The sequence below is a fragment of the Hordeum vulgare genome, chromosome 3H (assembly GCF_904849725.1).
Source record: "Hordeum vulgare subsp. vulgare chromosome 3H, MorexV3_pseudomolecules_assembly, whole genome shotgun sequence".
Classification (NCBI taxonomy): Eukaryota; Viridiplantae; Streptophyta; class Magnoliopsida; order Poales; family Poaceae; genus Hordeum; species Hordeum vulgare.
The window spans coordinates 238,608,522-238,680,610 of NC_058520.1; the positions used below are offsets into that span (position 1 = coordinate 238,608,522).

Sequence of the window (72,089 nt, forward strand, 5' to 3'; positions counted from 1 at the left end):
GGGGGAGCAAAGCAACGGTGAGTACTCATCCAAAGTACTCGCAAGACTTACATCAGAACTATGCTAAGTATGCATCAGTATCAAACAAGGGGGTTTATATGTGGACTGACTGCAGCAATTTGAGAATAGAGAGAGAAGGCCTAGTCCTATCGAAGACTAGCATCTTCAGGGTATTGCAGCAATAGATAAGAGTAGAACAGGTGTAACACAATTAATAGTCATATTGTTGCAGCAATATTAAAGTGAGGTCACGCCCAGAGATCCTCCCTCGACTCCGAGCGAGGAAGCAATCCCGGGGCAACTAATTCTAGTTAAGTAACAGTTGTAGTTGTATAAGATCAGGGCACAACTCCAAGTCGTCCTGTAACCGTGGACATGGCTATTCGAATAGATAAGTTCTTCCCTGCAGGGGTGCACAACATATTCCCCAATGTCTCGATAACACTCTGGCTGGAGACACTTTTTTTGGTCCTGCCCGGCCTCGGAATATCGACACGTCGCAGCCCCACCTAAGCTCAGCAGAGAGGCCAACCCACCGGTGTAACTCCTCAGCACACAGGGTCCATGGGCCCACTTCCCCTCCGCGCTCCTGCATGATACGAGGGCGGCCGACGTCGGTCCTAGCACCCCTTAATACAAGAGCGATGCATCTCGGGACCACTCGGACGCGCGTCACTACATCGCTGACGTCTGAAGAGCTTCGGCTGATAACGCGACGTCGAGTACCCATAATTCTTCCACGCAGACGGTTAGTGCATAATAAGGCCTTCTGACCAACCCAGATCAAATACCCAAATCCATTATCATTTTAATTAGGCCATCGACACAATCTCGCGGGAATCCACCCGTCTTAACAACTAATCACCAATGATCCCACTAACATGGTCGAGTAACTGTGTGGTTGTAATATCGAGGGGAATCCGAGGTATCACCCTCGTTGGATTCCGAATGATGTATCCGTCAAGGTGGGCTTAGAGGAATCACCCTCGGGGGTCCCACACTTGAGGGGTTGCATGACAGAGGCATCGTCGGGAATGGTGAAGGAGGAATCACCCTCGATAACCACGACCGACTAGCTGTACAACAGAGATATCATCAGGAGTACTTAGCGAGGTGTCACCCTCGATACCCGATAGTATCCCTGTAGCATCGTATAACGAAGGGGGTGTATGTGTTGTGTCGGGTCTGGCTCGTCGATCAGGGATCGAGATTTGAAAGCAAAGCGGGGCAACTGGACTACGGGGTTAGAAGGGATGACAACTCCACCTATACTAAGCACATTTAAAGTACAGTACTGAAAGTAGCAGCTCATCAAAAACAGGCTATGCATCAGATATAGGAGCTAACTACAACAGTAGCAAAATTATAACGCAACCTTGAGGAAGAAAGAATATGCGATATAGGAATGATCAAGGGGGTTTGCTTGCCTTGCTGCTCTACGGCAAAAGGCTGGTCGGCAGGGTCCTAGATGTACCCGGCAGCAGCGTCAGTCTCGGGGTCTACCGGTAAGAAGAGGGGGAAGAAACGATAAATAACAGCAACACATGCGACACCATGCATGACATCGCAAGATGTAGCCTAGACATGAGCTCACGCAGGGACATCCGTCATAGACGGGTCGAAATAATATCTGACGATATTTTCCGGGTCTTTGGCTACAACCGGTCGGACAAGAAATGATGGAAAAGTTCCATGTTTACTATGCTAGGGACGCGTGACACACGAATGGACCGTGTATCCGGGTTCGTCTCGTTCTGCTGATCAACTTTCATGTTGAAAATATTTTGATCTGACTTACAGATTATTTTATATTAATTTTTAAATTTTTATTCGATATTTAGGAATTAAAAACAGATTTAATTAAATTGATTAAATGCAATTATGACATCAACATGATATCATGCTGACATCAGCAGTTGACTGGTCAACTAACCAGTGGGTCCCAAGAGTCATAGACTCAGTTTTTTTAATTAAGATTAAATAGTAATTAATCAGATTAATTTAGTGTGGGACCCACGTACCATACTCTAATAGGATAAATTAATTATCTTAATCAAGAGATTATCTAATTAATCTATTTACTTAATTAACTAATTAATTAAATAATATATGTAATTATTTGTTTATTTATTTATTTATTTAACTAAAACATATATTTTATTTTTATATTTGTATTTTCATTCTTATTTAACAACGTGTGGGGCCTCCCTGTAAGTGGGAGTGGGGGTTTGGCCCCACCGGTAAGTGGCATTAGCCACATAAACACAAAACACACATATAACGTATTCATACATCACATAATGTATTTTCCTACATACATGCATATATACGCAATACATACATACATACATACATACATACACCTATACATTATTGTTTTTTTTCTTTTCTATCTAACTCATCTCTCATCTCCAACCTCTTTGTTCATCCTGCTAACACGCTCTCTCAACACAGAGAGAGGAGGTAACACCATCTCCTCCTATAGGAACCTAATGACGTCGGATCGCGGCGGTGATCGCCGGAACGGAACCGGGATGGGGAATAGGAAGGAAGGGGTGGGAGGAGCCCGAAAAAAGAGGCTCACTGGCGTTGCCGGGGAACGGGGGCGGCGAGGCTCGGTGGAGCCGTTGAGGATGAGGACGGGGAAGCCGGTGGCGCGGTGTCGACGGGGTGATGGAGATGGCACCGGCGGTGGTGCAGCCGGTGGCACGGTGGGCCGTCGGAGCCGGATAGGAGGCCGGCGAGGAGAGTGGCTCGAAGGGGCCGGCGCGTGGGCGCCGGAGGCGGAGTTGGCCGGTCCTGGTGCGGCCCGGCGTGACGCGCGACGGCCAGGGACGGCGCTTGGGGTGAGGACGCCCGGGGGCAGGGGGCTCCACGAGGAGGTGCCAGCGAGGGGCTGGGGTGGTGCCGGCCAATGGGTGAGGGAGGCATGATGCGGGGTGAGCAGGGAGGTGGGGGTCGGTCGATGCGGGAGGCTGGGTGGAGAGGTGGGAGGCGACGGGGATCGAGGGGCTCGCGGGATGGTGTCGCGGGAGAGGGACAGAACAGGGGCTCGTGGAGCTAGGGGCGAGCCACGGGGCGATGGAGATCCAGGGGAGAGGAGCGATGGGGGAGGAGAGGCGCAGGCGTGGGAGAGGTGGCGCAGGGGGGGCTCTGGTGCGGTGGTTGAGCGCCGGGAGAGGGAGAATCGTGGGAGGCACAGGGCGAGCGACGGGACAGGAGGGAGGTTGAGCGACGGGGGTGGGAAACGAGCGCGGTAGGTGGAGAGCGCTGGGATGCGCGGTAGGTGGGGAACTAACGAGGGCTCGTCCTCACGGCGCGGGTGGAGTGGGACTCGCGCGGGGGTGGTTAGGGTTTGCCCCCGTGGGGGCTTTATACCCCCCCCCCCCCCCGGGTGGGCCGGGATGGGATGGGCTTTTATTATTATTATTATTTATTTTAATCTTTTTTATATATTGTTTTTCATTTATTATTATTATTAAATACTTTTTTATTCTTTTATTATTTCTGTTTTAAATATATAGGGTTTTAACCAATTTTAAAAATCTCGATTTATTTTTATAAATCATTAGGGGATTTTTCATCCAATCGTATTGCTTTCAAAATTTCCCTGTTTGATTTTACTTTTAAATTTCAAATTCAAATTGTTTTGAACTAACACGAGATCAACGATAGGAATTCACGGTGACGTGGCATCATTAGCGTGTGATCACCTTAGCTTAATTACAATCATCACTCTAGCAAAAGCTGAGGATGTCACAACTCTCCCCTACTAACAAGAATTCTCGTCCCGAGAAATAAGAAGTAGAAGGAAAGAGCTCGGGGGATTCGTCACGAAGATGATCCTCGCATTCCCAAGTGGCTTCATTTTCAGAATGATTTGACCACTTCACTTTAAGGAACTTGGTGACTTTGCGACGAGTCTTACGTTCAGCCTGGTCGAGAATGCGGACCGGTTGCTCTTTATAAGAGAGGTCTTGTTTCAGCTCAAGCATATCATGATCCACTCCTCGAATAGGATCCTTGAAGCAACGGCGGAGCTAAGAAACATGGTAGACATCGTGAACCTGAGAAAGGTTCACCGGCAGTTCCAATTGATAAGCCACTCTTCCACGCCTTTCGAGAATAGTGAAAGGACCAATATAGCAAGGAGCTAACTTGTCGTTGATCTCAAAACGATGTGCACCTCTCATTGGTGTGACACAAAGATAAGCATTTTCGCCGGGTTGATAGACCATATCTTGATGTTGACGGTCATGTTGACTCTTCTGACGAGACTAAGCAGCCTTCAGATTCTCATGAATAATGCGGACTTGACCTTTAGTATGTTGGATAATATCCGGACCGAAGAGTGATCGGCCCATTGAACAATGGCTCTGGAATTCCATACGAAGCCAAGTGTAAAGGATACCATGGAGTCAAGGATATACAGGAGAGTCAGGTTTCAATCCTATGGAACTTTGATTTATGAGTCCACCATGTGGGCCCAGAGTAGGCAGAGGGGTGACATATTATACGGTCTTGGTAGCAAGACATGTCAGGGGATAACCTATCAGTTATGTTGGCAACAACACCGGTACCAAGGGCGGGGGACGACTAGAACCAATTTCTTGCTCGTTGAAACGAGGCGGACCAATAAGCAAGGTCCTCGTCCACCGACGGCTACCGGAATGTTATCCACAATAGTAACAGGGTCTTACTTACAGAGTCGTATACCGAGAATTTTACCTAAGCAGGGAATTAACACTGCTTAGATAAGTTACGCCACAAGAAAGGTCATACAGACCAATAGGAAGGAAAATGTGTTCACACACACACAAAGAATCTAAAGTATACAATTCCCGAGGAAAACATATAGTATGGCCTACATGATAGGTCATTAAGTGCCTATCCATCTGGATAAAGAGGCAAGAGGAACCATGATGTTTACCCATACCATACAGTTTGGATAATTGATCAGGAACAATTTAGCATTGTGCTTCCAATGTTCCTGTTGAAATTTGAAGTACCACATCCATGCTTCAGGGTAGCATCGACATGGTCATCAGGTAAGGTTGGACTTATGGGTATACAAAGAGGATTCATGAGGAACAACTTATAAAACTAAGTCATATAGTTTCCGCATGGAATATGGTGAATCCTGCATATGGGAGAATTTATAACAATAGGTCCTTCGACACGGTGTTCCAGACAAGACATCATCGTACCGGTTACATAAAGACCAAAGTTATAATTATTGGGAAAATGTTCCAACCATCATATCTGCCCGAGGTTCAAATCTGATTGGTGTCGGGACATCTCAGACTCAAGATGCCTGAGAACAAAGATGAAGATACAAGATTCTCATGATATGAGCTACACAAGCAATTCTTGAATCATGAGTTCGATTGTAAGACATATGAACACAATGTCAAGACATTCGTGCCCACAAAGAATTCTTACACCAAAATGCAACTGAGTTCTGATTTGAGAACCCTCATCGAGGATATCAAGGCCCTTGTGTAAGCCTTGATTAGCTCTTATGAAGAACTTCTTTTCCTTGATCAAACTAGTCAGTGGATTGGCATGCTAAGAGAAGTTACATGAAGTGAAGGTAACAAATCTTCAAAACATATAACACTTCGCACATGCGTGAATGATTTGGTATGATCCCAGAGAAAGCAGAACAAAACTTCCACATATTAACGGCGGAAAGAGTGCACATGAACTTTGGGAAATACACTTCTTCTATCCAACATATTCTTCATGAGCTAGGCACAAGGATAATGCTTGTAAGAGCTTCACCGTGGAACATGGAAAAGTTGAGGGTGTGGCTGATGGACTCAACAACAATCCCCCAAGATCTTGACAGGGATGAATTTTCAAAATTATAATATAAAGGAGATAGCATTTGTTAAATCAAATGGTATAATGTCGTATGCTCGAGGGAACAACAACAATTAAATATTGGTCAAAGGGTGCACTCGGAAATACGGACGGAGTAGCACAACCAATGTCAAAAATGATGAGTCAACACCCAACACACTAAGAATGAAACAATCAGTTGTTAACCTCAAGGCAATAGGGTTGACAGAAGTATTGGAATCACACATCAGAGTTCACTTGTCGATACACCGGTTAGAAACAACACGGGACCAAGAAATGGATGGTGATGGCGAGAAGTATTACTATATCAAGAATTCTTAAGACGTGTGCAATTCTCACGACATCCTGGACATAAAGATGGTTGTAAGTGCATCTAGTGCCCCTTAGTGATTTTGGTGGTTTGAAGACTTATAGGTTAAGTATCTAATGTGTTTTTAAGTGTACACAGGATCTATAAGTCATTGAGGAGTTTGAGATATTTGAAGAATATCGACCCCTAAAAATATATGTCTTCAGTTGAAGAAATTGGTCTGAAGCTGAAGAAATGAATCGCGAAGAATTTGCGATGAAATTGATATTCCTCATGAAGATATTGATATTGAGAAGATCGGTGGTTCCTGAAGAAAATCGTTCTGAAGAAATTGAAGCATGAAGATTTACGTTTTCTGTTTTACTTTCTTCGCATTTGATGAATAGGAACACCGTACTATTAAAGGGGGTCAAAGTAACACTATGGAATGGATTTCCTCATGATGCTCAACCCAAGCCAAATCCTACCAAAAGCCTCAAGTGAGGAATATGAGTGACATGAGGACTCTCACAGTTGAGAGTTCCGACCGTTTCGACAAGCCACGCCAAGTCACTGATCTTATCCACTCCAACGGTCATATTATTTAAGGGCATTAATGTCAAATCATGTCGGGATGCTCCCAGGCTATAAATAGCCGCCCCCCACAACCACTAGCTGGTTGGCTGCTCCGCTAGAAACTGACACTTGTCATAAGAGCAACCCAATTCCTCAGAGCTTTCGAGAGTAAATCATCAGTGAGGAAATACACCACCCACCGAAACCACAAACCAAACCTAGTGATTGAGCATCACTGAAGAAGTTGTTCCTGTGTGGGACTGAAGCCTTTTACCTTTGAGGACTGTGCATCCTCCAGACGGTTAGGCGTCATGGTCTAGAGCAATCCAGCAGTCAATTGTGGATCGCCGGGCGACCGAGTTTGTGAGGGTTTGGAAGTCTGCCCTGAAGACTTACCACGAGTGTTGGGCGAGGACTGTGTGTCCTTAGCTCAAGGAGAATACGGTAGGGACTGTGTGTCCCGGGACTGGGTGTCCTTTGGTTTAAATACCAAGCCGCTCCAAACCAGATGTACAACTGTCACAGCAGTTGGAACTGGGTCATCAACAACAGTCTTCACCAAGAATCGGGTTCTAATTCCTCAACTCTTTACATTCTCTATATTATGTGTTGATGACTTTCTCTGTGACTGTTTGAAGAATTTGCTGAAGACTTTCTCTGAATTTCCTCAACCTCAAATTCTTCACTTAAGTAAATCATCATCTGTATTCTGCGTGCCTGCTTGCTGTGCAATCTGTTTTCATAATCTTCACTCTGTAATACTGCTATTGTAAATGATTGCACAACTGATCCTTAACTGTTTCCGCTGTAAGTTAGTCATCAGTGAGGAATTTCCTCAAAAGGAATTTCCTCAGTAATGAAATTCTAAAAATCTCCTATTCACCCCCCCTCTAGTCGATATAACGCACTTTCAATTGGTATCAGAGCAAGGTACTCCCTTGTTCTGTGTGATTTTGGTTTAACCACCTGGAGTTTTAGTTATGTCGACTGCAGGCATGTTCAAGGTGACTGCACCATGTCCCACCTACGAAGGGAAGAACTTTCCTTTCTGGAAGAACAAAATGCAAATGCATCTGCAAGCAATTGACAATGATCTCTGGTATATTGTGGAAAATGGCGTTCCCCTCGTTTCTGCTAGTGTCACTGCAGCTGATGTGAAGAGATTTAAGCAACTCGATTCTCAAGCGAAGAACATCATCTGTGGCTATTTGAGCCCAGGTCAGTTTGGAAGAGTAAGTGCTTTGGGATCTGCAACACTGATCTGCGAGAGATTGTGCAAGGTAAATGAAGGAGTATCAACCCAGCGTGACTCTCGTGTTGATATTCTTCGCAATCTCTTCAATCGTTTCAAGAGACATGACAATGAATGCTGCCAAGACACCTTTGATCGCCTCACTGATATATCAAATGAACTGCAAGCACTGGGAGCTCGAGACATCACAGATCACGAAGTTGTGAAGAAACTGCTGAGATCCTTGGATCCTTCATTTGACACTCTAGTTCTGATGATTCAAGAAAGACCAGACTACAAGATGCTAGATCCAGCTGATATTCTTGAAAGGCTAAATACTCATGAATTCCAGCAAGAAGAAAAGAGAGATCTATATGGACCAAGCTATTCCAGACCACGAGCACTGAAGGCTAGAGCAATTTCCTCATCTGAAGAAGAAACAGATGACAGCAGTTGTGACCCTGAAGAATTTGGACAGGAGCTTGCAATGCTTGTGAGGAAATTCCAAAGATTTACACGACGAGGCCAGTTCGGTAAATCATCAAGAAGAGACATGAGGAAATCAGAATCTGCATCTGAGGACTACAAGAAACGGACCTGTCACAAGTGCAAGAAATCAGGTCATTACATTGCTGATTGTCCTCGCTGGGGAAAGGAATCAAAGAAGAAGAAATACAAGGATGACAGTTCTGATGACTCAAGGAAGAAGAAGAAATCCTCAAAATCCTCATCTTCAAAGTCTTCCTCACACAAGAAGACTAGCTTCAGAAAGGCTCGGGCACTTATTGGCAAGGAAATGGATTCCGAGGCAGAATCAGAAGAATGTGATGATGAAGAAGGCTCTGGAGAAGATTCAGAATCCGGACAGGCTAGTCTTGCACTAGCAACCAATTTCGTCAGCAAGTCAATCTTCAATATTGAAGAAAATGAGTGCACCATCCATACTGATGACTATGCTGATGACTTCGCTCCAACCTATTGCTTCATGGCAAAAGGTTCAAAGGTATCACATAATGCCTCCTCCTCTGATTCAAGTGACTGTGAACATGATGATTACAAAAAACCCAGTTACAGTAAACTTGCCATCATTGCCACTAAACAACAAACTGCTCTGGAAAAGCTTCAAAAACTGCTAGACAAAAGTGATGATCTGTTGAATGAAGAAATGAATCTTAATCAAATCCTCACTGATGACATGAAAAATCTTCAGTCTAGATTTGATATTCTTCAGGATCGTTATGATACACTCCTCACTGATCATGAGAAGCTTTCCTACGAATTTCTTCAAAGGAAGCTTGATCTTGAGAAGCTGAGGATGTCTTATGATGATCTTCGAATGGAAAATGATTCATTACTAGCTCAACAGATCAGCGCTAGTCAAATTGAATTTATTCCTCCATGTCTTAAATGCATTGATCGTGAAACTGCTAATTCTTCACCAGAATCTTCAAATGCTACCACTGCTACAGATTCTTCAACTGCACCTGTTGTGTCAATTTCCTCACTTGAGGAAAACACAAATGTCATTGATGAAAATGTAGGGTTGAAGGAATTGTACGTGACAGGCATGTACAAAAGCCTCAAAGGACATCAAATCCTTTGTGATGTGCTCAAAAAGCAGATCTTGAACAGGAACCCGAGGAAAGAAGGAATTGCCTTTGAGAGGAAATTGAATGCTGATGGATCTTATTGGAAACCTGAGCGGTATCCCAAAACCTCATGGGTTGCTGCTATTGGGCCTCCATTTGATCCATCTAATCTAACTGGCTTCTCATGTGAATTATCCTATTCCTCGGATGAGTCATTTGATTCCAACTATAAACTGTTCAAAAATCAATCTGGTGAAGTATTTGCTCGATATGTTGGAACTAACTGCAGGAATGGCCCTCCTCTGAGGAAAATCTGGGTTCCCAAAAGCTGTCTTGAAAATCTTCAAGTGAATGTCCTCATGACATCACCTCTGAAGAATCTGAACCCCAGATCAAATTCCTCAGGAGGACCAAAGTCTTCAAGAGGATCAAAATCCTCAACTGGTCAAACTATGCTCATACCCATGCTTATGCGTCTAACATGCAGGGAAACTACAAGGAATATGATTATGAGCGCTATTCTTCAAATTATTATGTTCATAAATCCTCAAACCAGTTCTCTGCATACTCATATGAGTACTTTAACCCCCCTACTATTAAGAGAAGTGCATTAGCTTCAATGCCACCTTTCTCATATGGTGCTCGCAGGATGTTGAACGCTTTGCCACCCCTTCAGATGTGGGTGGTGAAGAAATCAAACTAATCACTTCTGCAGGTCAGGTCTCCAGATGAAAATCATCATTTGAAGAATTTGCTGGAGACCTGAGGAAATGCTTGATAGGACGCAAGCTAATGATTGATGAAATAGAAATATTTCACACGTCCTTACATTTCTGTAGTGATGAAATCACTAAACTGATGAAATTAGCATCATATTCTTCAAACTTGAAGCATATGAGATGGTAAGCTGTACTAATTCATCTGCAGGATGACAAACCCAAAAACACTGAGTGGGTTCTCGATAGTGGCTGCACACATCACATGACTGGTGATAAAAGCCTACTGATGAATATGCCACTAACTCCATCACCTCTGAAGCAAATCACATATGCTGATAAAGGTAAAAGCAAGGTATTGGGACTTGGCAAAGTAGCTATTTCCAAGGATAGACATATGGACAAAGTGATGCTTGTTGAATCCCTTGGCTTTAACCTCATGTCAGTCTCGATGCTTTGTGATCTTGATATGATTGTTATCTTTGGTAGATATAGATGTGTAGTCATCATGGAATCTGACAGATCCAAAGTCTTCGAAGGTGTAAGAAGAGGGGATTTGTACATTGTTGATTTCTCTACAGGTCCTCAACCAGCCACTTGCTTACTAGCAAAAACCTCAGAAGGATGGCTGTGGCACAGAAGACTAGGTCATGCAGGCATGAGGAATTTACACACACTTGCAAGGAAGAAGCATGTCATTGGCATCGAATCTGTCAAATTCCTCAAGGATCATCTCTGCGGTGCTTGTGAATCTGGGAAAATGACCAGATCCAAGCATCCCTCCAAAACCATCATGACCACTACCCGTCCATTTGAATCGCTTCATATGGATTTGTTTGGACCTACTCACTATGCAACACTAACCAATGCAGCATCTCTATATGGCTTTGTCATAGTTGATGATTATTCCAGATACACCTGGGTGCATATCATAGTGTATAAAACTGAAGTGCAGGAAATCTTCAAACGATTTTCTTCAAGGGCCTCGACGAACTTCGGCATCAAGATCAAACATATTAGGAGTGATAATGGAACCGAGTTCAAAAACACTGGTCTTGATGATTATCTTGATGAACTTGGTATTACTCACGAATTGTCTGCTCCTTATACTCCTCAGCAGAATGGTGTCGTCGAAAGAAAGAACAGGACTCTGGTTGAAATGGCAAGAACTATGCTTGAAGAATATCAGACTCCTCGTCGATTCTGGCCTGAAGCAATCAACACTGCATGCCATTTCATCAACAGGGTATATCTTCACAAATTCCTCAAGAAAACCTCATATGAACTCCTCACTGAGAAGAAACCCAATGTAAGTTATTTCAAAGTCTTCGGTGCAAAATGCTGGATTAGAGATCCTCACCATAGCTCAAAATTTGCACCTAAGGCACATGAAGGTTTTATGCTCGGTTATGGAAAGGACTCTCACACATACAAAGTCTTCAACAACTATCACAACAAAGTTGTTGAGACTGTAGATGTGCGGTTCGATGAAACTAATGGCTCGCAAAGAGAGCAATTGCCTTCTGATCCAGATAAGCTGTCTCCTGAGGAAGCAATAAAGCTTAACCCTACTGAAGACATTGTTCCCACTGAGGAAATTGAAGAAGAAATAATCCCTATCGCTCACAGAAACCAAGAAGATGCTCCTGAGGAAATTGCAACAACACCACTTCCTCAGCCCAGACAAAATCCTCAACCAGCTCATCCGAGGATTGCAAATGAAGTAGAACTTGACAAAATCCTCAATGACATCAATGCGCCAGGTCCTCTCACTCGCTCAAAAGCTTCACACTTAGTTAACTTTTGTGGGCATTTCTCTTTTGTATCTATAACAGAACCCTCAAAAGTAGCTCAGGCTTTTCTGGAACCGGAGTGGATCCAAGCCATGCAAGACGAACTTCTTCAATTCAAGCTGAATGACGTATGGGACCTCGTCAAACGACCCGATCCTCGCAAGCATAACATCATCGGCACCAAGTGGATTTTCCGAAACAAGCAAGATGAGGACGGTCAAGTGGTGAGGAACAAGGCACGACTTGTAGCCCAAGGCTAGACCCAGGTTGAAGGAATAGATTTCGATGAAACTTTTGCACCTGTTGCTAGACTTGAAGCTATTCGAATTCTACTTGCTTATGCTAATCATCATAACATCATCTTATATCAAATGGATGTGAAAAGTGCATTCCTCAATGGTAAGCTTGAGGAAGAAGTATATGTTGCTCAGCCCCCAGGTTTTGAGGATCCAAAGAATCCAGACAAAGTCTTCAGACTCAAAAAGGCTCTGTATGGCCTCAAGCAAGCCCCTCGGGCATGGTATGATACATTGAAGGAATTCCTCATGAAGAAAGGCTTCAAACCTGGTTCACTCGATCCAACTCTTTTCACAAAATCTTATGATAATGAACTGTTTGTATGTCAAATTTATGTTGATGATATCATATTTGGCTGTACTGACAAAAGATACAGTGATGAATTTGCCTATATGATGAGTGAAGAATATCAGATGTCTATGATGGGGGAGCTGAAATTCTTCTTAGGTCTTCAAATTCGTCAACAAAACAATGGAATCTTCATATCACAGGAGAAATACCTCAAGGATGTTCTGAGGAAATTCGACATGCATGAATGCAAAGGTGCCAAGACTCCAATGCCTACCAACGGTCACCTCGGCACTGATGAAAATGGTAAAGATTTCGATCAGCAGGTATACCGTTCTATGATTGGCTCTTTATTGTATCTATGTGCATCTAGGCCGGACATAATGCTTAGTGTTTGCATGTGTGCACGTTTTCAAGCAAAACCGAAGGAATCACACCATAAGGCTGTGAAACATATTCTTCGATACTTAGCTCACACACCAACACTAGGATTATGGTATCCCAAGGGCTCCAATCTTCATCTGGTAGGGTATTCTGATTCAGACTATGCTGGTGACCGTGTGGATCGCAAGTCAACATCTGGCACATGCCATTTCCTCGGAAGATCACTTGTTTGCTGGTCCTCAAAGAAGCAGAACTGCGTATCACTCTCCACTGCCGAAGCTGAGTACATTGCTGCTGGTTCTTGCTGTGCTCAATTACTATGGGTGAAGCAAACCCTCAAGGACTACGGCATCAACATGAAGAATGTGCCTCTCTACGGTGACAATGAGAGTGCTATCAAGATTGCCCACAACCCAGTACAGCACTCGAAGACCAAGCACATCCAGATTCGTCATCATTTTCTTCGGGACCATGTCCTCAAGGGCAATATCCTCATCGACCATGTGAAGACTGATGATCAACTGGCTGATATCTTCACTAAGCCCTTGGATGAGAAAAGGTTTTGCAAGTTGCGGTGTGAGCTAAATATCTTAGAATCTTCAAATGTTTTGTAAAAAACATGCACACATCCTAACACGTATGCAAAGTTGATGACTTAGATGTGCAACACATGATGAAACGATTTTCTTCAACCGATGAAGAAAGTCACTCTGAATGTGAAGAAATTAACGAAGAAATTGATTCTCAGGGCCCTATGACAATTGTACGCGGCGTCTGTAATCAATTTTCTTATATGGTGGGCAACGCCACCGCCAAATGTGAAATTCCTCAAGTTGATTTTCTTCAAATGATCAAATTCCTCACAATGCATTTTTTCTTCAAAACAGTTGTTCTTCATTGTGATGATCTATTGCAAAATCTTCAAAAACACTTGATGCCGAGATTTCTAGGTAGACTGAGATTTCTAGTCCTCAACAGCATTCACTTATTGCTATTTCTTCAAGTTGATGTTTCTGCTAAGTGAATGTGATCGGACCCGATCTTCCCTCTATGCTATACTTATCCAGTCTATTCAATTCTTCATATGCGTTCTACTTGAAACTTTGTTCCAAATCCTCACTGCATCCTTGTCAGCTGATGATTTTGTAACAAAAATCCTCAAATCTTTGAAAAATTGTTTTCTTCAAAGGAACAGTAACTGAACCCCACTTCCCACGATTGGATAGCCACGATCTCCACTATCTCCACCGCATCAGACGGGAGCTACACGTGTCCTGCGGAGACGTAGAGGCAAGGGCTATTCGGTCCGAAACTTTCGCGCCAAACAGTAACTTTCGGGCTATAAATATGTCCTTAACCCCCTCGGTATCATCTTCTTCGCCTCATCGCTCTCCTGCGACAGCACACCGAACCCTAGCGCCACCGCTGGAAGTCTTGACGCCGGCAAGGAAGAGCTTCACTGCCTCAACCTTCTCGCCGCCTGGATCACGCCGGAGACGGAACATCTACGTCCGCCGCCGCCGTAGACGTCCTCTGCTACCAAGTTAGGGTGCATTGGACACTTGACCGAAGAGCCTCTCCAACGCCACCTTTCTGTGTTCTTCGCTCGCACCTTCCAAGGTAATTATATCCCATTTTTTTACCACAGATTAGATCTAAAATTTTACCTCTCCCGTGTGAAATCTGTTTTTCCTCAAGATACGATGCGCACATGATTCATCAAACACTATCCATCACCACAATCATTGATGAACTAGCTAAGCATCTAAGATTTTCATGAGATTCCTCAATTGTGCGAATTTTCGGATCTGTACAACTCTGGAACCCAAGAACAGAATGCTTACGCAAATTCCTCAACCACTGGTTATATTCCTCAAACTGTCAAACTTTTCCATTTTCTTCAAATCTGAGAACGCATATGACCTCTCCAAATTCCTCGCAACTATACTCTGTTCACAGGTACACACATGTCAGCTGATGAATCTCTCGGTTCTCATCACATTAACTCATTTGTAGCGTTTCTGGAAGAAACTCTTCAAGGCTCATCAGAATCCTCAAGAGTTCAAAATCCTCAGAAAGTTCCTCGTCTGAAGAAAATGGAGGAAGAAAGGAAACAGAGGGGAGGAAAGAAACTAGAGCAGAACACAGCTGTGGACATTCCTGATGACATATACATGGACTACTGCACGCCTGATGATGAACCTGAGACTATGCCTAAAAGGAAGATTAGGCTGCAGAAAATTGAACGCAGATGGGCAAAGGAGTGGAAGGAGTACAGGTTTGTGACTCCAAAGTATGCGAAGAAATTCGCCTTGAAGCCTCCTTCAGAAGGGCCCCGCTTGAGGATCATCAAGTTGCTCATCCCTCAAGTCTCATGACACTTGATGACTACCCAGAGGAAAAAGAAAGGCATCTGGCCAAGCTCAAGAAGCAAGCAGAAACAGCAGTGAAGAAATTTCATGAATCTTCAGCTGCTGCCTCCGGTGCTGCTCATTCCTCAGCAGCAGAAACCTCAGGCTCCGAGATTCCTCAACCAAAGTCTGTGCCAGCAAAGGCAAAAGCTTCAAAACCCCAAGAAAAGTTTGCACAGGCTTCAGTCACCAAACCCTCAGCTCCAAAACCCTCGGTTCCAAAACCGTCCACACCAAAACCATCAGCGCCAAAACCCTCAGCACCAATCGCACCTTCACCAAAGTCCTCAGCTCCACCTCCAAAGCCAGTACAGAAGAAAGTCGTGAAGACTACGACTGCCAGCTCCAGCTCCTCACTCCCAGCTGCAACTAGCTCGGAGACAAAGTCTTCAACTCCCCATGTGAAGACTTTGGCTACTACTGAACCTGCACCTCTGCCCAGCCCAAGCAAAATTATCTCAGTCCCGTCTGCATCAGAGGGAAGTGAAGAATATGATGATGAAACTCTGGAAGCCATCATCAGGAACAAACAAGAAAGGGTAGCACAAGCATCAGGCAGTGTTATTCCTCTGGCGATGGACCCCAAGGTCCTCCTCGATTTCATCAACGTGTGGTATGAAGACCCAAACACACCCATTGATGATTTGAAACTTCCTCCTGGTGTAAGCCACATGGTGGCTACTTTCATAAATGAAGCCAAGTGGAAGGAACAGAAGGCCAAGCAGGCAAAGATTGCAAAGGCCAGAAAGGAGAAATTCCTCAGGCAGAATGTTCTCAAACTGACGCCTGAAGCATTGGTGTCCACCCAGGCAGAACTGCAAGTCTTGACTGACAAGTCTGAGAAACTGTCAGATCGCACAAGCATCAAAAGCAATTTCATCAAGCTAGCCACTAGTGTTGTTGATGAGTACAACAGACGTCACCCCCCACCAGCACCAACTCCTCAGCCCCTGGTTGAACAGCCACAAGATGCATCTCCTGTTGAGGAGGAAATTCCTCAAGCTGAGGAACAATACCAAGAGCGCCGTGCTGATGAGCCGGCCATTGAAGAAATCGTCACTGAGACCGCTCCTGATGAAACTGCAAACCCTACTGATCCAGCTGCTTCACCAAAGCAGGCTGATGACTCTGTTTCAGCTGGTTCCTCACTGCCAGCTGAAGAATCTATTGAGAAATCACCTTCACCAAAAACTTCAAAGGTGAAGAGGTTAATCCCATCTGCATCAGATGCGAAAAAGACAAGGGCTGCTGAGAAGGAAGCGAAGAAGAGAAAAGCTTCCTCAGCAGAAGAAAAGATTGAGGCAAAACGCCTCAAGGAAATTGAAGAATCTGCCCCACTGGACCCGGTGCCTCTTAATGTTGCACCCTCATTTGAAATGGTCGTCGTTGGTGACCACACTACGAGAGCAGATGAGGAAATGAAGGATGCTGCCTCTGAGGAGCATACTGATGAGGAAATACAGATTGATGACAGTCCTCAACCTCATATTCCTCAGAAAAAGACTACTTAAGCCTCAGCTGCAGCAGCTGATGAATCTGCTTCTGCCACAAAGTCAGCTGATGAAAATCAAGCTGAAGAAAATGTCCAGTCTGAGCAGGCTCCTCCCACTAAACAAGCTGATCAAACTCCTCAAGCTGAGAAGGATGAAGAAATTCCTCAGCCTGATGCTCAGCTAGAACAAGAAATTCCTCATCCTGAGGAAACTGCTGAAGAAAATGTTCCCGCCCCTGACAATGAATTCATTGTCCTCAACACAGAATCTGCCATGGTTGTTTCCCCTCCCATTCCTTAGCACAATCTCAATCCAGTTCAGCGCCTGCCATTCTCGAAGAGGCCCAAGTTTCAGAAAGAGAATTTCTTTGAGGAACGTATGTATTTCATCGGAGAGAATCCTTATGACAAGCCTCAAATGAGGCATCTGAAGTTTTGGACACGCACGCAGATGAACTAGTATGCTTCTGTGCTCTGTGGCCGCAACAAAATATTCCAACACAGGCACATTCCTCATGCTGACCTTGAAGAAATTCCCTGCATGGAACCAGTCCTCAGTGTCCTACATGATGCAGGTTTGCTCCCTATGTGCTCTGACATATCAGATTGGAATAGTGAGCTAATTCTTCAGTTCTATTCAACTCTGCACATTTCGGGCAATGCTGATGACATCAACACTTGGGTGTTCGACTGGATGACCCTAAATACTCACTACAGGGCTCCAGCGTCTGAACTCCTCAGAGAACTGCCCGTACCAATTCCTTCAGAAGGGGCAGTGAAGCTTTATGGTGAGCGTGAGCTGCCAAATGGAATGATGGAAGTCCTCATGAAGCCTTTGGCTGCAGGAAAACCCTCAAGAACCACATTCCTTGTCCATGAGCTAAAGTACACACCACGGTCTGTCTACCGCATTCTCTGCAGTGTGCTAGCGCCAATCAAAGGCCATGATGATGACGAAGATGTCGTCGGCCTCATGAAGAACATCCTCTTCAACATCATTCACGGTATCCCCATGAATATCCATGATTTCTTCTTGAGGACTTTGGCTGACAATGCAATGTGCCCCTATGATCACAAAATCTATGCACCATGGATCATGAGATTCCTCAAGACAAGGACAGGCATCAACTTTCACGCAGATTTCTAGAACCATGTTGGTTATATGCCTCCTATCCGGGTCAACAAGAAGACTTTCGAGCCCATTGAGGGAAAAGGCAAGTCTGTGATTGATGAAGGAAGCAGGCCACTTGATGGCCAGTTCAAAGAACCAGATGCATATTCCTCATGGGACGACACTGAGTCTCGTCCGCCAAGCCCTGTTCCTCCTCACGTGCTAAACACCAGAGAGCTTATTCTCAGTCTTCATCAAAAGGTGGATCACAATCACAAATGGGTCAAACGCCAGTTTGGTGCCATTGTGAAAACCCTCACTGAGACACAGAACAGTGTGAAGCTTAATCATCACTATCTGCATGAGGTTTTTGATCGCACCTGGGCTACACTTGCACATCTGAAGACCCAGACTGAGCTTGAAGAATTGAACTTTGAGCAGGACTTTGATTGGTCGTGGCCTCCCAAGAAGAAGTTCAGGCCCGTTCCTGTGCCAGATCTTGAAGACAGTTCCTTCTCGTCCTTCCGCACTGCCGAATCTGATGAGGAACACCTTGACACCGCAACCGGCCCAAGGAAGAAGACTACACCCAAGAAGCGCCAAGGATCTTCATCAACTGCCAAGCAATGAAGTCTTCACGGGCGTTATTCCTTAGTTTGTCCCTTTTTGTCCCTTGATGACAAAGGGGAGAAACTTGAGAGTTAGTCTTCAAACGGGATTTATTTTTGGGGCTTATGAACTATATTTAAGTTACAAACTCTTGGCTCTTCTGAAGTTTTTATGTAAGGAGTTGTAACTTAAGCCCGATGGTACTCTGACGCTTTTTGAACATTTTTCTTCGCATGCTTATTCCTCAAGTTTTAATACACGCATGCTGGAATTCGTCAGATACCATTTGCCATCATGCATCTTCATATTCTTCATATGACATATTATATGTATGCATAATTTACAAGATTCAGGGGGAGATCTCCATGATATAAATCATCAATGTGCATATGCTATGAAAGCAAAATCCTCAAGGTATGCACATCTTCAGGGGGAGTCTCTGTGAATCTTGTTTTCAAATTCCTCAAATGAGTATTTACACTTCATATTTTTGATGGTATGCACATCTTCAGGGGGAGTCTCTGTGAATCTTGTTTTCAAATTCCTCAAATGAGTATTTACACTTCATATTTTTGATCCCTGTTGAAGACTTAACCTAATTGTCATCAACCACCAAAAAGGGGGAGATTGTAAGTGCATCTAGTGCCGCTTAGTGATTTTGGTGGTTTGAAGACTTATAGGTTAAGTATCTAATGTGTTTTTAAGTGTACACAAGATCTATAAGTCATTGAGGAGTTTGAGATATTTGAAGAATATCGACCCCTAAAAATATATGTCTTCAGTTGAAGAAATTGGTCTGAAGCTGAAGAAATGAATCGCAAAGAATTTGCGATGAAATTGATATTCCTCATGAAGATATTGATATTGAGAAGATCGGTGGTTCCTGAAGAAAATCGTTCTGAAGAAATTGAAGCATGAAGATTTACGTTTTCTGTTTTACTTTCTTCGCATTTGATGAATAGGAACACCGTACTGTTAAAGGGGGTCAAAGTAACACTATGGAATGGATTTCCTCATGATGCTCAACCCAAGCCAGATCCTACCAAAAGCCTCAAGTGAGGAATATGAGTGACATGAGGACTCTCACAGTTGAGAGTTCCGACCGTTTCGATAAGCCACGCCAAGTCACTGATCTTATCCACTCCAACGGTCATATTATTTAAGGGCATTAATGTCAAATCATGTCGGGATGCTCCCAGGCTATAAATAGCTGCCCCCCACAACCACTAGCTGGTTGGCTGCTCCGCTAGAAACTGACACTTGTCATAAGAGCAACCCAATTCCTCAGAGCTTTCGAGAGTAAATCATCAGTGAGGAAATACACCACCCACCGAAACCACAAACCAAACCTAGTGATTGAGCATCACTGAAGAAGTTGTTCCTGTGTGGGACTGAAGCCTTTTACCTTTGAGGACTGTGCATCCTCCAGACGGTTAGGCGTCATGGTCTAGAGCAATCCAGCAGTCAATTGTGGATCGCCGGGTGTGACCGAGTTTGTGAGGGTTTGGAAGTCTGCCCTGAAGACTTACCACGAGTGTTGGGCGAGGACTGTGTGTCCTTAGCTCAAGGAGAATACGGTAGGGACTGTGTGTCCCGGGACTGGGTGTCCTTTGGTTTAAATACCAAGCCGCTCCAAACCAGATGTACAACTGTCACAGCAGTTGGAACTGGGTCATCAACAACAGTCTTCACCAAGAATCGGGTTCTAATTCCTCAACTCTTTACATTCTCTATATTATGTGTTGATGACTTTCTCTGTGACTGTTTGAAGAATTTGCTGAAGACTTTCTCTGAATTTCCTCAACCTCAAATTCTTCACTTAAGTAAATCATCATCTGTATTCTGCGTGCCTGCTTGCTGTGCAATCTGTTTTCATAATCTTCACTCTGTAATACTGCTATTGTAAATGATTGCACAACTGATCCTTAACTGTTTCCGCTGTAAGTTAGTCATCAGTGAGGAATTTCCTCAAAAGGAATTTCCTCAGTAATGAAATTCTAAAAATCTCCTATTCACCCCCCCTCTAGTCGATATAACGCACTTTCAATTGGTATCAGAGCAAGGTACTCCCTTGTTCTGTGTGATTTTGGTTTAACCACCTGGAGTTTTAGTTATGTCGACTGCAGGCATGTTCAAGGTGACTGCACCATGTCCCACCTACGAAGGGAAGAACTTTCCTTTCTGGAAGAACAAAATGCAAATGCATCTGCAAGCAATTGACAATGATCTCTGGTATATTGTGGAAAATGGCGTTCCCCTCGTTTCTGCTAGTGTCACTGCAGCTGATGTGAAGAGATTTAAGCAACTCGATTCTCAAGCGAAGAACATCATCTGTGGCTATTTGAGCCCAGGTCAGTTTGGAAGAGTAAGTGCTTTGGGATCTGCAACACTGATCTGGGAGAGATTGTGCAAGGTAAATGAAGGAGTATCAACCCAGCGTGACTCTCGTGTTGATATTCTTCGCAATCTCTTCAATCGTTTCAAGAGACATGACAATGAATGCTGCCAAGACACCTTTGATCGCCTCACTGATATATCAAATGAACTGCAAGCACTGGGAGCTCGAGACATCACAGATCACGAAGTTGTGAAGAAACTGCTGAGATCCTTGGATCCTTCATTTGACACTCTAGTTCTGATGATTCAAGAAAGACCAGACTACAAGATGCTAGATCCAGCTGATATTCTTGAAAGGCTAAATACTCATGAATTCCAGCAAGAAGAAAAGAGAGATCTATATGGACCAAGCTATTCCAGACCACGAGCACTGAAGGCTAGAGCAATTTCCTCATCTGAAGAAGAAACAGATGACAGCAGTTGTGACCCTGAAGAATTTGGACAGGAGCTTGCAATGCTTGTGAGGAAATTCCAAAGATTTACACGACGAGGCCAGTTCGGTAAATCATCAAGAAGAGACATGAGGAAATCAGAATCTGCATCTGAGGACTACAAGAAACGGACCTGTCACAAGTGCAAGAAATCAGGTCATTACATTGCTGATTGTCCTTGCTGGGGAAAGGAATCAAAGAAGAAGAAATACAAGGATGACAGTTCTGATGACTCAAGGAAGAAGAAGAAATCCTCAAAATCCTCATCTTCAAAGTCTTCCTCACACAAGAAGACTAGCTTCAGAAAGGCTCGGGCACTTATTGGCAAGGAAATGGATTCCGAGGCAGAATCAGAAGAATGTGATGATGAAGAAGGCTCTGGAGAAGATTCAGAATCCGGACAGGCTAGTCTTGCACTAGCAACCAATTTCGTCAGCAAGTCAATCTTCAATATTGAAGAAAATGAGTGCACCATCCATACTGATGACTATGCTGATGACTTCGCTCCAACCTATTGCTTCATGGCAAAAGGTTCAAAGGTATCACATAATGCCTCCTCCTCTGATTCAAGTGACTGTGAACATGATGATTACAAAAAACCCAGTTACAGTAAACTTGCCATCATTGCCACTAAACAACAAACTGCTCTGGAAAAGCTTCAAAAACTGCTAGACAAAAGTGATGATCTGTTGAATGAAGAAATGAATCTTAATCAAATCCTCACTGATGACATGAAAAATCTTCAGTCTAGATTTGATATTCTTCAGGATCGTTATGATACACTCCTCACTGATCATGAGAAGCTTTCCTACGAATTTCTTCAAAGGAAGCTTGATCTTGAGAAGCTGAGGATGTCTTATGATGATCTTCGAATGGAAAATGATTCATTACTAGCTCAACAGATCAGCGCTAGTCAAATTGAATTTATTCCTCCATGTCTTAAATGCATTGATCGTGAAACTGCTAATTCTTCACCAGAATCTTCAAATGCTACCACTGCTACAGATTCTTCAACTGCACCTGTTGTGTCAATTTCCTCACTTGAGGAAAACACAAATGTCACTGATGAAAATGTAGGGTTGAAGGAATTGTACGTGACAGGCATGTACAAAAGCCTCAAAGGACATCAAATCCTTTGTGATGTGCTCAAAAGGAATTTCCTCAGTGATGAAATTCTAAAAATCTCCTATTCACCCCCCCTCTAGTCGATATAACGCACTTTCAATGGTAATACTCCAGGTAGAAGATAACATAAGCTGAACAACAAGGAACTTAAGGGACAACACAAAACATGAACACGTTTGTGTTGGAGGGAAGGCAAACAAGGATGTCGATGATAATACAAATTATCGAGGGGCAAGGATGGTATTTCGCATCATGCATTCGATCGATGCCCTGGAAGAGCTCGGAATGCTGATGATGATCACAATACAATTGTCGAGAACTTCACGAAGATGTAATCGATCAGCGACGGCATCAAGCAAGGGAATGGTGAAGCTACAGGTCGCCGGAAACACAATTAAGTACTAGCTTGGAATTGAGATTGCCTTTCACGGCAACCAACATGATGTGGAAAGCTCGATGCAAGCTTAACGCACAGTTGGAATTGTGTCCCAGGGATGAAGGGTATAGATAGCTGATACGTCTCAAACGTATCTATATTTTTTGATGGTTTCACGCTGCTATCTTGTCAATTTTGGATGTTTTGTTTACCTTTTATATCTTTTTTGGGACTAACTTATTAACTCAGTGCCAAGCGCCAGTTCCTGTTTTTCTGTGTTTTTGACACTTTCCAGATATGATTTTGGAACTGAGTCCAAAGGAATAAAATCCCCAAAATGATTTTTTCCAGAACGGAAGAAGATCAGGAGGCTTGAGGGCCAAGCAAGTGGGCCCACAGGGAGCCCACAAGCCCTGTTGCCACGGCCAAGGGGGAGGTCGCGGCAACCACGCTTGTGGCCTCCCTAGCGACCCCTGCCCTAGGTCTTTGGCCTATATATTCCCTAAAAATCTAGAAAAAATCAGGGCGTCCACGAAAACACTTTTCCGCCGCCGCAAGCTTCCGTTTCCGCGAGATCTCATCTGGAGACCCTTCCCGGTGCCCTGCCGGAGGGGACTTTGGAGTTGGAGGGCTTCTACATCAACATCATCGCCCCTCAAATGACTCGTGAGTAGTTCACTTCAGACCTACGGGTTCGTAGTTAGTAGCTAGATGGCTTCTTCTCTCTCTTGGATCTTCAATACAAAGTTCTCCATGATCTTCATGGAGATCTATCCGATGTAATCTTCTTTGGCGGTGTGTTTGTCGAGATCCGATGAATTGTGGATTTGTGATCAGATTATCTATGATATATATTTGAGTCTTTGCTGATTTATTTTATGCATTATTTGATATCCTTGTAAGTCTCTCCGAGTCTTGGGTTTTGTTTGGACAACTAGATCTATGATTCTTGCAATGGGAGAAGTGCTTGGTTTTGGGTTCTTACCATGTGGTGACCTTTCCCAGTGACAACAGGGGCAGCAAGGCACGCATCGTATAGTTGCCATCAAGGGTAACAAGGTGGGCTTTGTCGTAGATATGAGATTGTCCATATACATCATGTCATCTTGCTTAAGGCGTTACTCTGTTCTTTTGGACTTAATACACTAGATGCATGCTCGATAGCGGTCGACGTGTGGAGTAATAGTAGTAGATGCAGAAAGTATCGGTCTACTTGTTTTGGACGTGATGCCTATAGATATAATCATTGCCATAGATATTGTCACGACTTTGCGCGGTTCTATCAATTGCTCGACAGTAATTCGTTCACCCACCGTCTACTTGCTTTCATGAGAGAAGCCACTAGTAAACACTACGGCCCGGGGTCTATTCGCACCTATCGTTTCCACTTTCGCTTTTACTTTGCTTTGTTACTTTGTTGCTTTCAGTACTCACTTGGCACACAATCTATAAGGGATTGATAACCCCTTCATAGCGTTGGGAGCAAGCTCTTTGTGTTTGTGCAGGCACTTGTGATACCCCTTCATTGGATCGATACCTTGGTTCTCAAAACTGAGGGAAATACTTACCGCCGCTGTGCTACATCACCCTTTCCGCTTCGAGGGAACACCAACGCAAGGCTCCAAGGCCACGGGGGAATCCTTGGCATATTTGCCAAGGAAGTCCCTGAAGGCGTAGCCGTAGCAGCAGGATTCCTGGCGCCGTACCAGGGAAGGTCTGTTGTCGCAGTAGAAATAGCATGGTCAAGGTCCAACATGACGATGATGATGTAGCTTAATAGCTTGGAATGACAAGATCGAGCACAAACTCGTAAACAAGGAAGATTACTAAAAATTGTTGAATCGCAATGCGTACTCGATCCAGTTATCGATGTGCTCACGTGTCCAACAACTTAAACACGAGGAAACTTGAATTAATGAAAATATCATAGTTGATGAGGAGCTCACAAGAAGTTATATAGCTCCGTGATGCCCTCGAGTTACAAGGAATAATACTCGGAGGTAGATCAACATTAAAATTTGGACCGATGTATTGATCTGAAGAAGACAAGTACTTTAACTCGTCTGAGAATGAAATCAAGGTAGAACAACATGATCGGAACCACGATTGCAAAGGACAAGATCACAGATACCAGATTTAAACCACAAAATGAATGATTATCGATACGAGAAGTTTCTATGATAGTATCAACGTCGCTTCCATGGGCATGAACACAAAGTTCAAGGTCGACTCCCACTTCATCAATGCATCACCTGCCATTTACTCCTCGACTTTGATCAACGTGTAGCTTTGAAAGGATATTCGGCAAAGCACCAGAAGAGTAAGACTCATGAAAACTTTTCGAGTCATATTGATTTAGGAAGGCATAGGTTCAACCCGTCGGGGCATCTTAGGAACATATACCATACACTCCAAGAGTAATTAACACATGCTTGAAGGGCATGGCTGACAAAAGCGTAGGGTACAACTTATCAGAGGGAGAGGAAACAATTTACCAATGGCATCTTGTGTCAGGGGAAGCAATCACAAGAATTTTTGAAAGCAAAGGGTGTCGTCGATTAATAACCCAGAATGAATCTGGCAGTCCACAAAAGATCTGATGTGAGTATCGGTACTCAATCAAAGGGGAGCAAAATGCAAAGCATCGGATTATAGAACATCTGAAAAATATCGATACTTAATTACCAAAGGAATTAGGATTTCCAGGTTGGTGTATCACAATCATATGCTCCGACCAATATACAAGTAAGTTGAATGGACTTAGATGGACAACCAGTCAAAGTTGATTTGTCTAGAACCAGCTCTATCTGGAGGGACGTCTGAGCGAGAAGATAATTTATGAGTCACAACAGATGATTGTGTGAATTCACACCAAGGTAGAATCAATAAGATCATAGGAAAAATCACAAAGGATTTTAACGAATGCTGCTAGACATATGGATTTATCCATAATGCAAGTAGGTGAGAAAGGTCCAGAGCAATAGGCTTCTAGGGATTCCAAAAGATCGAATAGCAATTCAAAGAACCTTCGAAACCCATGAAAACTGATGACGGACGAATCACCGATAAGATAATTCGTTGCATTTCATAAAACAAGAGCAACTGGAAAAGAAAAGTATGACGACATTTGCATGCAGGCATACATAAGGGTTGACAGAGGAAGGGAAACCGCAAGAGCGATGGGCACAAGTTCTCGAGAGAACCTCAGAGAGTATCCTCGGAGTTTTCTGATGAATCAAGCCATCATCTGGGATGAGGGGCTCCCCGGGAGGAATTAGTTACGAGAACCTAGAGTTAGAGTTAGCAAAACCTTTAACCCGAAAGAGAAGAGAGAGTAGAACCCAAAGTATAGAAAAGAAGTAAAAGATACTAATACCACCCAATTGAGCTGTGGGCCCGTAAGCCACAACATGAGTGTTAGTAAAGTTTTCAAACACTAGACTCAACTTCGGCCAAGGAGTTGGAAAGGGGGCTGCCTACATGCAGTCGGCTCTGATACCAACTTGTGACGCCCTCGGTTTAATCGTGCGCTAATCATACACGCAAATGCGTACGATCAAACTCAAGGACTCACGGGAAGATATCACAACACAACTCTAGACACAAATAAAATAATATCGGCTTCATATTACAAGCCAGGGGCCTCGAGGGCTAGAATACAGAAGCTCGATAAACACACGAGTGAGCAGAAGCAACAAATATCTGAGTACAGACATACACATGGGGTGCCTTAGAGAAGGCTAGCACAAAAGAAACATGATCGAACAAGGTGAGGCCTCCTGCCTCGGAACCTCCTAAACTACTCCTGGTCTTCAGCGGCCTCCGTGAAGAAGACACCATCGGGATAACACACATCGGCAGGAAACTCCACTCCTGGGCTCCGTCATCTGGTCACAGCAATGGATCAAAGGGACAAAGGGGAGCAAAGCAACGATGAGTACTCATCCAAAGTACTCGCAAGACTTACATCAGAACTATGATAAGTATGCATATGTATCAAAGAAGGGGGTTTATATGTGGACTGATGTAACGACTAAGATGCGGTCCTTTCCGATTTGGGGAACGAGGCCCCGAATTGGAAAGAAGCGCATCTAAGCGTTTCGCAAGCACGGTACATAGCACATACATAATAATAGAAGAATGACAATAAGGGGTTCAACTGCCATCTCATAAATATATCAGAGTTACATCACACATCCAAACAAGGTAGTTCCGCTACGGACTACAAAACATGAGAAATGACTATTCTACCCTGCATACTTGCCCACGATCACAACCACACCTCAATCTTTTGGATAGTTCACGTACAGGCGGTCGTTCTCCTCATCGTACTGCCACGCCAGTTGCTTGCCATCGGGATCACCTGTCTCGGGGGTACCTGAACCTGTTGGTGTTGTGAAGGAATCTGTGAGCCACGGGGACTCAGCAATCTATGACCTCGGTGCCAGAACTAGTCAAGTTATTAGGTAAGGAAGGTGGAGTGTTTAGGTTGCGGCATCCTAAGCTTTATAGTGGCTAACTTACGTAGAACATGTATTGGAGGTGGTCTATACTAGCGATCGATGAATAGATGATCACAAAGTGATCCTGAACACCTACTTACATCAATCATAACCCCACCGTGTTCCCATTAGAAGAGAGATCTTCGAAGGGGACAGTCATGGTTACGCACACAGTTGGCAATTTTATTAGCTTATGTTTAAGTTATCTATTACCGGATGTTAACAAATATTCCAAGTTGCCACATAACCGCGGGCACGGTTTTCCGAAAGATTAAACCCTGCAGGGGTGCTCCAACTAGTCCATCACAAACATACACGGGACGCAAAGTAATCCTCTATCACGAATCTCGTGATCTCGTCGGATTCCTTGGAGGAAAACCTCAACTCTGGGGAGAACCAAATCTTACCGGGATTCCTATACGCAAGATATATCGCTAAGGTAAGACAAGACTAGCAGGACCTCCGACGTGTCGACGACCCTGATAAGAGCCGCGTATCTCAGTCTCAGGACACGTCAGATGAGCACAGCGTACGGTGGCCTGATAGACATCTCCCGAGTAGCCCGGGGTTGGCCCCGCACACGACTCTAGATTGGACCAACACTCATGAGGAGCACTGGCCCGGGTTGTTGGTTAAAGATCCTCGGGGTGATCATTCCCTATGCAGATTATTATTAGGTGATTAGCAAATTAACACCAATGTTGGGTCCTGCCGGACAAGTCTTAACTCTACGCGATTTATCAAGGGGGTCCCCATATCAACCCTGAACGTGTTAGGAGCAATCATTATGGAATCAAACACCGGTAGTTGGTAACTATGGCGGCAATAACGGAACAAAACACCCGGCAAAAGGCTAGGCCTTCCGTTATTTACCAAGTATATAGGTGCATTAATTAAAATAACAGAATTAAGATAATGATATCAAGCTCATGATATCACATGAGACAAAGCACCTCCAACTAGCAACGCTAACATTAGAAGCTTAGCAAAGCCTACTTAGCCATTCAAGATTTGCTAGGAAGGGATAAGTTTTTGGGTTTCATGGCAATATCAGGAGGCAATTATTTCAGTGGTAGGCAGCGAGCATATGACGGAAGAAAAGAAACGTAATCTAGCATAACAAGTCTAGAGATGGAATCAAGGTCATATCATCTTGCCTGTGATGTCCTCAGCTTGGAACTGCTCTTGTTCGTCCTGCACGTACTCTCCCGAATCCACGTACTCGTTCTCCGATCCTGGTGCTACCCAACATAAAAATATCATCCAATGAACAACAGCACCTCAAGATGCAACAAGCACATGATGCATGAGATGAATATGAACATGCATCTCTATTCTACTCACTAGCACAAGCATGAGAAGTAAATACATGTTCCTAGACAGAACTGCACCCTAAGCTATCTTGTAATGCATGAGAATGACATGAATAGATGCGTCACGTGAAAACGATGCAAAAGCATATAAGGAACATTACAAACAGAGCTACGGATCAACGGGAAACAACGAAACAAGAAATGAAGTGCTACGTGTCAAATACATCACAACACACTCCAATGGCATAACTCTGGTGTTTCCAGGTTGCCAATACATAAAACAAACCAACATGGATGGGGTGGTGCAAAGAATATCACCACACCCTCATCTATGCACTCACAAGCATCAAAACATCAAAATTATACAATCTGCCATAAACAGCATCATAGCCCTTTGAGAGCTACATGCAAAGCACCTACAGCCACCCAAATATGCCAAATAAGATATGTGGCAGTAGCTATCCAAGAGTACTACAAGCACAAGCAAAAATATAATGCAAAGGAGTTTCACACAGAAAGATACATAGTTGCTAACTTGACCAAAAATATCAGTTTTCAGGGGCTTAGAGAAAATTCCAGATTCTCACTAGCTGTTTACGCTCTGAAGCATTTTGACAGCACCCAAAACAATATCTACAAGGCTCCAAATGGAATGAAAATTTACAGAGAGCTAGACAAACACAAAAGCTACAAGTTCCCAGTTGATAGCTAAGGCTGAATCACAACACATGGACCTGCACAAGCTCAACAACAGGAGAAGAAAATATAAGCAGATTCTGAGACTTTGTGAAAATCACAGATTTTCACTAATCTGGAATTTCAGCCAGATGCCTACTTTGACTAGGCACCACTTGCACATATGAACTACTAAGCATGAAACAAAAGCAACAAGTGGTAGAGGGGTTCATCCTCTAATGCCACAACAAGGAATCAACCTCTTGGGCTCACCACATCTCATGGAACCAAGCTCCAAACATAGAACAAATCTGAAATATGTCATCTCCAGAAAGTATTCCAAAGGCAAAACTGACTTCACCAATGGATTCCTGGGATGATTCTACCCCAAAAACATATATAATACCTATGCACTTTCTTAGAACAATTGGGCACAAACCAGAAAAGAAAATCTACATGGAATCATATCTAGTGAATAGTGCATCATCACATGTGCTATTCACTAGAACAATACCCACACAAGCACTTGCACTCTAACAACACTACATTGGTGCACATGAGGGGTACACCTCATGCTCATGTGTCTTAGCACACCACCACACACCACACACATCAAGCACATGCATAAAATCACCTACACTTGCTAGAATCACCACCACTAGCTACACACACATCATGCACTCTACTCCTACACACACAAGTTAGCACATGTGCACATCCAAGGCTCACCAAGCCTTGGACACATGTGGGTCACCACACACTTACCACACCATCATGAGGAGAGCACCTACACAAACACAAGGTAGGTGAGGGGGGAAACCCACACACACACTCACATCACACACTACTTGCACCAATAGGGCATGAGCTAAACTCACATGCACAAAATCACACCCCACATAAATATCATGTCATGCATCTACACATGTGATATTCACTAGTGCAATCACACACAACAAATATAGGCTAGAACTACATATGCACATATGCTTCAATTCTTATACATGCTATCCTACATAAGATGTGTCATCACCTACTATAGCCTCAGGAACAAGAACAAGCTTCTGCTGAGCTAAAATAAACCCCACACAATCTATAGAGCATACCACATCAACTAGAAAAGCAAACAATACAAAACAGAAAAAAAAAAGGAAAGCAACAAAATAAAACTGATGGGGAGGGGGATCGAACCCCAAACCCCCTGCTACACACCCACACAACAACACCACTACGCTACTGCACCTTTTCTTGACACAGTAGGGAAGTCAAGCCAGGGAACTACTCTGCTGCTGCTATGCCACTGTCGAAACAAATTCAAAAAAAAGGGGGGTGCTCTCTCTGGGACTCGAACCCACAATGCGCCAGAACCACCACAACACATGCGCCACTATGCTATGATGGAGATCTCGGCAGAACAGGGGGTAACATCCAAGGTAAGGTACGAGGGCCCCCTGCTCTGCATCTTGCAGGGACGTCGACAACACCAGAGACGTCGTCGGGCTTGCCTACTTGCTACTACTGCTCGAGGGAGAGGTCAACTACGCTGCTACTCGAACCTGACGGATGCCCTGCTCCTCTACGTTGCACAGCCCGAGCACAAACGCTACACAGAGCACACATCACACCATGAACTGACCTGGCCTTCTCTGATCAGAGAGGTCGGCCTCGATCTACTGCCGGATCTAACCGAGGGAAGGGAGGAGGAGAGGCTGCTCACCTACGGAAGGAAGAGAGGGGCGCCGATCGAGTGGGAAGAAGCCGGAATAAGACGCCCTGACGAAGACCGAAGATGCTCTGCCATAGAACCAAGGAAGAGGAAGGAGTGCGCCGGGACCGAGCCGTAGACGAGGTCCTGGCCGTCGGTGAGGTCACTCCCCGGCCTCACCGAGGACGGGAATGGAGCGCGGGGTGCAGCCCCGAGCCCCTGGACATGGCGGCTGCGCCAGACGACGACGGGAGCGGGGTAGTCGACGGCTGGGCTCTTCTCTCCTCTCTGCACCCTAGCTACATAATGTTACCTGAGGGGGAAGGAAGAGGTGGAGGGAGATGGTGGCGGCGCATATGGGGATGGGAGGAACCCTAGGGGAAGAGAGGCCCGGACGCCGAGGCTTTAAGGGCCACTGATGGGATGGACGGAGTCATCTGATGTGCTCTCCTCTTGGGAACCTGACGGAAAGCAGTGCGGGGAGGCAACGCCGTCTGAAGAAGAAGGGGGGTCGCCTAGCTGGGCTGCCATGCGTAACTGGGAAGGAATGGGCCACGCAGGGGGGGAGAGCCCACCCGTGGCACCAGAAAGAGAGAAGTCACCCTCAGGGGGGTTTCTATTTATAAATAAACCAGAGAAGGACCTAAATCCAAGGCAAAATGGATGGGGTTTTAAATAAAACAAAATACCCCCTGGTCATAAGGGAATTATGACCCATTTGAAAAAAACAGAAAAGGATTGTTTGGGGCAATTAAATATTTTCAAAACAGCATTTATATTGTCTGTTTTGGATATATTTGCACCTTTCAAATAAGGATTAAAGCAGCAACTTCACCTCTACAATTCCACCACAAAATATGCTAAACCCTGGACATTTTTTTTAAACAGAGAAGGAGCAAATATTATTTGGCTTAGGATAAAAGAGAGGGGGGAAGTTTTATAACCCTAGAGCAACCACATAGTGCTACAAGCAAATGCACCACTCCACTTATCAACACATACCACACCACATCACCACATCACAAGGATCACACCAACACATAAGCTCACAAGGTAATAGCATAAGACATGGTATGAATGGGATGGCATGGATGCATGCATGCAAAAGAGAATATAAACAAGGGAAGCATCACATGAAATATCACATGCATTGAGCTCTCATATCCATGACAAGTTGACTCACATAGACAAGGTTCCAAATATGGTGAGCTACACACTTGGGGCATTACAACTGACTACAGCAATTCGAGAATAGAGAGAGAAGGCCTAGTCCTATCTAAGACTAGCATCTTCAGGGTATTGCAGCAATAGACGAGAGTACAACAGGTGTAACACAATTAATAGTCATATTGCTGCAGCAATATTAAAGTGAGGTCACGCCCAGAGATCCTCCCTCGACTCCCTGCGAGGAAGCAATCCCGGGGCAACTAATTCCAGTTAAGTAACAATTGTAGTTGTATAAGATCAGGGCACAACTCCAAGTCGTCCTGTAACCGTGGACACGGCTATTCAAATAGATAAGTTCTTCCCTACGGTGGTGCAGAACATATTCCCCGACGCGCTCGATAACACTCTGGCTGGACACACACTTTTCTGGGTCCTGTCCCGCCTCGGAATATCGACACGTCGCAGCCCCACCTAAGCTCAGCACACAGGCCAGCCCGTCGGTCTAACTCCTAAGCACAGAGGGTTCATGGGTACACTTCCCCTCCGCGCTCCTGCACGATGCGAGGGCGGCCGACGTCAGTCCTAGCACCCCTTAATACAAGAGTGATGCATCTCGGGACCACTCGGGCGCGCGCCGCTACATCGTTGACATCTGAAGAGCTTCGGCTGATACCGCGACGTCGAGTACCCATAATTCTTCCCACGCAGACGGTTAGTGCGTAATAAGGCCTTTCGACCAACCCAGATCAAATACCCAAATCCATTATCATTTTAATTAGCCCATCGACACAATCTCGCGGGAATCCACCCGTCTTAACAACTAATCACCAATGATCCCAGTAACATGGTCGGGTAACTGTGTGGTTGTAACATCGAGGGGAATCCGAGGTATCACCCTTGTTGGATTTCGAACGATGTATCCGTCAAGGTGGGCTTAGAGGAATCACCCTCGGGGGTCCCACACTTGAGGGGTTGCACGACAGAGGCATCGTCGGGAATGGTGAAGGAGGAATCACCCTCGATAACCACGACCGACTAGCTGTACTACAGAGATATCATCAGGAGTACTTAGCGAGGTGTCACCCTCGGTACCCGATAATATCCCTGTAGTGTCATAGAACTAAGGGGGTGTATGTGATGTGTCGGGTCTGGCTCGTCGATCAGGGATCGAGATTTGTAAGCAAAGCGAGGCAACTGGACTACGGGGTCAGAAGGGATGACAGCTCCACCTATACTAAGCAGATTTAAAGTACAGTACTGAAAGTAGCAGTTCATCAAAAACATGCTATGCATCAGATATAGGAGCTAACTACAACAGTAGCAAAATGCTATGCATCAGATATAGGAGCTAACTACAACAGTAGCAAAATTCTAATGCAAGCCTGAGGAAGAAAGAATATGCGATATAGGAATGATCAGGGGGGTTTGCTTGCCTTGCTGCTCTGCGGCAAAAGGCTGGTCGGCAGGGTCGTAGATGTACCCGACAGCAGCGTCAGTCTCTGGGTCTACCGGTAAGAAGAGGGGGAATAAACGATAAATGACAGCAACATATGCGACATGATGCATGACATGGCAAGATGTAGGCTAACATGAGCTAACGCAGGGACATTGTCACGACCAAGATGTGACCCTATCCTTAATTTGGCACGAGGGCCTCATCAGGGATAGAAGCGCATGTCGTCGTTTCGTACGAATGGATATCGTTACAAGTACATGTACTGAAAAGAAGAGGTATATATATAGAGTTGGCTTACACTCGCCACAAGCTATATCAAAGTCACATCAGTATAGTACATAAATAACACGAAGAAGAGCAGGGTCCAACTACGGACGAGAACAAACGAGAAAAGAAGAACTACGTCCTTCCTTGCTATCCCAGGCTACCGGCCTGGAACCCATCCTAGATCGAAGAGAAGAAGAAGAAGAAGAAGAAGCAACTCCAAATGAACAATCAACGCGCTCGCGTCAAGTAACCTTTACCTATACCTACAACTGGTGTTGTAGTAATCTGTGAGCCACAGGAGACTCAGCAATCTCATTTCCAAAGGTATCAAGACTAGCAAAGCTTAATGGGTGAGGTAAGGTTAAGTGGTGAGGTTGCAGCAGCGGCTAAGCATGTATTTGGTGGCTAAACTTACGAGTACAAGAATAAGAGAGGGATGATCTACGCATAACAGACGTGAACTACTGATGATCAAATGAATGATCCTGATCACCTACCTACGTCAGACATAACCCCACCGTGTCCTCGATCGGAGAAGGAACTCACGAAAGAGACAGTCACGGTTACGCATTCAGTTGGCATATTTTAATTAAGTTAACTTCAAGTTATCTAGAACCAGTGTTAAACAAAGTTTCCACGTTGCCACATAACCGCGGGCACGGCTTTCCGAAAAGATTTAACCCTGCAGGGGTGCTCCAACTAATCCATCACAAATTACCACAAGCCGCATAGAAATCCTCGATCACGACGCTCGCGATCTTGTCGGACTCCTAAGTGGAAAACCTCAACTCTGAGATTACCCAAAGCATCACCGGAATCCCGATGCACAAGATATCTCGTCAAAGATAAAACTAATCTAGCAAGGCCGCCCGGCGTGTCGACGATCCCGATAGGAGTCGTGTATCTCGTTCTCAGGACACGACGGATGAGCGACGCGTATGGTGGCCTGATAGAAATCTCCCAAGTTGCCGTGGGTTGGCCCCGCACAGTGCTCTATTTTGGACCGGCACCATCAGCACTGGCCCCCCTGTATTATGTAGAATTACTCCTCGGGTTCATGATGCCCTATGCTTTCAGTATTAACAAAGTTATTATGTTGGGCAAATGTAGTACCAATGTTGGGCTTTGCCAGACCAGCTTTAATTTAAAACAAATTATCAAGGGGGTCCCCATAACAACCCTGATTGTGTTAGGAGCACCTAATTATGGAACATAACACCGATAGCCGAAACTAAGGGGGCAAAGGTGGAACAAAACACCAGGCTAGAAAGGCCAAGCCTTCCACCTTTTACCAAGTATGTAGGTGCATTAAATTAAATAGCATTTAATAGGGTGATATATCAAGGAACCCATGTTGTCACATGGAAGCAACTGCACCTGCAACTAGCAATGCTAACACATGGAAAGCAAGCGGTAACATAGCCAATCAGTGGGTTGCTAGGTTGTGAACAGGTTAAGGTTTTCATGGCATTGTTGAGAGGCTGATATTTAACAGGTGGTAGGCAACGAGACAATAACGATAGAAGTGATAAAACTAGCATGGCAATGATAGTAATGGTATCTTGGGAAATGGTCATCTTGCCTGAGATCCCGCTTGGAAGAAGAATGCCTCCGTGAAGCAGACAAACCGATGTAGTCGAACGGGTCCTCACTTTCCGACACACTTGCGGAACTCTATCGAGACGAAGCAACTGGAAACAAGAATCAACACACGATATTAACCACACGATGCACAACACATATGATGCATGAGCAGCTGAACATGCAAGACATGGCATGACAATTCACACAATCAAACACTACACATTAAGTGAAGTCCAATATGAAACGAGTTGCATACTGACGATACTCCACATTCAATTATTTAGTTCTATCCCGATTAGGTACATGGCAATATTAAATGTGGTTACATATGGCAAGAGGTGGAGCGTAATTAAACTACCTATCTAGGCATTTTAAATGAGGTCGGAAATGACATATAGCACCTCCGGAACGACCTCACATGTTAATTTACAATTCTGTTCAGATCTGATCTAACATATTTAAATAGTTGTTAAACAGCAAAACAAATAGGTTCATGTGATTCTATGCGTCGTTACAAGCAATTTACACATAGAGAACATCTCCAACGGAGCTACGGATTAAAAGATACGGACACCGCAAGATATGATGGCATGAATGCAATATGTGTGCAAATGGCATCCACAACATTTCAAAACACATAACCAGCAAGATAATATGAAACTACACGAGATTCTAAGCAAGTTTCATATAGGACACGATCAAAACGGAGCAACGGTTCAACAACTACGAGCAAAACAAGAAATCACTACAATCTGCCAAAATCAGCCACATGGCATTTTCTACACCCCACAACTACGAGCTACACAATTCCAATATGCTCAACCAAGGCATGAGATGATAGAGGGCAAGAATCACTACAACATACAACTAACAACAACTAGCATGGAAGCATGGATCACTAGGAAAAGAAGTCACAAAATGGCTTCTCACACACAGTTTCAGACTTGGTGAAAATAACAATTTATGAAACTACAGTTTTCGATCTAAAGGCATATTGACAGCAGCAAAACCATAAGCTACATGACTCCAAATGGCATGAAAATTCACAGCATGCTAGAGAATCCTAAATTATACAACTAACTCCATTGCACCAACCTGAAAAGAGCTACAGATCACAAGATAAACTCATGCAAAGACAGCAACAAAATATAACAGATTTCAGACTTAGAAATATTTCAGCATCTCTAAAACAACACTATTTCCTAGCAAGTAAAGAACAACCAAACCACACCTAAACATGGATTTGTATTGCAACCAATATTACCAGGGGCTAGACTAAACATCAAAGGGCAACTCTCTAGTTGACAACTCCTTCACATGAAGCACAGATTAAATCTCCCCTAATAATAAACCACGGATCGCTTCTGCCGTACGTCGCTGGCGGTTTTGCAAAAAAGTCCTTATGTTTTTGGCTATTCAACCCGCGGTCCTTTTGTGAGTTAAAAAACATTTCATTTTTACGTGAACCCCCTCGCAATCACCCTCGCCTCCCCACCACCAGCACCGGGCTCTCCGCCACCGCCCGCCTCCCCGCCGTCGCCCCTCGCCGACGCGCCCTCCTGGCTGCCCGCGCCCTCGGCCTTGGCCTTCTCGGACCACCGCGGCCACGCCGGCAGCCGGCCCGCGCTATACGGGATTGCCTGGTACATCTCGACCGATCGGCCTCGAAAGGAGAGGGCAGAGCGACGACGACCTCGTCCCCGGTGACCGCGGCGGCGTGCTCGGCCTCGTCGGCGACCTCGTGCACGGCGACGGTGACGGCCGCCTTCGTGGTCATGTCCCCACACTTCCGAGTCTCAACCCGCCACCCCTCTTCTCTCTCCCCCGCCGTAGCCGGCCGCACCGCTCTTGTCCCCCGCCTAGCTGTTGCAGCACGCCGGCGCCTCCCCGAGCCCTACCGTCCTGCGGCCTCCCGCTGGTCCCGGCCTCCGACCACTGGGGCAACTGGACGGTGCTCCTGTCGGCGGCCGCGCTGGGCGTCTGGTCCGAGACAAGCACCGGCGCGGGCAAGGCGCTGAGCGGCGCGCTGGTGACCATGCTGCTCGGCCTGGCCGCCAGCACGGCCAGCCTCGTCACCGCCGACGCCCCCGCCTACCGCGTGGTCCTCGACTACCAGCTCCCGCTAGCCGTCCCGCTGCTCCTTTTCTGCGCCGACCTCCGCCGCGTCCTCCGCTCCTCTGGCGCCCTCCTCCTCGCCTTCCTCCTCGGATCCGGTACGCTTCGTCGATCTGCAGTTCCGGTGGCCGTCGGCTAGCTATAGCTAATGGTCGTCCGTGGATCTTGGGCTGGCAGTGGCGACGACGGCAGGCACGGTGGTGGCGTTCGTGCTGGTCCCGATGCGGTCCCTCGGACAGGACCGCTGGAAGATCGCGGCGGCGCTCATGAGCCGGCACATCGGAGGAGCCGTCATCTATGTCGCCGTCGCGGAGGCCCTGCAGGTGACCCCGTCAGTGCTGGCGGCAGGGTTGGCCGCCGACAACGTCATCTGCGCGCTCTACTTCACCACGCTCTTCGCGCTAGCCGCCAAGATCTCCGCCGAAGAGGCTCCGCACCCGAAACCGAAAGCAGCCAACGCGAACGGTGAGCCCGCTCCGGCTGCCGGTGCCATCGGCGGCGACAGGCTGCCGGTCCTGGAGAGCGCGACGACGATGGCTGTGTCGTTCGCGATATGCAGAGCGGGCAAGCACATGGCAACCCTGATGGGCGTACAGGGCGGCGGCCTCCCTTGCATCACGGCGATCGTGGTGGCGCTGGCGACGCTGTTCCCGTCCCGCATCGGCAGGCTCGCCCCCGCCGGCGAGGCCATGGCCGTGGTGCTCATGCAGGTGTTCTTCACCGTGGTGGGGGCCAACGGCAGCATCCGCAACGTCGTCCACACGGCGCCCGGCATCTTGGCGTTCGCGTTTGTGCAGATCGCCATGCACCTGATGGTGATCATGGGCGTCGGGAGGATGCTGGGGATGGAGAGGAAGCTCGTGCTCATCGCGTCCAACGCCAACGTCGGCGGCCCGACCACCACCTGCGGGATGGCCACCACCAAGGGCTGGGCCTCCCTGGTGGTTCCCGGGATCCTGGCCGGCATCCTTGGGATCGCCATCGCCACCTTCCTCGACATCGCCTTCGGCATGTTTGTCCTCAAGCACATGTAACGCAATGCACTCCGGTGAGTCATGTTGTCACTGAACCACCAGGGAGGTGAGCTCTGATTACTAGCAGCACCCCTCTCTTCCATTGCTTTTTGGAGACATGTTCGTGGAGCCAAAAAAATGTCTTTGAATTTCAATAATTTTAACAAATTTGAAAAAATGTTCATGATTTCAAAATATGTTCCTGAATTTGGATATTGATGAGCAATTTTTTAGGAGAAAAACAATTTTTGAATTTGATGAACATGTTTTTAACTTGATGAAGAAATTTTCAATTCAAGAACATTTTCTGAAAAAATCGGATGAAATTTAAAAAAATGGATGATTCTTTTTGGATTTGATGAAACTTTGAAAAATTATGCCGAACAAATTTTCAATAAGAGAAACATTTTTGTAACTTGATAAACAAATTCTATATTCAAAAACAGTTTTTTTTATAAGTTGGATGGACTTTTTCAAAGTTTGGTGAACATTTTTTGAATTGGATGAACATTTTTAAATTATGTCAACAAATTATGAATACGGTGAACAGAATTATAATTTAATGAACACTTTTTGAATTAGATGAACATTTTTCGAATTAGGTGAACAAAAATATTTCACGATTTAAGAAAAGGTCCGCGTCAACGAGAAAAAAGAAAAACAACAAGAGAGAACGAATCTCTACTAATATAAGCACGAGAGGGCAGATCCAAATCACAATCTCAACCGTCTAATCACTTAATCAAGGATCTAAACATGTCGTTAACGAAACTAGCCAGTTTTCGTAAGCGCTAATTGCCCCACGTCTCGCGGTCAATCAATGCCTCACTCGCACTCTCACCCGCCTCCTCCTGGTCGGCCCGCTCGCCGCGCCACTGGCCTGCTTGCGCCGCTCGCCCCAGCTCGAGCTTCTTGTGCTTCTTGCGCCGGTCGCTGGGGCCCAACCAGCTGACGAGGCGCGCGGGCAGGGTGGGCGCCCTAGACGCCGTCTCCTCGCCCTCGAACGGGGTCCGCAGGGACATCGCCTTCCTGGCCTGCTCGAAGGGGTCGACGCCGCCGAGGGCCGGGCCCTCCGGCGAGCCCTCGACGCCGGCCATGCCCCGGGCAGGCGTGCGGGGGAGGGGCGCATGATTTTGTAATAAAAAAATCCTTTTGTAATAATTCAAGTAGGTTTTACATTTTTTTCTAGCCCGGTGCAACGCACGGGCATTTGTACTAGTCACACAAAAGAGACAAGAGGGCAACATGGCAAAATATCACGCGAACTTACTTGCTCAAAAGCTAAAACTAAATACACAGTTAAATCCTATGAATTTTTCTACCCCGAAAACATATAAAACATGTGGGGTTGCAACACGAAAATATCGCCACACGTATATGCGAGATAATATCCTAAACACGGTATAGCAAACTAGCTACGGAATCCTACACGCAAAAATACCAACGACTGCTCTAAAGTACATGACAAAGGGGTTCCTAAAACATGAACATTTTATTTACGACAATCGAGCAATCCGGACACGCACGAGAAATAACTACGGAATAAAACATAATAGGACAGCACACGTTTCTAGGCATTTGGCGGATCCAACTACTTCAAACAATTATGCAAGTTGCCAATTCGTGATCTACGCGAAAATCTACACAAGATGCATATCTAAATCATCACGATCCAACATACGAATGAAAAGTTACACGCGTTTTAATATACGTCTATTTTTCTGGAATTTAATTAGTTCCGAAAAATCCCTAAACTAAAATAACTACCGGCCCGAAATATGATGGGCGCAACATAAAAAACGCAGCCCAGGGTGAAGGATAGGGCGAACTCACCTCGGACTTGGGTCGCCCTGGTGGGAAGGGGAGCTGGGCCGCGGGAGCCGATTGGGCCGAGGCCTCGGGCGCTGGAGGCCGAGGCGGCCAGGGGCGAAGCGAGGCTGGTGCTCGTCGTCGTTCTCCCTCCCGTGCCCGAGGGCACGGGGCCTGGCGGCACCGGCGCAAGGTGCCGAAGGCGGCGGCGAGCACAAGAAGGCGGGACGAGGGGGGTCGACGGATCTGGCACGGGACCTCGCAGATCCATCTATTCCCGAGGTGGAGCGACTCGAGGCGACGCAGGGTGCTCGGGCGGCGATGCGGACATGGCACGGCGGCTCACTTGCACGGGAGGCCATGGCTGGCTGCGGCGGCGGCTCGCTGGTAGGGGATGCCGGTCGGACTGGCCGGTGGCTCACTCGCAGGAGAGGTCGTTCGGACTGGCCAGCGGCGGCTCGGGAAGGTCCGGCGGGACGGCGACAGACGCAGCACGGCAACGGGGCGCAGGTGCGAGGCGGCGGCTTGGGGTGGAACAGCTCGAGCGAAGAGGAGCTGCTGGCGGCGGCTGGCTCGGGTGGGCTTCACGGGCCTGACCCGGGCTCGAGCGGGCCCGCGGCGCTCGGGAGAGAGAGGCTGCGGGAGGAGGCTAGGGTTAGGGGTAGGTGGGCACGGTTCCCGAGGCACATTAGCTTGGCTGTCCAAAATAATAGGAGGAGGGTCTATTTATAGACAAAAGGGGGGGCTAGGTTTACCGGAATTTCATTCCGGATCCAACCGTGCGGTCGGATTCGAATAATTCCGAACGCGGGAACGGTTAAGTGGCCGTGTAGAGTAGTTTATCGGAGACGAGAGGGAAAACGGGCGGCGCGGCAATGATTTTTAAAACACCCACAACCGTCCGACGGTAGACCGAATATGGTGCCGCTACGGTCGACCGTTCGGGTAACAAACGTACTCCAATTGCGACGAAACTTGATAGGCGGCCTATCTATATCTAAATAAGAGCGCACGTCAAATTCCAACCCAATCAGAGAAAGTTTAACACACACTTTTAAAAACAAGATCTCGACGATGCCGCGGGCGCGTGCGAGTGCGGTCGGGCTCAGAACGAACAACGAAGAGAACCGGCAATTAATAGCGGATGCAAGTTTTGAAAACTGGCGGCAACGGGATGTCAATGCAATGCTGATGATGCGCATGATGCGACAAATAAAAATAAACACACGACGAAAACGGAATAGAAGGGGGAATCTTCTGGAACGTCGGTCTCGGGCTGTCACAACTCTCCTATACTACAAGAGGATCTTGCCCCGAGATCCAAGAATGAAAGGGGGAGAGTATGAGAAAGAACAAGAGGTAAAACTTAATCGCTTCTTTGACAAACGAGTGAAACCAACGATCCTTGAAGGTTGCAAAGAGATGAGGAATGATATGAGAAACAAGCAAGAATTCATGGAAAATTTCGGCAGCACTTCGGTAGGAAAATGGGACAAAAAATTCGATAAGATGGAAGAATTAGACAATATTCATAACAAGCAACTAAAATAGAACAAGGGAAGACCATTATCTTGATAGAACAACATGATTGACCCAAAAGAGCAACATCACAATGCCTCTGGAACAAGGGAATAAAACTAGATCATTGGGAACAAAGAAAGAATAAGAGAATGACAACTACTATCACAAGAATCTTGAAGAACTCGTGAGAATGGATTGAAACCTTGATGAACCACCATGAAGGACCTCCGTATACAACTGAATGATGCAAAGATATGCAGGTAGAAAAGAATAAGATTATGACCTTGCCAAGATTTAGATGAAGCCTCACAAAGAGATACGTAATAGAACTTAGAACTTCGGAAAAGAAAGATAAGCACTTGAGAAAAGAATTGATATCATGAGCCACTCCAGAAGAAGAATTCAGATTACTATGAACAAGAATAAGAATTAGGTTATGCTTATACTTCATCAAGTTTAATTGATGACAAGCAACGGATTTAGCGTAGCACTTATTCTTCTAGAAATGATTGAGGAGAGATATGAGCACAAACTAGAAGAAATGTTGCAAGAAACACCGGTGACAATTGAAATGAACGAGGCAACCATGAAAGAATGGAGATACATGAGAATGAAGGGATCATGAGCCACCTGAGGGAAAACTAGAACAAGGCACCAGAATAATTGAGAGACGAAGGAAGAGACAACAATTGAGAAAATTGAGGATGAAAGCTGAAAGCTGAGAACAAAGAAAATCTTCTGGATGATGGCCTTCGGAGGATCGAGAATGAAAACAACTCAGAAAAGCACAGGATCGCAAGAAAGGGATTACTCATGACTGGGAACAATTCAAGATAATGCCAGAAAGTTGAAATGATGAATCTCCAAGAGAATGGACCAAGATTTGAGAAAACACTATTTCGGTCTTCCAAGCTGAAAATGAGGAGGAGAACACCACCAAGAATAAGTGAGATACTCCGGAATAACGAAGAATGAAAGGTTGAGCCAAAGAATGAATTAATTCGAATATAACTTGGAGAAGGGATATGACTGATGAGATTCATACTTACGTCACAGTTGAGAAGAATTAGAGATCTCCGGAAAAGATTACAAGATTCAAATAAGATCCTGGGAAAAACCTGTGGGTTATGGGCCCACTCGAAGAAACCACCATTGAAAAGATTGCTTAGAAAGAGAGATGCACCTGTACAAATGAAAACTAGATGAGGTTGAGCACCTCGACATAATTAAAGAATTGAAAACAAGAAACTTCTGAGATAACTTCAATGCTCCGGATAGAATAGAGATAACTGAATAAAGACGATAGGTTGGTAAGAATATCCAACATGGGAAAGAATTTGAAGGATGACAAGGATATAATGAACATGTACAACTAAATTGAATTCACCAAAAAAGATTACAAGATTGAATAAATATGAACATGAAGCTCCTGAGAATCTTCACAACGAATCACCGGCTAAGAGAGAAAAGAACAGATAGCGGAATCAATAATGAAATGAAAACTCTTGACGAAAATTGAATCACTGAAGAAAAGGGTGGGAGGGCAGGGAAAACAAAGACAACTTGGGACAGATGAGATGAACTCCGGAAAGAAAAGAGAGATTGATCTTGCAAAATTGGAGAGGATAGAATACACTTGGAGAGAAACACACCGGTTGAAAAAGAATTAACATGATGACTCCGGTTGACAAGAATTGATAAGACCATTGATTAAGCAAAAGGATTAGCACTCTCATATGAATATGAGAACACTACTTAGAAAAGATCTGAAATCACCACTTGACATCGAAGCAACGCGAATTACCATATTTCAACAAAACAAAGGGTGAGGCTTACGAAACAAGCCAGAACAAACTCATGAGAGAGATTTCCGTTCGATATTTTCGTGTACAGGATCGCACGGGCTCGATCTTTACAGTAGCCATCCTGTGCAAGGCAGTGCACACGACATACGAAGTGTCCCCGAGTCGTAGCAAGCTACAAGGACTCTTTAAGACACAACGAGAACCGCTGTAAGTCAACCGTGAACAAACGAATCCACTAGATGTCGAACCCCAACCTAACATCATGCATTTGTTGGAAGATTGTCCTATAAGCAACTACTTGAATTCCCACCTAAGAACTCCCGAAATTTCTGGTCATGCAATCTGGTCCACGGATACAAGGAGTAATATATCACACAACTCCTATACTAACCTGTCTAGTGTATCACATCCGTCAACACATAACCAGAATCTCGGACCTTCATCTACTACAGACCCTCGTGATCACAATGATACAAAGTATGGCAGTACTCCCGAACAATCTGCACCAGTACTGGGGACATCGGGGTTATCTCGCCACTACTAGTATTGAAGCAATTACGAACATCCTTCGTTCTGAGATACTAAGAAATCTGAATGATAACGATGTGCTCGAGAATCCCCTCGAGCTCAACTCCCCGGAAGAAATCAAGTTAGACAGGAGGCACCAAAACAGAACTCCGTCACATCGACATCATATAGATTCCAAAAATATCTGCGTGATCCTAAAAAACATTGAGTGAGAAGAGGAGTGGAATTAAATTCTTACGTCAAGATTCCTCACCAGAGCATAGAAGAGGAGAAAAAGAATCCTACTCTCCGATATAACTAAGACTCAAAATAGTTTTTCACTAGACTCGACTCGGCCAAGTTCGATCAATCAAGCGGACTCCTAGGTCGGTACTGCTCTGATACCAACTTGTCACGCCCAAGATGCAACCCTATCCTTAATTTGGCATGAGGGCCTTGTCAGGGATACAAGCGCATCTCGTCGTTTCGCAAGAATGGGTATCGTTACAAGTACATGTACTAAAAAGAAGAGGTATATATGTAGAATTGGCTTACACTCGCCACAAGCTACATCAGAGTCCCATCAGTACAGTACATAAATAACACGAAGAAGAGCAAGGTCCAACTACACACGAAAACAAACGAGAAAAGAAGAACGACGTCCATCCTTGCTATCCCAGGCTGCCGGCCTGGAACCCATCCTAGATCGATGATGATGAAGAAGAAGAAGAAGAAGCAACTCCAAATGAACAATCAACGCGCTCGCGTCAAGTAACCTTTACCTGTACCTGCAACTGGTGTTGTAGTAATCTGTGATCCACAAGGGACTCAGCAATCTCATTTCCAAAGGTATCAAGACTAGCAAAGCTTAATGGGTGAGGTAAGGTTAAGTGGTGAGGTTGCAGCAGCGACTAAGCATGTATTTAGTGGCTAAACTTACGAGTACAAGAATAAGAGAGGGATGATCTACGCATAACGGACGTGAACTACTGATGATCAACTGAATGATCCTGATCACCTACCTACGTCAAACATAACCCCACCGTGTCCTCGATCGGAGAAGGAACTCACGAAACAGACAGTCACGGTTACGCACTAAGTTGGCATATTTTAATTAAGTTAACTTCAAGTTATCTAGAACCAGTGTTAAACAAAGTTTCCACGTTGCCACATAACTACGGGCACGGCTTTCCGAAAAGATTTAACCCTGCAGGGGTGCTCCAACTAATCCATCACAAATTACCACAAGCCGCATAGAAATCCTCGATCACGACGCTCGCGATCTCGTCGGACTCCTTAGCGGGAAACCTCAACTCTGAGATTACCCAAAGCATCACCGGAATCCCGACGCACAAGATATCTCATCAAAGGTAAAACTAATCCAGCAAGGCCGTCCGACGTGTCGACGATCCCGATAGGAGCGCGTATCTCGTTCTCAAGACACGACGGATGAGCGACGCGTACGATGGCCTGATAGAAATCTCCCAAGTTTCCCAAGGTTGGCCCCGCACAGTGCTCTGTTTTGGACCAGCACCATCAGCACTGGCCCCCTGTATTATGTAGAATTACTCCTCGGGTTCATGACGCCCTATGCTTTCAGTATTAACAAAGTTATTATGTTGGGCAAATGTAGTACCAATGTTGGGCCTTGCCACACCAGCTTTAATCTAAAACGAATTATCAAGGGGGTCCCCATAACAACCCCGATCGTGTTAGGAGCACTTAATTATGGAACATAACACCGATAGCCGAAACTAAGGGGGCAAAGGTGGAACAAAACACCAGGCTAGAAAGGCCAAGCCTTCCACCTTTTACCAAGTATATAGGTGCATTAAATTAAATAGCATTTAATAAGGTGATATATCAAGGAACCCATGTTGTCACATGGAAGCAACTGCACCTGCAACTAGCAACGCTAACACATGGAAAGCAAGCGGGAACATATCCAATCAGTGGTTTGCCAGGTTGTGAACAGGTTAAGGTTTTCATGGCATTGTTGAGAGGCTGATATTTAACAGGTGGTAGGCAACGAGACAATAACGATAGAAGCGATAATACTAGCATGGCAATGATAGTAATGATATCTGGGGAAATGGTCATCTTGCCTAAGATCTCGCTTGGAAGAAGAATGACTCCGTGAAGTAGACGAACCGATGTAGTCGAACGGGTCCTCACTTTCCGACACGCTTGCGGAACTCTATCGAGACGAAGCAACCGGAAACAAGAATCAACACACGATATTCACCACACGATGCACAACACATATGATGCATGAGCAGCTGAACATGCAAGACATGGCATGACAATTCACACAATCAAACACTACACATTAAGTGAAGTCCAATATGCAACGAGTTGCATATTGATGAAACTCCATGTTCAATTATTTAGTTCTATCTCGATTAGGTACATGGCAACATTAAATATGGTTACACATGGCAAGAGGTGGAGCGTAATTAAAGTACCTATCTAGGCATTTTAAATGAGGTCGGAAATGACATATAGCACCTCCGGAACGACCTCACATGTTAATTTACAATTATGTCCAGATCTGATCTAACACGTTTAAATAGTTGTTAAACAGCAAAACAAATAGGTTCACGTGATTCTACGCGTCGTTACAAGCAATTTACACATAAAGAACATCTCCAACGGAGCTACGGATCAAAAGATACGGACACCGCAAGATATGATGGCATGAATGCAATATGTGTGAAAATGGCATCCACAACATTTCAATACACACAACCAGCAAGATAATATGAAACTACACGAGATTCTAAGCAAGTTTCATATAGGACATGATCAAAACGTAGCAACGGTTCAACAACTACGAGCAAAACAAGAAATCACTACAATCTGCCAAAATCAGCCACATGGCATTTTCTACACCCCACAACTACGAGCTACACAATTCCAATATGCTCAACCAAGGTATGAGGCAATAGAGGGCAAGAAGCACTACAACATACAACTAACAACAACTAGCATGGAAGCATGGATCACTAGGAAAAGAAGTCACAAAATGGCATCTCACACACAGTTTCAGACTTAGTGAAAATAACAATTTATGAAACCGCAGTTTTCGATCTGAAGGCATATTGACAACAGCAAAACCATAAGCTACAGGACTCCAAATGGCATGAAAATTCACAACATGCTAGAGAATCCTAAAGTCTACAACTAACTCCATTGCACCAACCTCAAAAGAGCTACAGATCACAAGATAAACTCATGCAAAGACAGCAATAAAATATAACAGATTTCAGACTTAGAAATATTTCAGCATCTCTAAAACAACACTATTTCCTAGCAAGTAAAGAACAACCAAACCACACCTAAACATGGATTTGTAATGCAACCAAGATTACCAGGGGCTAGACTAAACATCAAAGGGCAACTCTCTAGTTGACAACTCCTTCACATGAAGCACGAATTAAATCACACAAAAGAGACAAGAAGGCAACATGGCAAAATATCACGCGAACTTACTTGCTCAAAAGCTAAAACTAAATACACAGTTAAATCCTATGGATTTTTCTACCCCGAAAACATATAAAACATGTGGGGTTGCAACACGAAAATATCGCCACACGTATATGCGAGATATTAATCCTAAACACGGTATAACAAACTAGCTACCGAATCCTACACGCAAAAATACCAGCGACTGCTCTAAAATACATAGCAAAGGGGTTCCTAAAACATGAACATTTTATCTATGGCATTCGAGCAATCCGGACACGCACGAGAAATAACTACGGAATAAAACATAATAGGACAACACGCGTTTCTAGGCATTTGGTGGATGAAACTACTTCAAACAATTATGAAAGTTGCCAATTCATGATCTACGTGAAAATCTACACACGATACATATCTAAATCATTGCGATCTGACATACGGATTAAAAGTTACACGCGTTTTAATATACGTCTATTTTTCTAAAATTTAATTAATTCCGAAAAATCCCTAAACGAAAATAACTACCGGGCCAAAATATGATGGGTGCAACATAAAAAACGCCGCCCAGGGCGAAGGATAGGGCGATCTCACCTCGGCCTTGGGTCGGCCTAGTGGGAAGGGGAGCTGGGCCGCAGAAGGCCGATTGGGCCGAGGCCTAGGGCGCTGGAGGCCCAGGCGGCCAGGGGCGAAGCGAGGCTGGTGCTCGTCGTCGTTCTCCTTCCCGTGCCCGAGGGCACGGGGCCTGGCGGCGTCGGCGCAAGGCGGCGAAGGCGGCGGCGAGCACGGGAAGGCGGGACGAGGGGGATCGACGGATCTGGCACGGGACCTCCCGGATCTATCCGTTCCCGAGGTGGGGGCGACTCGAGGCAGTGCATGGGTGCTCGGGCGGCGATGCGTACATGGCGCGGCGGCTCACTTGCAGGGGAGGCCATGGCTGGCTGCGGCGGCGGCTCGCTGGCACGGGAGGCCGGTCGGACTGGTCGGTGGCTCGCTGGCAGGGGAGGCCGGTCGGACTGTCCGGCGGCGGCTCGGGAAGGTCCGGCTGGCCGACGACGAATGCAGCATGGCGATGGGGCGAAGGTGCGAGGCAGCGGCGCGGGGTGGAGCAGCTCGGTCGAAGAGGAGCTGCTGGCGGCTGGCTCGGATGGGCTTCGCGGGCCTGACCCGGGCTCGAGCGGGCCCGCGGCGCTCGGGAGAGAGAGGCTGCGGGAGGAGGCTAGGGTTAGGGGTAGGTGGGCACGGTTCCCGAGGCACATTAGGTTGGCTGTCCAAAATAATAGGAGGAGGGTCTATTTATAGACAAAAGGGGGGGGGCTAGGTTTACCGGAATTTCATTCCGGATCCAACCGTGCGGTAGGATTCGAATAATTCCGAACGCGGGAACGGTTAAGTGGCCGTGTAGAGTAGTTTACCGGAGACGAGAGGGAAAACGGGCGGCGCGGCAATGATTTTTAAAACACCCACAACCGTCCGACGGTAGACCGAATACGGTGCCGCTACGGTCGACCGTTCGGGTAACAAACGGACTCCGATTGCGACGAAACTTGATAGGCGGCCTACCTATATCTAAATAAGAGCGCACGTCAAATTCCAACCCAATCAGAGAAAGTTTTACACACACTTCTAAAAACAAGATCCTGACGATGCCGTAGGCGCGTGCGAGTGCGGTCGGGCTCAGAACGGACAACGACGAGAACCGACAACTAATAGCGGATGCAAAACTGGCGGCAACGGGATGCCGATGCAATGCTGATGATGCACATGATGCGGTGATGATGCGACAAATAAAAATAAACACACGATGAAAATGGAATAGAAGGGGGAATCTTCTGGAACGTCGGTCTCAGGCTGTCACAGACATTCGTCATAGACGGGTCCGAAGAATATCTGACGATATTTTCCGGGTCTCTAGCTACTACCGGTCGGACGAGAAACGATGGAAAAGTTCCATGTTTGCTATGCTAGGGACGCGTGACACACGAATGAACCGTGTATCCGGGCTCGTCTCGTTCTGCTGATCAACTTTCATGTTGAAAATATTTTGATCTGACTTACGAATTATTTTATATTAATATTTAAAGTTTTATTCACTATTTAGGAATTAAAAACAGATTTAATTAAATTGATTAAATGCAATTATGACATCAGCATGATGTCATGCTGACATCGGCAGTTGACTGGTCAACTGACTAGTGGGTCCCAAGCATCATAGACTGAGTTTTTTAATTAAGATTAAATAGTAATTAATCAGATTAATTTAGTGTGGGACCCACGTATCATACTCTAATAGGATAAATTAATTATCTTAATCAACAGATTATCTAATTATTCTATTTACTTAATTAACTAATTAATTAAATAATATATCTATTTATTTATTTATTTAACTAAAACATATATTTTATTTTTCTATTTCTATTTTTATTTTTATTTAACAACGTGTGGGGCCTCCCTGTAGTGGCGGAGCCAGCCTATGAATACACTCCGGGCAAGACTTAACTATGACAGCGTGACCTGCCACCTGCCCAAGGAATTAATCCTTCTAACCATTGATTAACACTAGTGTTTAGTACTTGTTTCATGGACTAGCCCGGGCAGCCGCCCGGGGTCGCCGGGAGGTGGCTCTGCCACTGCCTCCTTGTAAGTGAGAGTGGGGGTTTGGCCCCACTAGTAAGTGGCATTAGCCACATAAACACAAAACACACATATAATGTGTTCATACATAACATAATGTATTTTCCTACATACATGCATATATACGCAATACATACATACATACATTAATACATACATACATATATACATACATACACCTATACATTATTGTTTTTTTCTTTTCTATCTAACTCATCTCTCATCTCCAACCTCTTTGTTCCTCCTGCTAACACACTCTCTCAACAGAGAGAGAGGAGGCAACACCACCTCCTCCTACAGGAACCTAACGACGTCGGATCGCGGCGGTGATAGCCGGAACGGAACCGGGATGGGGAATAGGAAGGAAGGGGTGGGAGGAGCCCGAAAAAGGGGTTCACCGGCGTTGCCGTGGAATGGGGTGGCGAGCGCTCGGTGGATCCGTTGAGGAGGAGGATGGGGAAGCCGGTGGCGCGGTGTCGACGTGGTGATGGAGATGGCACCGGCGGTGGTGCGGCCGGTGGAGCGGTCGGCCGTCGGGGCCAGATAGGAGGCCGACGAGGAGAGGGGCTTGAAGGGGCCGGCGGGTGCGCGCCAGAGGCGGAGGTGGCCGATCCTGGTGCGGCCCCGACGCGACGCGCGACGGCTAGGGCCGACGCTTGGGGCGAGGGCGCCCGGGGCAGGGGGTCCACGAGGAGGTGCTAGCGAGGGGCTGGGGTGGCGCCGGCCGATGGGTGAGGGAGGCGCAGCGCGGGGTGAGCAGGGAGGTGGGGGTCGGTCGGTGCGGGAGGCTGGGTGGAGAGGTGGGAGGCGACGGGGATCCAGGGGCTCGCGGGATGGTGCCGCGGGAGAGGGAGGGAAAAGGGGCTCGTGGAGCTAGGGGCGAGCCACGGGGCGATGGGAGCTCCACGGGAGAGGAGCGACGGGGGAGAAGAGGCGCAGGCATGGGAGAGGTGGCGCAGTGGGGGGGGGGGGGCTCTGGTGCGGTTGTTGAGCGCCGGGAGAGGGAGAATCGTGGGAGGCACAGGGCGAGCGACGGGACAGGATGGAGGTTGAGCGATGGGGGTGGGAAACGAGCGTGGTAGGTGGAGAGCGTTGGGATGCGCGGTAGGCGGGAAACTGACGAGGGCTCGTCCCCTTGTCCTCGCGGCGCTGGTGGAGTGGGACTCGCGCGGGGGCGGTTAGGGTTTGCCCCCCTTGGGGGCTTTATACCCCCTCGGGTGGGCAGGGATGGGATGGTTTTTTTTAAATAATAATATTATTATTATTATTATTATTATTTTAATCTTTTTTATATTTTTTCATTTATTATTATTATTATTATAAAATACTTTTTTTATTCTTTTATTATTTCTGTTTTAAATATATAGAGTTTTAACCAATTTTCAAAATTCCGATTTATTTTTATAAATCATTAGGGGATTTTTCATGCGATCGTATTGAATTTGAAATTTTCCCCATTTGATTTTACTTTTAAATTTCAAATTCAAATTGCTTTGAATAACGCGAGATCAACGATAGGAATTCACGGTGACGTGGCATCATTAGCGTGTGATCACTGTAGCTTAATTACAATCATCACTGTAGTAAAAGCTGAGGATGTCACATACATCGTGCGTCTTGCATTGCTAGTTACCAATCCCGTTTCCGGAGCCCGCCGGTGTCCCTTCGGTCCCAACCACTCTCAATAAGCCTACCCATAGCATTTGTCGTGAGAAAACGACGACACTCAAGCAGTTATATTTGAAATGAACGGAATATGTTTATAAACTCTCATATGTGTTTGAACATATTCCAAATCAATTTAAAACGAGAGAGGTTGATCCTTTGAAAAATAAGCCGATATTGTACGCGTGTGAAGTGAGACTGGCTTCACGGGTATGTGTGCATGAAATCATATGAATAAGCCCAACTGATACAGTCATATGAATAGGCCCAACTGATACAATCAAATGGGTGGGATTCCTTAAAAAAGAAAGAGTACAAAAATACTGTCCTGATGAAGCGGGAATAGAAAGATTTTTTTTATTTCTTTTGTTACTCTTTTTAAGCAAAAGACGCCCGAATATATCATAAAATTATCGATAGATAAATGTTTATTGGATACCTATATTATCTATGTTTATTTTGACCTAAACCCTGCAGCCTTGTTTTCTACTTCCTCCGTTTTAAAATAAGTGTTTTAAGCTTAATACAACTCTATACTAGAGGCAGTGTAAAGTTGAAACAATTATAATTCTATGAAAGGACCAAGAGACTTCATGCCACTGAAATTGAAGGGAAAGATAATACCACTTTAATAGTAGTTCATTACTGCAATTAAAAAATAAATTCTAGTTAACTGTCCCAATGATGAAATACAATGGTTTAAATGAAGAAATGTGTAGAATACAAATATACTCCCTCCGTTCGTAAATATAAATCTTTTTAGACATTATAATAGAGGACTACATACAAAATAAAAAGAGTGAATTTAAACTTAAAATATGTTTATATGCATACGTATGTATTTTAATAATAGAATTTTTGAAAAAGCTTCTATTTAAAAACGAAGGAAGTATAACTTATAACAACTTTTGAGATAACAAGATTCTATTATTGATTAAAGAACTGCCGGTAGATACGGCACCGGTAAAAAGAGCTTTCGGGCGAAGGTTGCTTCACCCACGGCAGGACCTTGCCCAAAACGAAATAGCCTAAAACGAGTTCCGGAGATGTGGTCCATAAGCTTCACACGTCCCAGATGTCATGTAACGAAACTGCATGAAACCCACCCCGTCTCGCGCATATGTGGACCAGATAATTCCCGAAATACTACCACGAAATTTATGCATTCGTGTTATTATTATCCATTTTTATTATCTTTATTATATATATGGAACTCCTATATATCCTATAGTATATATATAATTATGCTGTAGTACTAAAATAGGTGCCCTGCCGACCCGACCGGTCCGACTCGACCCCTTGTTTTGGTTTCTTCTCTCAGCGCCTTTCCCCCTCGTCCCTCTCCTCTCCCCGGATTCCATCCTTGCATCGCACTTCCCCATAGTTTCCAGCATAAGCTGGCGCCCTAATCCGCGCTCACCTGAGGGTGATAATGCTGCAGGAGTTCGTCGACAACGTCATCGCCATCATCAAAGAGTGAGCAACCGCCCCCCTCCCCTATTTTGTTGTACTTGTTCGTCTCTGTCTTGCGCTTAGTTGCGTCGCTTCGAAGCAGCGGTTGGCTAGGGTTGGCGAAACCAGCGAATTAATCCGGGCAATTTAGGGATTTTGAATTGGTTTAAATTATCTGGTGGAGATTCTGCAGTTTGTAGCCTTACAAGTTACAACCAGAAAATAGGTCTTAAGAAGAGATCTAGCGAGAAGAGGGAGCGTGTGCCTCCGACTCTGGGCCCCCCTCACCCCCGCTGGCAGCTCCGGCTGTGGGAGTGAGGGGAACCCGGGACCTTGTTCCGCACTAGCCTAGCTTCTCTTAGTTAGGTATTCGGTTGTTTTCTCGGCTTTCGGTCGTCGTGTTGGTGTTGAGGTAATGACACTCTTCTTCCTCCTCTTTGTGGTGGTGGTGTTGCGGGCAGCCGGCAGCGTCGATGCCCCCTGGCTAGGGAAATCATGTTGGTGGCCGGCCCTTGGTGATGGGGGTGATGTTTCCCCCGGCCGTTTCTACAAAAGCGACGAGGCTGTGGCCTTATTTTCTCCCCTTGGGTGTCTCCCTGATGCGATATATTGCTCTTTGGTTGTTCGTGCTCTCTCTCCTTTGCAGCTGAGTTCTCGCCACCACCTCTGCGAAGCTGGCAGAACTTTTTTCAGGAGTGGTTTGGCTTTGGGATTTCCTATCTACACAAGACTTCTACGATGGCTTCTTATTCTTTGGTGAGTTGGTCCAGCTGGACCTTAGGTGGACTACTTCCCAACCGTAGGGTATAATCTCTGGCCGGCTTCGAAGATGGGAGGGGCAGCAACGGTGGTGCCTTCAGCTCTCGCTGGAGATTGAGTTTCTTTGGCTATCTGAGGACCTGGTTGTAGTTTCATTGTTTTCTAGGATGCCTTGTATTTTTGGAAGTCTTAACATAAATCCATAGCCTTATTCACACAAAAAAAATCACGGCTAGAAATACCATAAAAAGTATGGATATGGTTGGATTATAGTGGATAAACATTGATTGTGTTGGTAAGGACAGTGGATTTCTAGCCCCAAGATTGCAACTGATTTTCTAAGTCTGTAGTGTACGTAGTTAGATGGGTTATCACGTGGAAACTATGTTTTGTGGATTTATTATGACTAACAGTACTTCATACCAGTATTTTTTACATTTCTTACTGACGTGATTAGTAAAAGAAATGTTCAACTTGTGTGTATTTGTAACAGTTCTGACGATTGAAATAATAAGTAGAAAACGGGCGATACCGCTTATTTGCAACTGAATGTGGCTGTGGGTATGTCTAATAAATCATTCGTTTAGATGCATGGCGTCAATAGTGCTGATCGTGTGAATGAAACCATTCGTTTAGATGCTTGAATTAGTCATTTGTTAATGAAACAGGAGATGGTATATAGCTGAAAATATGTTGTTGATTTGTTGTAAGCACTAAAAAAATGTATTATGTAATAAGTTAACATGAGCAAATGATACTCAATTCATAGTTAACTTTAATCTCCATGATGCTGCGCATTTGATAATTATAGCAACAAATGTTGGTGTTCTATTCTGTCTGTTTGAAACAGTTGATGAAGTGTGAAATGTATATACAATATACCGATGAACTTGGTTCTGACAGTTGACATTAGCAATGCTAACTCAGAGCTAAATACTTGCTCTACCTTCTAAATGATGATGCATTGTTAATTCAAAACGTATTATTGCAAAAGAGGAAGATGTTTCCTGGCTTTTCTTATATCAATCTCTGTAGGGTGATTCCAGGAGCATAAACTAAGCTGATTGCTAGTGATTTCTGCACAAATTTCTTTAGGTCCTTGCTTCTTCTAAGATATCCTAACGCTGGCAGCGTGAAGCTTAATTGTATTAGTTTCAGTTTTCATTTCCTTCATACAAGATCAGGAACATCTAGGTTTTAGTTGAGTTGCTCTTTTTGAGCTTTTGTACTTATATACTCCCTCCGTCCTAAAATAAATGTCTTAACCTTAGTATAACTTTGTAGTAAAGTTAGTACAAAGTTGAGACACTTATTTTGGGACGGAGGGAGTAGTTTACACCCACCTAATATCTTATCTGCCTCTTCAGGAAAATGAATATCTGAGTATTTAACTCCTTGTACTTGTTTGGGCAGGTCTGTGAAGACATTCACTTATGAGACTTTGAACAACATTGCGAGATTGATAAATGGAATATCAGCACTCTTGTTGACACTCTTACCTGGAAAAGCCAACATTTTGGAAGGGGTCAGTGGCTGGGAACTTAGGCCCGCATTTCGTGGGCCACGTCTTCCTCGCTGGATGGAAAGGTGAACGCAGTTTCAATTTTGGGCACTTCTCTTTGGTTGCTGGATAGTTTTGAATAGAGTTTTATTTTTTTCATAATATGTGAGCACTTTGTAGGCTAGGTTATTTTCGCTTGCATGAGTGCTTCTTTCTCTAGCCGGATAAGTCATGTTATCACTATTCATTGCCATGTTGCCTTTTATTAGTATATATAGATTAAGTATGGCTTCTTCTTTTGCTTGATAAGTTCATAATACCATTGAACTATTTCTGAATTCTGTAACCTCACTCGTTTGTTTTGAACTTCTGATAAAAAGTGGGGTCTCTTCATTTAATGAGTTCATTCACGAACTTTCTGCCGATTCGGAGTCTGAATCAATTGCCGGCTCTGTCCCTGGGGACGATGACAATGAAGAGTTTGTCTGCCCTCCTTCTCCGTTGTCCCAAAGTTCACGATTGTCACACACAAGCAGCTTTGGTAGACGTGACCGTCGATTGAGAAGGCCTATAAAATATGCAGTTTCCTGGATTATTTGGCCTGTGAAAATTTTCCTGTCTTTGCTGTTCGTCTTGTTCAATGCTGTCAAATATCGGATATCAAGGGCATCTGCTAAAACCCCAGAAAGTCCTTATTTATCGAGGACCATATCTGCGAAAAAACCAATTCACATGAAGGATCAAGTCCTACAACGAACGACTGATAGGAGGCGTGGAGTTGTTGAGGTAGTATATTTGAACAAATAGGAATCAGCTTTAATAATTATTTATTTACTTACATCATACCAGGACAGGAATCTGGAACCTTGAGATTGTTTAAAAGTATGTATATCCATTTGGTATTCACCCTTTTTTCTTTTCTCTTAGGATGTCCATCTGGCAGTTGAGATTTTCATTGAATCAGTTTTTGACGTTGTTCATAAAGGAGCACATTACGTTCTTTCTCCTTCTGAGGTGTGGCAGAAGTTATTTTGGTGGATTCGTGGAAACAGGGTTGGTAACAGTAGTCCTGTTGTTGATGTGCCAACAGCTAACATTGGCAGTGATAATCCAGTTCCAACTGAAAGGAAGACCGTATATCGTCATGCATTGAACACAGATTCTCGGACATGTGAAGATGTTATAACTGAACTTGGGTAGGTACCTCATCTTCCATGTTTGTTAACATGCTAAAACTTCTGGAACTTAGTTGCAAGTTCAAGATTATGAAAATTGTTTGTAGATATGGATAAGTTGTTTTTGTGATTGATGATTTAAGCATTTTTTAGGTGTGCAAGTTACCGTTCGTGTATTACATATGAGATGTTTGCTGGTTCTGTCCTCTCGAGGGCCAAATGATGTTGAAAGTATAGATGCAACTATGTTTTGCTTGCAGTTCCATAGTTCCATTTTTCCAGCATATATCATATTGGCGCTAAAAAATATTAGTGTTGTCTATTATATTTAGCCTTTTCCTGTAGCATAAACAACAACATACAAAGCCTTTAGTCCCAAACAAGTTGGGGTAGGCTAGAGGTGAAACCCATAAGATCTCGCGACTAACTCATGGTTCTGTCACATGGATAGCAAGCTTCCACGCAGCCCTATCCACGACTAGTTCTTTGGTGATGCTCCAATCCTTCAGATCTCTCTTTACCTTTGTACCTTGTAGGGGCGTGGATGCTTATGCTTGACCAATTATAGCTTGGAGCAAAGTTCCTCACTTGCCAACTTGTGGCAACTTCGGCCGTCGATGATGATCTTGACGGATTATCCTTGAATGCCCGCCTTGGTGTGGAAAATGTGGTAGTGTTGGTCCTCGTCTTGTTGTTGTTAAAGAGTCAACACTTTTGAAACAACGAGAGCGGGGCTTGAATCGTTGTCGCAATAGATTTGCGCATCTTTATCTTCATTTACTTGTCGGTGCGTGGCCACATGTTCCAAAGCTTCCATCTCGTCGTCGCTCATGGAGTCATATGTGCCGTCATCTTGGAGGATCATCGTGCGTCTTGCTGAACATTCGAATGTCTTGTGGCCGCGGCCTTGGCACATAAAACACTTGAGCTTGTTTTAGCGTTGGCATCCGGTGTTGGGAGTAGAGAATGAAGCTCTTGGCTTGTAGTTGCTTGTTGTAGGAAAGCGGCTTGACGAAGTCATCTTGTCCTTATAGCTTGACTTGTCGCCGGTTGTTGAAGAAGGGTTTGTAGTCGAAGGCGTCGTAGTCGTAGAAGCTTGAGCATTTGAGCGGTAGGTCTTGGAAGAGAATTTGGAGTATTTGTAGTCATCTTGCAGTTGGCGTTCCGCCTTTGATGCTTGATGCACTAGCTCGAGTAAGTTGGTGTAGGGTTGGAAATCAGCAATTTTTTGACTTGGTAGTTGAGACCATAAAAAAATGCGCCATTGTTTGCTCCTCATCTTCCTTGACATTGGCTCGGATCATGACCATTTCCATTTCTTGATAGTATTCTTCTACTAACTTTGTGCCTTGCTTGAGTAGTAGTTTTTTGAAGAGGTCACAATTATAGTTTGTAGGCACAAAACGAGCTCTCATGTTGTCCTTCATTTGGGCCCATGTGGTGATAGGAGGGTCACCTCTTTCTCTTCTTCGCTCAATCACTTGTTCCCACCAAATGAGAACATAATCTTGAAACTCAAGGGAGGTCATGACAATCTTCTTCTCTTCGCCAAAGTTGTGAAGACGGAAGATCTTATCAACTTTGAGTGCCCATGATAGATAATCTTCGGGATCATTGCTTCCTGAGAACTTAGGCATGGTGAACTTGAGATTGCCGAGGCGATGCTCTTCATGGTTGTTGTTTCGGCGACACCCTTGTCTTGGTGGAGGGTCTTCAATGTCGTTGTTGACTTGACGATGATGTTCTTGCCTTGGATCTTGGTCATCCCTTGGCTCATCATGATTTGCTTGAGGTCGTTGGCGAGGTCCTCTTGTGCGGTGTCGTAGCTCTTGGTGCTCCTCGTGGTTCGCGGCTTCGTCTTGACGTTCATGTCGGAGTGCTTCTTGTTCTTCGCGTGCTTGGTGGTTGCGTTCTTGCATAACGCGTGTTGCTTCTCGGAGAGCAAGTTGAGCTTCATGCGCTTGCTCTTCACGTCGCCGTTCGTCTTCATAGTGTTGTTGTATGCGTTCTTGCTCCAAAGCTTCTTGTTGATGGTGTCCATCACGCTCGCGAAGTCGATCTTGCGCTCCATTGCCATGGAAAGGATTGTCCGAATCTTGGTTGTGGTGACGGTCGTGTTGATGATGTCGAGCTCATGGTGGACTTGCGTCGGAAGAGTACTCGTCGGAGTGACGACTTGAGTGGCGCCGTCGTGATGTAGAGGTTGATGACGCACGGGTCACCATCAAGGCGCGAATCTCCTCCATTTGGCTTGATAGCTTGTCGTCGAGGTAGTCCCTCGTGTGCACCTCAGATTCACGCAAGACGGTGCCGAGTTGCTCGATGCGGTCGTTCATGGCGTCTTGTGCTTGGCGCATTCCTCGTTGCGCGCCGAAGAAGTGTAGTTTGGTGACATAGTTGTTCTCGTTGTCGTCTTGCTCCTCGAAGGCCGGGTTTGACATAGTAGTCCTATCCATAGCACTCAAGTAGATATAAGTGGAAGAAAGAGAAGACAATACCAATTACGTTCTAAATGTTGAAAATGGATCAAGATCACTCAATGTGCAAGTATGGAAATAGTGGAATTGGTACCGAAAATCGTCCTTCTCGCATCTCCACAAATAAAGCTTATGGAGTAGCTTGGTTAGGATGGTGGCACAAAATTCAAGCAATCCGAAGGCAAGAGTCAATAATGTTGAAAGAAATTCGCAAATTCGCAAGTAAGGCAAGCCGGATTAATAGCAATGAGTATACACGGAAACACACACATGGATAGAATAGTGGGGTCATGCAACCAAAAGATGAGCACAAGATGTGGAATACACGGAAAACGCTCGTGTTGCACAACACTAGAGAGACGCTAGCACGATGGCTCAAATGGGCATGATAAGAACTTGTGCACAACCTATAAGAAACAAAACGGGTCGTCTTCCTATTCTTGACTTGTGCTAGATGTATGAGGCACAATGTCTCTCGCTCAAGTGATCCAAGATGATCAAGTATGATATGATATGATATCAATGTTATGCAATTGTGCGATGCTATTGCTCTTTGCACTTGCTTAAAAGCTTTGCTTTTCTTTCTTTTCCGATGATATTTTGTATGATCACTATGCGGGACGTGCACACCAAGATAGCAAATTATGTAAGCGGGTACTATTGAAACACAAGAGATACTAGTATGACACCACAATATGATACTTATGGTGTTTGCATGCAATTGAAGCTATGTGGTGTATGTATCACTAAAGTGCACAAGTAGCGTGGCCCACAATACTCAATGGCTAGTCTCGATAGGCAAGTTACGCAAATAGGCTCGGGGTAACAATGCAATGGCAAGGGTATATGTCAAGAGTGTCGTCGCCGTTACCATCCTTGCTTACGGTGAGGTATCAATGAAGAGTTGGTTGGCGACGATCCAGGGCGATAATGAGCGGCGATGTCGGTGTAGAACCACTCCTAATTAGCCGAAACACCTTAGGAAGTGGTGGGGCTCGCGACTCAAAATCTCAAATGCAAATGGGTTGCGAAAGAAATGGGGGTGGAAAATGTGAAGAAAATGGTGGAGAAAAAAAAATTCGTGGGGAAAATTCAGCTTGGACAGAGTTGTCTGGATGTCCGGGCTGGCTCGGTCGTCCGACAGTCTCGGACGTCCGACGGCCTCGGTCGTCCGACGGTGTCCAGACATCCGGGTGGCTCGGTCGTCCGACACCTGAGTTGGATGAACCCTCATAATTTGGGCTGTTTGGTGGGTGAAAATGGTGGGGATGGTGGTGAAAAGGTAGATCCACTTGTCCACAACGAAATCCACGGATCCAAATCAATAAAATCTCTTCAAATCCAACGAATCCAAGAAATATTGGTATGGCTATTTTTGTGGGGAATTTTCGAAATTAGGTGAAATCAAAACAAAATTTGGCTAGAAAGTGGGGGATGAGACTCCAAGGTGTGAATCAACGTGGCTCATGATACCAATATGATACGGGGCACACCCGTGGTGGTCGATCTTTTCACACTTGGAGGGGAAAAGGGGAGAAAACCAAGAGAAATACACGAACTCATGAACGATCCCCAATCACACATCCACTAGATTCACTCAAACACAAGCGGTACATAGATCCAAAGACAACAAAAGGATACACGTAATCGGTAGTCTTCCCTACGAGAAGGGCCTTGTATCCGCTGGGGATCTTCCCTACTAGAGGAGCCTTGGCATCTCTATGGATCTTCTCACATGGAGGACATCTCCATGGGAGGAGGATAGTAGATGGAGCTAAGCTCAACAAAGTGATTGCCAATACATTAGCTAACCCTAGATGGAGATGGGAGAGGAGTATTTATAGTACTAGGCGAAATAGGGTGGTTACATGGGCTGTGGCCCAACGACCTATGCGCAGACAGTGCTCGGACGTCCGAGAGGCGTCGGTCGTTCGGAGGCTTAGCAGGGCTCGGACGTCCGACGGGGTCCGGTCGTCCAAGGACTTTGGATCGAGAGCGATGGTCTCGGATTTCCGGAGCCTGTTGGTCGTTCGAGGCTCGGTTGTTCGGATTTTCGAGCGTTTGGTTCTGTCGCGGCGATGTCGGACGTCCGGGCGGGGTCGGCTGTCCGGGCGCTATGGCAGGAGGACTTGGGAGGCTCCAGGCGTCGGTCGTCTGGACAAGCTTGGACGTCCGGACGTTCTGACCGGACTCGGACGTCTGACCGGACTCGGTCGTCTGGCCGCTGGGGCGTTCAGCTTGAGCTCGTCTTCTTCGTGTTCCTTTGCGATTGGTCCATGGTCTCCTTCCGAGTACCTGAGTATGCAGAGAGTCCCCGCTTGAGGTAGTGACCATGTCTCGAGAGTATCAAAGGGTAGGCGAGCAAGGAGAGATGTCACCTTGGTTTCAATGGCACGCCCACGGGCTCTCGTCATGGGACCACTTGGAGCTTGAGGTTTTGGTGACGTATCCGTGGGGATGATCATGGGATGCCCCGTATCACTTTGACTGTTTGGTTCCCAGCCGAAGCTTGCAATTCCTAAAGATCAGGTGTGCCAGAAGGGTTTAGGTGGGTGTGGTTGATCGTCATATGTGTGGCCTGGCCAGACTTTACTATTCATATGACCCACATGTCATAGACTTGGATTTTGACCACAAGTCTGGTGCTGAGTTTGTAGCCACACTTTTCCTATGCTTAGTTGTGGCAAAGTTAGACCATGTGTCTGAACTGTTTATGCCTTGTACAATGGAAGGTGCCTAGGGAAGGTGCTTAGAGAAATAAACCAGTTTTTCTTGAAGCATCGGGTGCTTATTTGTAGAGGGTAGATGCTTAAGTAAAGTAAGCACCTCTCGTGTAGAGGTAAGAACTGGTGCTTTAGGAAAACTCAATTTATTTTACTAAGCACCTTGCACTGTACAAAGCCTTACAAGTGGCGCTGATTTTGTAGCCACAATTGTTTATAAGGCAGTAAGGCGAGCACCAACCGCACTGATACTTAAGCGCCTAAAGCGGGCATAATTGCAAGGCGCTGCCAGGGGGCCTTGCTGCCTAAGCATCCAAGGTGGGACGCCTGATAAACAAAGCTGTTTACAAATCCACATAGCAGCACAGCCTTTTCAATAATCGATTTGACTCTTTGTATTGATGGCATTATTTTGTCCATAAATGATGGAACCAGTCTGCCGTTATTTCCAGGTATCCTTATGAGGCTATAAAGGTAGTTACTTCAGATGGATATGTTCTGCTGCTGGAGAGAATCCCCAGGTGAAAAAATAGCCATTTCTTGCCCTTACCGTTTCCAAATATTGTGGAACAGGACTTGACACACAGCATGTTTAGGCGTGATTCACGGAAGGTTGTGTTGTTGCAACATGGAGTACTGGATTCATCAATGGGGTGAGTCTCTATGAAACTATAATTGGAAATTTGACAACATTATTGAAGATTTTTCGATATTTGTCTGTTCATCCGTGTTATTGATTGCTATGCTAATTGGTCACATGATCCTATATTGTGGTTCATTCTTTCTTATTGCTATTTCCTTCTTTTGCATTAACATGATGTGATAATCGGAACGATGTACTACTGTCATAATCCTAATTACTGAGAAGTAGATAAAAGTAAACGATTCTTCTCTGCTTTATTGAGAGGGGTCGCCCCCTTAATATAGTAGACAAGACTTGACCAACAAGCTGGTTAATACGATCTCTAAACTGACTGGATTCTTTCCTAACAAAGCTGCTTAATCAACTAGGACTCTAATTAAGGGATAAGACTCTATGTTTGATTGGCTGGCTCACATAACATCTCTCGTTCATGGAAAACAGCTTGTCCACAAGCTGTAGGTTGTCAATTGCCTCCTTGGGGGGGGGGGGGGGGGGGGGCTACCAATGATATTATTGTATCTCTAGTTACAGTACTCTTCCCTCGATAGTATTGTTTTTATAGTTGAGTAATTTAGTTCCGCTGCTTGTCCCTGTAAAATTAGTAACTTCACTGTGATAGTACAAAATACTGTTTATAGTTGATAACTCTAACACTGAATGGCTGTCGAGAAATAATGCATAATTTTTTTGGGGATACAGTTAGTGTGTCAATATAAATCTGGCCTGTTGTTTCCCCTGCAGTTGGGTATCAAATGGTGTTGTTGGCTCACCTGCATTTGCAGCTTATGATCAAGGTCAGTAATCGAAGTTGGATTTAATGTATTCCACTGCTGGGCCGCAAATGCTGAAGTTCTTTCCTCGTTTTTGTTTCCATGTAGGTTACGATGTTTTTCTTGGAAATCTCCGTGGTTTGGTTTCAAGAGAGCATATGGATAAAAATCTTTCTTCCTCCAAGTAAGTGCTATTAGTTTAATTGTGGTTGAGGTAATTTTTAACTCCTGTATATGCCAAATCAATTTGGTCACAGCACTCTCATGCCTGATGCTCTTTCTCAATTCATGTTAGGTACTGGAAATATTCTGTCAATGAGCATGGAACCAAAGATATGCCAGCAATAATCGAGGAAATTCACAAGATTAAAACCTCAGAACTTGGCAAGAGTCAGAATGTTATTGGAGAGGAAAGGGAAGATAAAAATGAAGACATACAGAATTCGGAAATACAGACTTCAGAGGAAGACGTGACAGAAAGTCAGCCTTATAAGCTCTGTGCTGTCTGCCACAGCCTGGGTGGTGCAGTTATGTTGATGTATGTGGTGACATCAAGGATTGCGCAGAAGCCCCACAGGTTGTCAAGATTGGTCTTGCTTTCTCCTGCCGGTTTTCACGAGGATTCAAATGTGGTGTTCAGTATGGTGGAGAAGATCATCCTGTTTGTTGGTCCAGTACTTGCTCCACTTGTGCCTGGGCTGTACATACCAACTCGATTCTTCCGGATGCTTCTGAACAAATTAGCTAGGGATTTCCACAACTATCCAGCTTTGGGTGGTCTCGTACAAACCCTTATGGGGTACATTGTTGGTGGTGACAGTTCAAATTGGGTGGGAGTACTTGGGTTGCCTCACTACAACATGGATGACATGCCCGGTGTATCGTTTCATGTTGTACTCCATCTTGCACAGATAAAGAGGGCAAAAAGGTTCCAAATGTATGACTATGGAAGTGCCACGGCAAACATGGAAGCGTATGGAACACCAAAACCATTGGACCTGGGAGCTCACTACAATCTCATTGACATCCCCATGGACTTGGTTGCTGGGCAAAGAGACAAAGTAATCTCACCAACCATGGTGAAGAAGCACTACAAGTTGATGCGGAAGGCTGGTGTCGAAGTTTCCTATAATGAATTTGAGTATGCTCATTTGGATTTCACATTTTCACATAGGGAAGAGCTTTTGTCCTATGTTATGTCCCGCCTAGTCTTAGCAGCTGACACAGGTAAAGGCCGCATCAAGCAGACCACTGTGCGACTAAGGAGGCCAAAGAAAATTCAGTTAAATATTGAGAAGGATTGTTGTGCAATGGAGTATAGAGGCGCAGATGAAGAGATACCTGGTGAACCAAATGGGCATCACAAGTGATGCGAATTTCTGAGTAGCTGTTGTTGTACGTAGTTTTGTGCATAGTTAGTATATACGACACACCGCTCTCTGCATACTTCTACACCATGTAGAAGAATATTTGAGGATGGGTAGTGCACGGTTTTAAGTAGTGATGAAGTTCGATGTGTACTCTTTTTATATCCTTATCGGAGACAAGACTGGTACATGTATACATATGTGTTAATGTTTTCACACGAATGAATATAACTGACAAAGGGTGAAGCTATTCTTTTATATTTTTTTACCCAGGAAGAAAGTAAAGGGCCTTTTTGTTACCTGCATTTCACTTAGCTAGGCCCGTTGGATGCAAATTTTGTGCTTCTCTACCCTCAAGCTCACCCTCGGTTTCACACACTCTTCACTCTCTCTCATCGCACTTTCGATTTCTCTCATGTCTGGCCCTTGAGTTCGTCTCCCCCTTTTCCTACCCCTAACCATGACTAGTGGGTTGATGCGGTGACCTGGTTGGGTAGTGACAGTTTGGCCGCAGTTCGGTTGTCGCCCCCCTTTTGCTTCTGACGGACACAGTCCGAGACCATTGACCTGACGACGAATGGGCGAGGAGGGGGCGCGCGGGGGAAAGGGGTGGAGGGGGTCGTGCATCCTCGGCTTTGGCTGCATGAGGTGCATTTGGTGAGCCCGAGGTGAGGATATTTACCCTCATTCGGGGCTTTTCTTCCATCGCCCCGGTCCAAGTCTATGGTTCGTCGATGGCGGTGGCCAGTTCTGCAACCGAGTGTCCCGAGAGTTTTCGATATTGTTGGACAAAAACAATGAGGAACCTGTGTTTGCTAGTGCACTCAGAGATGATAGGTCCCTCGAGTTCAGAGGAGTTTATAATAAACTCAGAAGATTATTATATACGGAGCGGAGAATAATGATAAGCCATTCAAGAAGAATGTTACCGAAGAGATTTCATGTCGAAGATGCTAAGCGTGGCGTCAAAGAGAAAATTACCGCAACACAGAAGAATGAAGGCAAAGTGAAGACATAGTGCATTTATTTCATAGTTTTATTTTCTTCATTCGAGTTGTCACATCCTTAGTATTTCACTTGCATTGTGCTTAGCATGTGTGTTGCATCATGTTTAGATTTTTGTTAATTTGAAATGGGGACTAACAAAACCCTAGCACTTCATTGATTAGAGCAATTCCAAATAGTGGTGATTTTCAATGAATCCAAAATGGCCTTAAAAAATGTTCCCCATGTCACATAAATGTTGTCCACAACATATCATAGGTGAATTATAATTGTAAAACATTTTGGGCATTTTAAATAATCCAGAGAAGCCACTGAAAATATTAAATAAAAGCATTATATTTTTTTTAGTTATCTCCAAAAATGTTGAAACTTACTGTGGAGCTTGGAAATATTCCAATTGCACTCCATAATTATTTTCAGGGTTTTTGAATTAAGTATTTGTGCCAAACAAAAATAAACAAAGGTCAGAAATTGAAAAACAAAACAAAATAAAAAAAGAGAGGAAAGAGGGCTCACCTGAAGCCCAGCAGCTGGCCAACCCATCTGGCCCATCTGCCAGTCATCTTCAACCTCTGCTAGAAGGCACATGAGAAGAGGGACACGGCGAGCGGGCCGGGCGCCACGCACCTGGCTGCCTGCTCATCGCGCTAGCTAGCGGGATAAGCTCCCCGCTGCCGTTTGGATCGAGCCCTCCTCACCATTCGCTCCGCTTCGCTCTCTCTCCCCATGGCCGCAGCTCGAACTCGTCGTCGCTAGCGCAGACCAGTACCTCTGTGTCGCCTCCGAGCATCCCATCGGCTCCGCCTAGAGCTGCTTCTGCTCCTCGCCAAGCCACGCATCGCCGGAAGCCCTCCATCACCGTTCCGCGGTCGTCTTCCACCTCGGGTCAACGAAGCTCGCCGCGTCGATTTGCCATCACCAAGCTGTTCCCGAGCTCACCTCCGACACTGCTGCAACCACTGTGAGCTTGCGAACCTTTTCCACCTTTCCTCGCAGTCGATCTCTAGCCGTAGCCCCGTTTTGCTCGAGCCCGAAAGCTCCTCGCTGCCGGCGATGGTGTTGTCGTAGCCACGGCTGCATAGGCTCGAACATGAGCACGTAGGCGTGCTCACGAGGACTCGAGGAGCCCGTAGGTGCCGTTGGTTTCTCCCCTAGCTAGTTGTGGCGTCGATTTGATCGGCGCCCGAATTCTGGCGTTCGCCAAGGTCGTCGCCGCCGACGTTCCGGGCCACCTCAGCCCGTGGGATGTGTTCCGTTGGATGCGCGCGCGTGTGCTCGTCTCGAAGGTGCTATCCGCCGGCCAAATGGTCACCACAGGTGGGTTTCCAACTCCTTCCGTCGTGTCTCTATCCGCCGGCGACTCAACGTCGGCGAGCCCGACCGTTTTGACCACGGGGTTGACTCCCGTGGGTCACCGACATGTGGGGCCCATCCCCTGGTTAATTTTGGGTTAGGTACTAATTCTACTAAATAATTTAATTAACCTAATGACCACTCCGAGTGGGCCCAACCCCCACTAATTTGGTTTAAAGTTAATTTTAACTCTGTTTAGTGTGTGGGTCACTCACCAGTGGACCCCCATTAGTTAGGTTTGATCTTGCAACGAACAGTTGACCTGTTGACGCAAGGCTGATGCAATAAAGACAATTCTGATTTAATATAATTCCAAAATTGTTTAAAACTTTGAAAAATCATAGAAAATAATGTGTAACTCAGACTGAAATAAATATATATGAAAAATTATCTGAAAAATCCAAGGAATCCATTGGTGATATTATCATGCATGATATAACAAGTTATACCTGCTCATCAGGTCAAATCAATTAATGGGTATTTGAAAATACCTTATTTGAAGTGGAATTTGAATCTTTGATTCAGACCAACTTCAACAATCTGTTGATAGGTGCATTAGCTCATTCAACATATTCTTGTCATGTCATGATCATGCATCATATTGTTGCACTTGCCGTGTATTGATTGTTTTTTTGTTTGCATTGCAGTAGGCTCTGCTCCGCATGATACTTACGAGTATCAGAATGAAGGAGAACTTCCCAATGTTGATCATCAAGGCAAGCACCCCTTTTGAACGTTCCAATAAAATCCCATGTTCTCGCTCGTGCTCTCATTTATTGCATTAGGACACAATGTTTCAAATGCTACTTGTTTCGGTAGTTGAACCCATTCCTCTCCATGACCTGCCATTGTCACAGTAAATAGCTAAACCAAACAACCTTGCATACCTGGTAGATGCTTGAGCCATGGTGTGCCTTACCCTGCTATGCTTGCTATGCTTAGAGTTGTGTCAGGCCTGATTTATGTGGATGATGAACTGGAGTGAATGAATGTGTTCTGGTGATAAAAGTTAAATGATGAACCTGATTTGGTAAAGGCATCGATGAGAGCTTGTGTAGGAGTACATGGCGGGTTGTCTCATTGAAACCGCTCTTAGGAACTAAGTTCCGTGTATGTGATCCAAGACTAGCTACTACCACACATTGGGATACTTAATTGACCCTCTCGTCTTATTAATCGCCTAGTACTATGTCAAGGAGTTGCAAGTAGTTTTGGTGTTTGTAGCTTATGCTCGGGGCTGTGCATAGCGTCGACCTTAGGGGTGGGCTATGACGCGGTAGGCAGTGGCACGGTGTACCAAGTGGCCGTTAGGGAACGTTGCATGGGAAACAAAATTTTTCCTACACACACGAAGACCTATCATGGTAATGTTCATCTACGAGAGGGAGATCGGATCCACATACCCTTGTAGATCGCTAAGCTGAAGCATTAATAAATTCGGTTGATGTAGTGGTACGTCTTCACGATCCATCCTACGAACCGTCCCACGATCCGTCCCGCGAACCGTCTCAAGATCCTTCCCGATCAAGTGCCGAAGGGACGACACCTTCGCGTTCCACACACGTACAGCTCGATGACGATCTCCGCCTTCTTGATCCAGCAAGAGGGGCGGGGAAGTAGATGAGTTCTCCGGCAGCGTGACGGCGCGTCGGTGATGGTGATGATCTATTCCTGCAGGGCTCCGACCGAGCTCCGCAGAAAACCGATCAAGAGGAATTACTACGAACTAGAGGAGAGGGCAACACGTGGCAAAGTTGTATCTCAAAAGCCCTAAACCTCTAGTATGTATAGGACGAGGGGAGGGGCAGCCTTGGCGCGCCAAGGAAGGCCTCCTTGCATCGGCCGAAGTAGGGAAGGGAGGAGTCCTCCTCCAATCCCACTTGGATTATGACTCCTTCCTTATTTCCCCACCTCTTTTGGATTTTCAAATTTTTCCTCATGAGCTTTCCTTGGATGACTTTGTCGGCCCATTATAACTTATTGCGCATTCAATAAAACCATGTGGACCCCTTGGGGCGTGGTGGGCCCATCCAGTGGGCCCCGGGAACTCATTCGTCACTCCCGGTACACTATCGGCAATGCCCGAAAATCTTCCGGAATCCAAACACCAACTTCCTATATACCAATCTTCGTTTCCGGACCATTCCAGAACTCCTCGTGATGTCCGGGATCTCATCCGGGACTCCGAACAAAACTTTGGTCACCAACACATATAACTCAACTATACCGAAACGTCACCTAACCTTAAGCGTGCAGACCCTGCGGGTTCGAGAACTATGCAGACATGACCTGAGACACTCTCTGGTCAATAACCAATAGCGGGACATGGATGTCCATATTGGCTCCTACATATTCTACGAAGATCTCTATCGGTTGAACCTCTATGTCAAGGCTTCATATAATCTCATATTCCCTTTGTACTTTGGTATGTTACTTGCCCGAGATTCGATCGTCGGTATCTCTATACCTAGTTCAATCTCGTTACCGGCAAGTCTCTTTACTCGTTCCGTAATACAAGATCCCGTGACTAACTTCTTAGTCACATTGCTTGCAAGGCTTATTGTGATGTTGTATTACCGAGTGGGCCCCGAGATACCTCTCCGTCACACGGAGTGACAAATCCCAGTCTTGATCCATGCCAACCCAACAGACACCTTTGGAGATACCTGTAGAGCATCTTTATAGTCACCCAGTTACGTTGCAACGTTTGATAACCCACAAGGTATTCCTCCGGTGTCCGGGAGTTGCATGATCTCATGGTCATAGGAACACATACATTGACATGCAGACAACAGTAGCAATAAACTGACACGATCATACGCTACGTTTATAATTTGGGTCTTGTCCATCACATAATTCTCCCAATGATGTGATCCCGTTATCAAGTGACAACACTTGTCTATGGTCAGGAAACCTGACCATCTTTGATCAACGAGCTAGTCAACTAGAGGCTTACTAGGGACAGTGTTTTGTCTATGTAACCACACATGTATTTGTGTTTCCAATCAATACAATTATAACATGGATAATAAACGATTATCATGAACAAAGAAATATAATAATAACTAATTTATTATTGCCTCTAGGGCATATTTCCAATAGTCTCCCACTTGCACTAGAGTCAACAATCTAGTTCACATCACCATGTGATTTTAACGAATCCAACACCCATACTGTTCTGGGGTTTGATTACGTCTTGCTTGTGAGAGAGGTTTTAGTCAACGAGTCTGAACCTTTCAGATCTGTGTGTGCTTTACAAATCTCTATGTTATCCTGTATTTGCTGCTACTACGCGCCATTTAGAACTATTCCAAATGACTGCTCCACTATACCAATCCGCTTTACTCCTTAGAGTTATTCGGATTAGTGTCAAAGCTTGCATCGACGTAACCCTTTACGATGAACTCTTTAATCACCTCCGTAATCGAGAAAAAAAAATCCTTAGTCCATTAGTTACTAAGGATAACTTTGACCGCTGTTCAGTGATTCTATCCCGGATCACTCTGTGTACCCCTTGAAGACTCATGGCAAGGCACACATCAGGTGCGGTAAACAACATGGCATACTTTAGAGCCTACGGCTAAGGCATAGGGGACGACCTTCGTCCTTTCTCTTTCTTCTGCCGTGGTCAGGCTTTGAGTCTAACTCAAATTCACACCTTACAACATAGCCAAGAAATCCTTCTTTGCTGATCTATTTTGAACTCCTTCAAAAACTTGTCAGGGCATGCATTTCATTGGAAGTTCTATTAAGCGTTCTGATCTATGTCTATAGATCTTGATGCTCAATGTTTCAAGTAGCTCTATCCAGGTTTTCGTTTGAAAAACTCCTTTCAAACAACACTTTATGCTTTACAGGGATTCTACATTACTTCTGATCAACAATATGTCAACCACATATACTTATCAGAAATTCTATAGTGCTCCCACTCACCTTTTTGGAAATACTAGTTTCTCATAAACCTTGTAAACCCAAAAGCTTTGATCATCTTATCAAAGCGTATATTCCAACTCCGAGATGCTCGCTCCAGTCCATAGAAGGATCGCTGGAGCTTGCATACTTGTTAGCACGCTTAGGATCGACAAAACCTTCTGGTTGTATCACATACAACCTTTCCTCAACGAAAGCGTCGAGGAAACAACGTTTTGACATCCTATGTGCAATATTTCATAAATAATGCAGCAACTGCTAACATAATTCCAACAGACTTTTAGCACCGCTATGAATGAGAAACTCTCGTCATAGTCAACTCTTTGAACTTGTCAGAAACATCTTTGCGATAAGTCGAGCTTTTCTTAATGGTGACTTTTCACCATCATCGTCTATCTTCCTTTTAAAGATCCATATGTACTTAATAGTCTTACGGCCATCAAGTAGTTCTTCCAAAGTCTATACTTTGTTTTTATACACGGATCCTCTCTCGGATTTCATGGCCTCCAGCCATTTGCCGGAATCCGGGCCCACCATTGCTTCTCCATAGCTCGTAGGATCATTGTTGTTCAATAACATGACCTCCAAGACAGGGTTACCATACCACTTTGTAGCAGTACGCGACCTTGTCGACCTACGAGGTTTGTAGTAACTTGATCCGAAGCTTAATGATCACTATCATCAGTTTCTACTTCAATTGGCGTAGGCGCCACGGGAACAACTTCCTGCGCCCTGCTACACACTGGTTGAA

General features: G+C 45.2%; 1 protein-coding gene and 1 pseudogene across 3 annotated transcripts; both read left to right on the forward strand.

Annotated features, from left to right (window-relative positions):
- The first annotated feature begins 3,020 nt into the window (after nt 1-3,020).
- LOC123441643 lies at nt 3,021-38,798 on the forward strand (annotated as a pseudogene).
- Nucleotides 38,799-53,434: 14,636 nt separating this feature from the next.
- Nucleotides 53,435-65,308, forward strand: LOC123443591 (gastric triacylglycerol lipase-like). Of its 3 annotated transcripts, XM_045120030.1 has the most exons (10): nt 53,444-53,659; nt 54,282-54,391; nt 55,808-55,981; nt 56,276-56,681; nt 56,823-57,091; nt 62,723-62,791; nt 62,867-62,923; nt 63,655-63,707; nt 63,792-63,867; nt 63,979-65,308. In XM_045120030.1, the coding sequence occupies exons 3-10, from the start codon at nt 55,974-55,976 to the stop codon at nt 65,051-65,053; spliced, it is 2,013 nt and encodes a 670-aa protein (XP_044975965.1). In that variant the 5' UTR covers nt 53,444-53,659; nt 54,282-54,391; nt 55,808-55,973; the 3' UTR covers nt 65,054-65,308. The 3 variants fall into 3 exon arrangements, with proteins under 3 accessions (XP_044975964.1, XP_044975965.1, XP_044975963.1); XM_045120029.1 differs by lacking the exon at nt 54,282-54,391 and having other exon boundaries at nt 53,435-53,659; XM_045120028.1 differs by lacking the exon at nt 53,444-53,659 and having other exon boundaries at nt 54,036-54,391.
- Nucleotides 65,309-72,089: the final 6,781 nt, after the last annotated feature.

Bases quoted from the DNA above. Each gene is read 5' to 3' on its own strand.
- LOC123443591 (XM_045120028.1), top strand. From the start codon at position 54,051: ATGACACTCTTCTTCCTCCTCTTTGTGGTGGTGGTGTTGCGGGCAGCC. The intron at 55,982-56,275 runs GTGAACGCAGTT...TCTGATAAAAAG, and splicing joins CTTCCTCGCTGGATGGAAAG to TGGGGTCTCTTCATTTAATG. The intron at 62,924-63,654 runs GTGAGTCTCTAT...TTTCCCCTGCAG, and splicing joins GTACTGGATTCATCAATGGG to TTGGGTATCAAATGGTGTTG.